This window comes from Meleagris gallopavo, chromosome 16 (genome assembly GCF_000146605.3).
Source record: "Meleagris gallopavo isolate NT-WF06-2002-E0010 breed Aviagen turkey brand Nicholas breeding stock chromosome 16, Turkey_5.1, whole genome shotgun sequence".
Lineage (NCBI taxonomy): Eukaryota > Metazoa > Chordata > Aves > Galliformes > Phasianidae > Meleagris > Meleagris gallopavo.
This window is the reverse complement of record NC_015026.2, coordinates 4,800,010-4,861,449: the sequence shown is the minus strand read 5'-3', so window position 1 is coordinate 4,861,449 and position 61,440 is coordinate 4,800,010. Positions and strand designations below refer to the sequence as shown.

The 61,440-nt window shown below is 39.3% G+C and overlaps 3 protein-coding genes across 3 annotated transcripts; 1 reads left to right on the top strand and 2 right to left on the bottom strand.

Annotated features, from left to right (window-relative positions):
• Positions 1-4,659: 4,659 nt before the first annotated feature.
• Positions 4,660-39,893, bottom strand: OTOA (otoancorin). The gene is made up of 29 exons (XM_031555829.1): positions 39,420-39,893; positions 39,039-39,067; positions 38,922-38,952; positions 38,801-38,828; positions 37,872-37,959; positions 36,295-36,426; positions 34,749-34,984; positions 34,402-34,505; positions 32,709-32,815; positions 32,149-32,288; positions 29,985-30,108; positions 29,399-29,614; positions 28,702-28,869; positions 28,240-28,380; positions 27,594-27,649; positions 27,129-27,246; positions 26,594-26,667; positions 26,246-26,381; positions 24,210-24,400; positions 22,021-22,114; positions 20,833-20,962; positions 17,353-17,540; positions 14,143-14,298; positions 13,081-13,223; positions 12,474-12,610; positions 11,822-11,919; positions 9,853-10,045; positions 8,672-8,762; positions 4,660-8,101 (listed from the first exon to the last, which is right to left on the bottom strand). Exons 1-28 carry the CDS (start codon positions 39,496-39,498, stop codon positions 8,686-8,688), a joined length of 3,414 nt encoding a protein of 1,137 aa, XP_031411689.1. The 5' UTR covers positions 39,499-39,893; the 3' UTR covers positions 4,660-8,101; positions 8,672-8,685.
• A 4,027-nt stretch (positions 39,894-43,920) lies between these two features.
• On the bottom strand, positions 43,921-59,629 carry METTL9 (methyltransferase like 9). The gene is made up of 5 exons (XM_019620727.2): positions 59,606-59,629; positions 57,990-58,180; positions 55,537-55,746; positions 54,343-54,527; positions 43,921-44,661 (listed from the first exon to the last, which is right to left on the bottom strand). The coding sequence occupies exons 1-5, from the start codon at positions 59,612-59,614 to the stop codon at positions 44,456-44,458; spliced, it is 801 nt and encodes a 266-aa protein (XP_019476272.1). The 5' UTR covers positions 59,615-59,629; the 3' UTR covers positions 43,921-44,455.
• IGSF6 (immunoglobulin superfamily member 6) lies at positions 45,400-50,930 on the top strand. The gene is made up of 6 exons (XM_010719436.3): positions 45,400-45,534; positions 46,878-47,231; positions 48,081-48,178; positions 49,070-49,126; positions 49,414-49,497; positions 50,501-50,930. Exons 1-6 carry the CDS (start codon positions 45,468-45,470, stop codon positions 50,537-50,539), a joined length of 699 nt encoding a protein of 232 aa, XP_010717738.1. The 5' UTR covers positions 45,400-45,467; the 3' UTR covers positions 50,540-50,930.
• Positions 59,630-61,440: the final 1,811 nt, after the last annotated feature.

Genomic DNA, 61,440 nt, shown 5'->3' with positions numbered 1-61,440 from the left:
GCGCTACGGCCGCGCCGCGCGCACAGCTGGGTGGGCTGCGGGCCTCGCTTTCGCTCCGCGCTCCTCAGGAGCCCTTTAGACAAATAGATTCGAGATTCTTCCTTAGTGGGGGAATGGGCCTGCGCGCCCAGTAGCGCAATGAGTGGGAGAAGGAAGTGGCCTTGTAATGCAGCACTCAGACACTGCGGCTGACATTTGATAGCAATTGTTATGTTATGTGAAAACATTGATGGGCCTGGTTCGTGCTAAGCAGCCTAGGAGTGCTTACAAACCCTCCAAAAAGAAAAGATAAAAAGGAATTGTTCCTTGCACACTGAGATTTTACAAGTCAGCACTGCATCTTTACAGACCTGCGGTCTTTGACTCACAGCATAGTTCAGGTTGCAAAAGACCCCTAAGATCACCAACACCAACCCACCGTGCCACTGATCTCAGTGGCACATCTCCACGATTCTTGAATGCCTCCAGGGTCAGTGAACCACTCCCTGTACAGCCTGTGCCACTGCCTGACTTCAAGAAGCAATTTTTCCTAATATCCAACCTCAACCTCCCCTGGTGCAACTTAAGCCTGTTCTTCCTTGTCCTATTGCTGTTACCTGGGAGCAGAGGCTGACCCCCATCTCACCACAGCCTCTCTTCAGGGAGTTGCAAAAAGCCATAAGGTCTCCCCTGAGCCTCCTCCAGAATAAACCATCCCAATTCCCTCAGCCATTCCCTGTAAGTTTTGTTTTCCAGATCCTTCACAGCTTCACTGTCCTTCTCTGAACACCTTCTATCAGTGTCTTGTAGTGAGGAGCCCAAAACTGAGCACAGCACTTGAGGTGCATCCTCACCATTGCTGAGTACAGAGGGACAATCACATTCTGCTCCTGCTGGCCATATTATTTCTGATACAAGCCAGGATGCCTTTGGCCTTCTTGGCCACGTGGGCACACTGCTGGCTCACATTCACCCTGCTGAAGGAGGATATTGCCATCAAGCATCCAGCCCAAAGACAGATCTCCTCTGAAAATACTACAGTGATGTCTGTATTAAAATCAGAATAACAAAGAAAGCTAAGACCATTACTACAGACCCTGTACGAGGGAATGTTTTTACAGAACCACGCTGTGTAAGGGCTGCACAAAACTTCCAGGGCCGCAGCTTCCCACCAGAGCTGGCAGCACCTCTATGCTGCACAGGCCTGCGTACACAGCTCCCTGTGTTGGCAATGTGAGGCAGGCCACAGGCAGGACCAGCCTGGCCACAAGCTTTGCCCACAGGGCCGTCATGTTAGCTAATATGACAGCCCCTTTGTTGTACCAGAGACTGCAGTTAGCTGAAAAAAGGGCAGATATGAGAAAGACCCTTAAAGAATTAGGAAAAATACTTGCTTAGTTTTAATCCTTCTCTGAATGTTTTTGTTGGGGTTTCTTTTTCTACTTGAGCTTCTTAGATATGCATTTTTTTATTTTCTAGTTTGCTTTCATTCCCCTCTTCACAGGTTTGTTTTCTCTATTTCTTTGAAAGGTCTACAAACCTCTCCTTTCAACAGTATTACCAAATGGGTAAAGCCATGATAAACTTGAATCAATAATAAGCTAACTCTTTTACTTTCTTTCCTCTGACAAGTTCTTCAGTTGTTCAGGGCATTCAAGAGAGCATATTACTCCTTTTAGAGTAACTAAAAGCAAAGCTACAAGCATTTGAAATGAAAATGTAAAAGTTAACAGGTCTTTTCCACTCCCCATGAAGAGAAGGCCCTATACATTTCAGCCTCAGCTCTGATCAGAAAAGTACCCTCAAACAAGAGACATGTTGTCCCCTTGTCTGCAGACCTGGCATACCTCTTCACTTTCTGGTTCCAGTACCTCCTCAGCTGAGGAGCTGCAAAAGGAAGTCATGTTGTCCCTGGATATCTCCCTGCAGCTGACAGGAAGCAGAACTCCCTGGCAGCATGGTACAGGCTTGCCACCCCCACGGCAAGCTCAGCTTTCTCTGGTGCTTGAAACAATTCTCACCTTTCCTCAGCCCTCAACTGAAGCCCCAGGCTTCTGACATTTCACTTGCCTTATCAATGAAAAAAGTGGAAGGTGAGAAGCACATCTGATAGTATACTGGAGAACCTGTGCTTCTCAAAGGCACGCTGGTGTCAGAGCTCAGGGTACTCAGGTGATGCAAAGGGCACTGCAGAAGTGGATAAAGATTGTCATAGGATACAGCAGGGTACTGAAGTTCATACTGCCTGAAATCAGTGTCTCTTGAAAGAGGGAGGCTGTACAGCATCGCACCTTCACTCTGTTCTGGTTTGAAGAATTAAAAACACTTCAATCATAAACGTATCTTCTCTTAGAAAGACATAATAGAGCATGAAATATTACCTGCTATAAATATGCTGTCCTGGGCATTGGCAGTTAGTGGACTGACTGCACATTTCGTAGCCAGCTGAAAGGCTATGGTCTCATCATGGTTCTTGATGGTCTCAGGAACAGGATGCTGGTGAAGCTGTCCATGGATTTCAGTGGACACTGCCTCAGATACTGATAGACATCACATTATGCTGCATATTCTCTTGTAGCTTACATATATGCTACATTCTTCCTTGGATCTCTTCCTGAATATAACTCGGATTTCTAAAACAATGACCTTCTCATCTTGAAAAGGGCCCAGTACAGAAATAAATTGCATAATCTTAACGATCATTTTATAGAGACTGAAAAGAGGGTGTCTTTCTTGAAAAAGTGGAATGTACTTATTGCACAGAAAATTAATACAAGTTATGGAAACAATTATATAAATGATTTGCCTCTTTCAAAAGCAATGGCATCAACGATATCATGATGAGAATAAATAATAATTTTCTCAGTTCATACAGGATATATCCAGAGCTTGTTTGTGGTCTGAGCTGTTTTCTGACATCTGATTAAATATCAAAATATGTCAGGCTCTGGTTAGAGATGACCTAGGGCAGCTTTATCTTCTGCATTAAACCAACACATGATTTTGACTATAGCAATGCCTATTGTTTGTACAGTTCCTTTTTATACAATGGTTAACACTTCTTGGAGAAAAGATTACCAGAAGAAAACACCATTCTCTAATTGTCATATTTCTCCTCTAGGATTTCTGGTTGTCTCTTCTTTTCGTCCTCCAAAGAGAAGATTTCGGATCCTAAGTGAGATGCTATTAGAGTAATTAATACCAGCTAAAATTTTAGAAAATAAATGTTACTTAGTTGCCAGCAAAGCTAGAAATCCACTGTACATAATTTCTCCACTTAAAACTGCAATGTATAGTCACTTGAATTGCAAAATCTGAGCATGACATGTGTTCTTGTATCATGAGGGCAAGAAAATCCTTATTAATCCGGACCAGAGAAGCAGAATGATGCTGAACAGCAAAGGGCAGGAACAGACAGATGGGCATTGGCTAACTGGTACTCTGAGCAGAAAAAAATGTAATGCATTTCCAGACTGTATACTTGTGGGTAGAATAAACAAGATGTTAATTTTGACAAAAATATTGTCTGGTAAAGAACTGCTCCAGGTCCTAGTAGAGACAAGGACTGGCAGAGTATTTGAACTAGTCTCCTAATTTCTCTGTTTAGGAACTGATTAGATAAAGTCTCATAAGGGACCAAACACTTTATCAAAATATATGAAAAGAGGTACTTGGATGGTACATTAATTTGTTTGAAAAGTTTGGCCTTTTTAAAACATGCTGTATAACAATGCACAAAATATTCTTTCTGAGGAGTGATTTCAGATTTCTGGGGGTAAGAGAAATTTAATTTTCATTAAGAGTTTGTGTGTATTCTTTGCAGACTTTTCTTTTCTACCCAGTCTCCTTCCTGTTGTACTAGGGAGGGAAGACAGAGCCCTGACCTCAACAGTAGTGGATCAAGCAGTCCATGTGGATGTGTTACACCATATGACACAGGAGGAAGTATCTTACTAATCAAGGACTATAAGGGAGTAAAATAAGGTTCTTAGCTCTCTTGAGATACTAGGCCCATGTATCTACAGTCTTCCTAAAAAACAAATAAAACACATACTTATCAAAAACATTTTCACTGAGATAAAGAGATTTCATTGCTTACACTTGCATATCAGCCTAGAATATCAGGGTTTTTGGGGGAAAAGAAAAGGTTATTTGGGCCAATCATAAGGGAATTGAGGTACTTCATTGAATGAGTTATGATTCTTCAAATTATAATTTACAACTACCACAACATGGTAAGAGCCAAAATACCCTGTGGTCAGTGCTATGGAATTATCTATTCATGTGACTCACTTCAAGTAATGGTTAATTCCTTGCTTATTCCTGAGTTGTGAAACAAGAGTTCTTTGAGTTAGTGGGATCTCTCCCATATCCCCACACATTTCAGCTGGCACACCCGGAAGGCATGGCCACATCTGCTTCAAGATGGGGAGATAGAATGGGATTGCTAACAAGACCCCAGTCAAACAGGATGGGACTGAAAGCTATGTTACAAACTGGGTGGTGATGATCCCAGGACAGGCACAGCAGTCAAATGATAAACTAAATCTGCCATGATGCAGTGCATAACTGCCTCTGGAGTATTTGAGCAGATTATACAAAGACATAAAGGGCTTCTTAAATTTAAAATTAAGGAAGTATATATATATATATATATTTAAAAGAGTGTGTTGGTTAGCACAGATGTGACAGATTGAGATCACGAGGAGTCATACATTCCACATACTGTACAAAAACTAATGACAGCCATAGTGCCAGCTTTACAGGGACATTTTTCAGATGCTGTGAATGGGTAGTTGTTACCTTTAAATCCCTGAGTATAAGAAACCAGAAACATGGGATTTCTTCAGTACCAGGTAGCATGGATATTTTCTTCCCTCAGTGATCCAGAACTAGTAGCCCCTTTTTCTTTTCTAATGATTCTGAATATAAAGGTGTTAGGCCCTTATATAATGAGCTGACAGAGTATTTTTGTGTTGTCTAATGACCCCTTAACCATCTTACATCCCATCAGATGAATTAAACAAATACTGCACTGACATACTGCTGGACAGGGCCACTTGTCACATAGTTTACAACACTGAGAAGAACCTGGCCTATGCAAGAGTTAGGTCAAACTGTCAACAATTGGATGTATATCCTGCAGTACGTACAGCAGTGCCTAGCAAACATCAGAGTAGGATGAAGTGGAGAGGAGAGCTGCAGTTCTCACAATGTGCAGAAAACTAGAGTGTCATGACATGTACTCAAGAGCAGATTTCTGCACTAGAGTCTGTATTTTGTGCTGTTCTCAGATATACATGTTAGAACTTAATATTACAACTTAACATTAGAACTTAAGGGTTTAAACAAATGTTGCCCACATCTAAAACAATCAGCAACATTCCTTTTAGAATGAAAGAAAACTTTATAAAAACATCTTCCTGAAGCATATTCTTCCCAAAACCTTGGTGGTGTGAAAAGAGGGGAAGTGTGAGACATCTTTCCCATGAACAAATGCCAGTGAAGTAGGCCTTTTGTGTATAATACACATAGGCAAAGGTGACAGGTGATTATGCCTAGCAGTATCACATCATAGTAGGTCTGCATTAAAGGAGTCTGAGGTTTAGAGGAGTAAAAAGGAGAGTATGTGTTTCAGTTTCTCATTAGCAATGGAAGCATGCCAGATTGTGAATGGACAACGGATTACATACACAGAGAGCAGACTACATGCTGAGCTTTCCAAATCTCTCTCTTCCCCATGTGCTCTCCTCACAGAAGTTAATTTTCAAGAATTTAGAGATAGGCATATCATGCACAGTTTCAGCAGAATGAAATTTTTCATCTTTGACCTTCATAAGAGGTACACTGGCAGAATTAAAATTATATTTCTACAATACTCATCATCTGAGATGCTCTCACATGGTCACACAAACCAAAGAGGACTTCTCCTCTCATCATGAAGCAAATTGAAAATCCAGTGGGAACTCTGCATTTACATTTTCTACACTACTCTTATGAGAAGTAGATAAGCCTTTGACCAAATGTAAATCAACGAAGATATTAACACAATTATTAATAAAATTAATAAATAATCAAGGAGTTCAGCTATTCAAAAGCTCTTGTGCTTGAAAGAAATTACAGCACAGATGGCACAAAACAAAGAGCTCATTCCCGCTCCAATTAAAAGCTGAACTCTTGACTCACATAACTGCAGACAGAATCACTCCCAGGTACATTGCCAGAAGATTATTTTCAGCTCATATGGATTTTTGAAGCACTTGGTATAGCACAGTCATGTATCTGACTTTCACAGTGAACTGGAAATGCTGTCTCTTCTTGACTTTGACAATATTTCTCCTGCATCTTCACAGAAGTGTACACAAAATTCAAGTCAAGTAATTTATGGAAACCAAACAACCTCTTAGTGCCTTCACATTTCAGTGAGGCAGGACTTTTTAAGATGAGAATACAGATAAGTATAATGCGCTTGATCCATCAAAGCATTTTTTGTTTTAGTGGGTGCTCACATGTATTTGCTGGGATTTATTTCTATTTAAAGAAAGACCACAATCTACTGTTTACATGCAGAAAAGAAAATGCAGTGGGGAAAAAGCTGATATTTTACCATTACTGCTACAGAAAAAGTTGCAAGGCAACTTGCAGCAATAGTAGTTCTTTGCTCATAAAATGCAATGCATGTAGTATTGTTTCAACATCATGTCACATTTTCTAGGGTTAGAGACAGGCAAAGGCAGTTCCTAAAGCAGCAGATTGCTAAAGGGCAGGATGGAACAAGAAGGGGTGAAAATGGCAATGCTCTCACTGCTTCCTTTGCCAATAACAGAGTCCTGAAAATCAGGTTGGCTCCTGCTGCTGCTGCTGTAGGAGTTACAAACCATCTGGGACTGTGGTGGGAGCTGTTACTCCCAGCAACAGCAAAAGCTCACCTTTCCCCAGCAAGAAGCTGCGGCTGCTTCTCTCCTGCCTTATTCCTATCCCTTCCCCAACTGTAGCAACTTTTCAAATCTGCTTTCAGTGCAAAGAAGCTAGATTTGATGTTTCCCGTAAAGAAATACAAATAAAAGTCTGAAAGACATTTACTACAGCACAGCCCTAAATGGAGAAGCTGAACTTTTAAGACTGATCAGTGCCTTTTTTAAATTCCAGAATAAGGACTTCTGCGATGGCAAAATGGAAAATGGGACCATGAATTCTTGGCATAAGACCATGCTGATGAACACAAAAATATATATTTACATGCAGGAAATTTTTAATTTATCTGTTTTTCCATAGTTTAAAATACTTAGATCTGACATGAAAGGCATCAGACATACAAACTGTATGTGATTTATAGTTATGATAAATTATTACAAACCTTGTGGAAAGTGCTGGATTGACAGTCCTAGTAGTACACAGTCCCAGTGAACAGTTATCTCTTTCAGTTTCTAGCAGTATCCTTCTACCCTGACCAAAGCGGAGGGTCATCTTGTGATGAAAATAATAAGCTTTCCATGGTGCATTTTGTCACATCAAATATAAACAGTATTGCACTGCCCTCTGTGGTAACAATTCCATGTTGTATAAATGCAGCTGTGGGGAATACATTTATTAAAAATGCTTAAATAAAATCACACGACTACTTCTTAGCTGAGCAGGATTTAAACTATTGTCCCAGAAATGAAATTATTTTATTGCAACAGCAGTAGCTTTTAGCGTGGCTTCTAATATGTCACACAGACAGAGCCTCTGTCCTGAGGCTACAAACTATATGAAGAAAATGCAACAGATGGATTAAAATAGTATGACCAAATAAACCAGAATAAAAAGGACTGGGATAAAATACATCAGTTGTCCATCCTCTGTGTCATTCAGGCTCCTCTCTAACATATAAGCTTATCTTTCATTAACTTTCTCATATAAGGCATTTGCAATTTTGAAATGTGTTCTGAAGTATTTGGAAGGATTCCATCTTACTTGTTAATGGTAAAGGAAAGGAGATACTTCACATCATGATGCCAGATGAAGGTGTTGCTTTTAAGAAATTAACCAGGTTACACTCAGGCATCTGAGCACCTCTTCATTCTGCTATTTGTGCTAAGCTGCAGATCTTCAGCACCTCTTTTTCATAACCTCCAGAACACTAAAAATCAAAAAACAAAGAAGAATATTTCTTGACATACCTTGATTTGCCTTAAACACTGAATGGAATACTAGAGCATTTAGTTTGCTTAACTGGCATTTTTAACCTAAGCCCATCAGTGCTCTTGTTAAATCTTATTATGTTAAAATTATAAAATTCAATAAAATTTAATGGCAAAATTCATTCAGCTGGAGGTTATCACAGCACTTGTGGAATAAAATCTTATCAGTGGACTGGAACAAGCAAAATACAGATTAATACCAACAACATGCTCTAAAAAAACACACAAATTGATTGGTGTTACATGGAATTTTAAACATACTTTTGCTAAGGCTGGCCTTATAGTAAAGATAAGATAAGGTGCTTTACTCTTGATTACAGTCTGAGATAGGCTAACAGAGTTACAAGACATCTCTGCAATACAAATAAGTTAATCAGAAATTGCTACCTCCATTTTCAAAGCAGAAAGGGGGTCTCAGTCCTTCACCCTCCCATGTTACTGCTAAGCCATTATTACTGTTACATGTGATACAAGTCTCTTATAAAGATCCCTCCAAAAACATAACTTACCATAAGCTTAACATTCATGGATTCAGAAAGGCACGTGCAAGTATGAACAAAGCACACAACCAGATGCTGAAGCTGCTCAGACAGGGAGCACCTGAAAAGCAGAATGCTTTATGCTTTACTGTCACAACATACTTCAGACTAGTGCCATCCTACCCAAGCCAGCCCAAAGAGGTGTAGCAAATTACAGCATTTCAGTTCTCCTATTTACATTTAGCAGCTCAAAAGATGACAACATGGAATGGTCAACTTCCATGCATGGCTCCAAAGAGAAACATTTCATAGGGGTAGTATGGAATAATGGGTATAGCAGGAATAATGAATGAGAAACTCAAGAACTCAGGTGATCTTTGCCCAGGAAGCTCCTCCCTGTGGCATATCTACAGGAAAATTGTACCAGGCGCATGAGAGATGTGGGCTGACAGCACAGGTCAGCTGCTTCCAGTAAGGTCTGCATTAATTTCAGCAAGAGCATGGTAGCTATTTAGTCCCCCTTACTCCTCTTTTAGCACCTCAGCATTCCTCTCTTTTCTTCAACATCTCATCTCTTGCTTGTAGCAGTGGAAGGAATAATATTTGCTGTCTGATAGTGATAATTTCTCAACGCTGGCTTGACTGTATGTGAACTATCACTAACTGTAAAACATCCATATACTCACCAGCATAACTTGCCCAGTATAATTTGCAATACGAAGAAGTAATAAGTTAAACCACTGGAGCCTAGGCTTTCTTTCCAAACAGGATGGGAACAGCAGGGGAAAGCAGGGCCTTAGATCCAGTTTGGATAAGGGTGCTGATCTGCCCCAGTGCTTCCTCCTTCCCAATTACAGCTCAGCCAACCAGGGCCCCGCTCTAAACTTTTAAGGCAAAGAGTATGAGAAAGAAGGACTGGGGAAAGCTCACTGTTTCAGCCTACGTTTTACACAAGCTAGGCTTAGCACAGTGTCATCCACTAGCCAGCTGACAGTATTCCTTCATTATTCTGTGGGTAAATCCAGAAACGTCCTTGTAATTCCTCTTGGTCAGGCACATGATTGGTGGTAGGAGTTAAAAAAGTGATTACAAAATTCACTCTGGCCCTTCTTCGCAATACGGGTGTGATCCTGGTGGGTGCTCAGATGCACGTTGCACTGGTGCACCAGCACCTTCCCCTCTAAGCAGAATTGGGAAGTGGCTGTACTCACCACCTGGAGCTGGAGGTCGTCTCGACAGCGGTACGCAAGCTGTGGTGGGTGCCTCCCGGCTGTTGGTCCTGGCTCCATCCAGTGCCAGCTGAAGGCTCTGGAGCTGTGATGCACTCAGATGCTCACGCTGCAATTCTGTAACCATAGCAGCATTTTCAGGGCCCAGGTTTGCTATTTGTTCTGGTGACAATGCCTGGGAGTGAAAAAGCCAGAAAAAATCATTTAGACTGCCAATTACAGACAGGTAAGAAATGAGGAGAAATAGCCTTCAACATTGTATTTCTTTAGCAAAACTCAATAAAGCTTTGTTAATTTATTTCACTGGCCATTTGCTGCTTGGCTGTAACAGCTTGAGAAGCTTTCTTTGATAACACTATATTGGACACTGCTTCAATATGTAAAAGGAGTTTCATTTTCCAGTCATTTTTCTGACTTGTGCAAAGACAAATGACACTGTGTGCCATTTGTGCCTCTTCTTGTGTTTTCATGTATTTCCTTTTCTGCTCCCAAGCAGCCTCTCTTCATCTATACTTAAATCTTGATTGGAGATATCAGCATGGAAAGCGTGAGTTGAAAAATAAAATATTTTATTCTCATCCTTGTTTCCTCTTTTAGACTGCAAATCCTCCAAGTTTGGACATACTGAAGTTTGTGTTTAAAAATGAATATGGAAATCATAATCTTATAGTAATTATGTTACACAGAAATTACATCCATGCTGGATGGCTTCGATTCCAGCTAACAATCTACAGTCCCAGGAATTGCAGCATTCCTGCACAACATGCCATCTCTGCAGCAACAGTTCTGCATCCAGGTTCCACTTTACAAGGGATTATATTTTTCCCTTCCAGGTAGGTCAGACCACAGAACAAACCCTTCCTAATTTCTCATTGTCTAGCAAACGATATGCTCCTTTAAACCTCAAAAACCTCATAAATGCCTGTCATCCAGAAATGCTGAGATGAGCCACTTTTGAACTAAATTGAGGTCCATTATACAATGTAGTTTTTCAAAAATCAAAATCTGAATAACGTATGTAGCTCTAAAATAGCATAAAAGCTATGTAAACAAATTATGCTTTGAGTCTTTCAAATACAGCAAAATGTTCTGGGAAGATCCCCTGTTGTTTTTTAAGCACTTTTTGTATTATCATTACTCTTACTAGCAAGAAAGTATGCTCTTCACAAGAAATTCTGTAGGATGTCATAGACCTTCACCTTCGCCTGCTTTCCAGACAGTTTGGCTAAGAACATCTCAAGCTTATCTAAACTGTCAGTGGTACTGTGCAAAACAGTAATTGTTCAAGGAGTTATTCTCATTTATGGATCCTGACACAGTTAACTATCTGTTTAGCTCATCTGGCCATAAATACATCATTTGACTGAGCATCTGAAAGAGACCAGACTAGGCAGAATATTAATCTTGTCACTGAGTCAAATAAAATCTGGGCCAATGACCTCAAGATCCACGTTCTAATTTTTGGTCCACATTCAGAATGGTTGTAATTAGATGTAATTCCTTTCTGATCTGTATCTGCTTGTACAATCTGTTCCTCAGAGCTAACACAGGGAAATGTTGCCAGATTTCAGGATAATAAAAAGGCTCTTACCTAAGTCAGCACAGAAATCTGTAGTTGTGATAGCATCTCTGCAAATGTTAATAAACAGAGAAGAAAACTCAGATCTGAATACAGTGTGAAAAGAAAGAGAGTCCCTTCTGTGCATTCTGACCTCAGGTCTTTGCTTTTTCTCTGATATGCATTCTGAGGAAAAAACAAAGCTTGCTTAACATATTTAATGCTCATCACAAGTACAGATAACACAGTTCAAAGTTAATGTTTTAGATCCCTGACTGTCTCTCAAGCCGTAGAAAAAATTCTTACTGAAACCCCAAACCAGTGCTGCAGTTTATTTATACCAGAGTTAAAACAATAAAAATTCAATTACTTCTTCACTAATAAAGCTCTTACTTGGAAAATTTCAGCAGGTATACTCCTTATTGCTATTGGCTGGAAATATGGCATCAGGTTTTTATCAAAGGCCTTTAATTCATCCTCATTCAAACCACCTGAAAAGGTAATACAGTTTTTTTTTATTAGATTGACTTTTAGGGTAACACTTGTGCAAAATATCTAATAAATATATTTCTTCCATATGTTTCATTGAGGAACACTCGTTCTTAATTTTGTTGTTTCTTACATTGCGTTCAAACATTACAAGTCCTTAGCCATTGGTATGGAGCAATGAAGGACCACTGAACAACTCTTGTGTTTGTAGAAGAGACAGTTGAGGGGAGATATGATAAAAATCTATGTAGTCATAAGCAGTGTCATTAGAGAATGCTTCTTCATAGCCTCTTCTAAAACAGAAAGATTTAGGGAGCATTAAGTGAAATGATTGGAAGGCTTTAAAAAAAGTGCAGCAGGAGGTACCTTATGGAGACTACCACAAACTTTTCCTTAGTGCTAAGAAATTGCTGACTGCCCATCCCAGCAGGTGACTCCTCTCTGGAAAAAATTCGTTTTGCCAGTCTAGAAAAACACACTGCCACACAAACCTTTCACTCAACACTTAATAACATTGCCTCACAACTATCACCATCTGCAGTCTGAAATTTGTTACCTGCTATAGCACCAATTTCCTGTAACACAGAGCCATTCCAGCTGGTTGCAGTTCCAAACACAGACTCTGTTATCTTCTTAAACTGCCTCAGAACAGGGGTGCTACACAGCAAGAGGCCAATTCTTGCAACAGCAGCACTGCAAAAGACAAGGTTAACGTGAAATGCTGCAATTGCATGCAGTACTAAAAGAGCCTGGAATATAGTCTGCAGTAGCAAGAATGTAAACCCATTTCTGAGTTAAAATACACGTACAGGCGTTGCAAGTTTAATGTTTAATGTTTGGAGCAAAAACCCAGGTTTCACGAGTTTGGAAGGGACCTCTGGATATCATCTAATCCAGCCCCCTGCTAAAGCAGGTTCCCTACAGTAGGTTGCAAGGTCTCTGAATGCATTACTTGAGTGGTGGGATATAAATGGCAGAGGAAATTTAAAATGACTGTATTTTAAACAGCCACTGTATGCTTTCTGTAACAGCTACTGCCTTTCTTAAAGCATTTAGAATGCAAACAAAAAGTGCCCTTTAGGCTCTGTAAATCTTCCAGGAAAACAAGTTTGCATTTTATCAATAGAGATACTAACAATTCTGTTATGATTCAAATCCAATACCTGAATTCAGCAGTCCTTATGGACATGATTTCTGTGGAGTTCAGAGCACAGAGAATAGCTCCCAATCCAACTAAATCAAAGCTTTTTAGTGTACTCATTGTTTGCCCAGAATCTTCTAGAAAACTTTGCAAAATAGATCTTACCTGCAGAAATAAGAAGATAAAAGGTGTGAATGGAGTAAATATAATTGAAGATTTTGTTACCAGCAGCCCAAATTCTTACTGGAAGCTATATAATCCTGAGCCTTCCAATGTAATTAATAGGATTCTGTCATGGCCTTCAGAAGGAGCACTGGCACCACCTATTTGAGGCACTTAAGCAGAGCATTTATACAGCCATTTCCCAAATGCAAGCAAGTTAAAAGAATTCGGTATGTCTTCTCTTGTTCACAAGTGACTACTTCCCTACAAGAAATGGGCACTGAAGTGCCTGACAGAACTGCCAAATTCAGTTAAATTGCTAGAAAGAAATGCAAATTAATTAATGGGATTAATCTGAATTATTTAGGTTTTCTAATATCAGATTGTCTTGCCTTATTTAACTGTCACTTTGTCTCAATTTAGTATGAAAATCTCTTGATGTAATCAGCAGCTATTCAAAGAAAGGAAGATGAAAGGAACATAGCATCCAAATGGCATACTTGCTATCAACTTAGGTTTCCAGGGCAGTGAATGCTAGGGCTGGGGTGTACACTACCTCTTCAGTGATTACTCTCAGTGAGGAAAGGCCTGCATCTTCCACCAGCAGCATCTCTTCAGGGACCAGTGTGAGAGGAGCTGCTGACCTCTTTTATTACTTGATGGGCAAGAGCTAAGGAATACTTCACCATCAGAAATTATACTGTTTGACCACAGTTATTACAATTAATAGTGATTGACATCCTCTTGGCCATCTCACTGGCCAGGGTGATATCAGTGCTGACCTACCAGCTCTTATTTGTGGTGGCCTCAGCTGAAGGCAACCAGCAGGCAGTGGTAGGGGTTGCTGTATTGGTTTCCTAGGCAATCCCAGGACTTTAATCCCAAAGGATATATTCAGTGGTAAATTCAGTAACATGCTTACCTGGGCAAGAGTCCATTCTGCTTGTTGACTGAGGACAGAAATGGTGTCAATTGAATGTAAATCTAGCTCTTCAATTTCATTTTCAGTAAGTGCTAGTGCTATACGCCCCAGAGAAACAATATGGTAGCTCTTCCAGCCTAGCAGCGACCCCCAAACCTATTGAACAGATTCATTGATTTAAAACATCTGTTAGATCATTGTGAATCTTCAGGTACACCATTCCTGAAACACTTCCTTTTAAAAGTCCCAATTCCTGATATATGTTTCTTCACATACAAAAGGCAGAGATTGGATATTGTGAAGGTAGGTACTGAAGTAATAATGGTTAGTTTATCTAAAATATCAAAATCAATGTACTTATATTGATGAGTTCCTCTTCGAGCTTTACTTGTTACAGTACAGATTCAAAAGCTGTCACAGACCAGCCCCAAGAAAGTTGTAATTTCAGGAAAAGATCTTCCTGAATAAGGAATAATGAATGGCCATCAAGAGCTAAACCTGCAGACCTCAGAACTACTGACTGCATTTAGTTGGGAATTACAGAAGATGGGAGTCAGTGGTCAGTATCTCTTAGGATGTGGCCAATTGCCTTTGTGGAGAAAAGACAGTGGGTTTTGGCTGACAGAAGTAATGTAAACAAGACAGCTATATGTTGGGGAAAAAAAAAAAAAAGAATTCCCTTGAAAGGTCTCAGATACCTGAGCATCTTTGCATGATGTCAGTCAGCACAGGAGAGTTTTCTCATATGAGACTGTGCGAACAACTCCATATAGAGAAATGAATGTAAAAGCACATGCCTGGGCTAAGCTGACCACTCCATACAAATATTTTTTCCATTTTCAGAGAGCTGGTGTTTGCTGTACAACTCACAGAACACAAAGGGCCAGATCTCTGGAATAAGATACTCTCCCTCAGAGTTGGGGGCTGTGTGCTCATTGTGTCACCACACACACTGTGGAGATGCCCCAGGACTGTCGAGGTGTTCTGTCTCAACTTCGGCTCTCAGGGTAAGGATTTTTTTAAGACAGCCTTTGCCAGACCCTGAGTATCCACTAGATCTTCTATGTCAGTTTTACAGTGTCATAAAGAAACAGAAATTAGCCCAAGTCTGGGAAATTTCAGTCTTCTCCAAAGAAAAGACACAGCAAAAAGCATTACCTCAGTGTTAATGCTCATAAGTTCTCTAACTTAAGAGATACATGAAACACATACAGTTAAAAATGTTGCGTGCCTGCTTCCTGATCTAGGTCATAAAATACAGAATCTGAGCAGCTTCATAAATAGCATTATCCGTGCTAAAGCAATCTCAGACATAATGGTATAAATAACACGGTATATGAAAACTGAACCTCTCCTTTGTCCTCATTCACCTAGAGACTACAAAACCATACATCTGTTACTATCACAGAGCCGGGAGACCTTCCACTTCCAAGTGAGTTAAGCTGCTTATTTCCATTAAGACCCAATCTGATAACTAGAATTTTTGAATTCGTTTGTGGCCATGAGTGGAATGCAGTTTATTTTAGAGGAAATAAATCAATTTAGGAGAAATTAAATCTGGCTTAATCAAACCTTTAATCATAGATGCTCTTTAGTTAATAATATAACAGCATCTTCTACAAATAATTTCAAAGAGCTGTAGTTCCTTTGCCTGTACTGATTTCTCATGCTTGGTGTTGAGTGTAATAGCATGTTGCATCTGACAGATTAATAGATAGAGTCTGTCCTTGTTTAGGAGCAGTCTGTCTCACCAGTACTCACAAAGACCAAATATACAAAATTCAGAGCACTACAGATCTGTGCATCTTTGAGTTGAATACAGGAGCATATCAACCTTGTTGACAATTTCTCTAGAGCAGATAACACTCTGTAATCACACTGTTATGCTGCACTCTGTAAAATAGTTCAGTTTCTACCATCTCAGATGAGCATTAATTTTATTTTCCTCTAAAATTATTTTTATTTTTCCTTTCCCCACCCACATGCCTCCGTGTTGACAGAGGGAGGCAGACGGACAAATGTATTTGATGCAGTGAGCTGTTGTCCTGTCACAGCAGAGACACAGCTGCAGAGTTAGTCAGACACCTGGCTAGTGCCCCTACTCTTCACACACCTGTAATTTGGGAGTTTTAAAGATGTGCTGCCTTGCTAGAAACTACACTTTTGGATTATCTACCCAAAACTCCACTGCTTTGGCTGCAACTGCCACTGTACAAAGATGCTGTCCAGGCTCACTTTGGCACAGTCTTCAGACCTCCAAGCATCTGCACTTGTCCTACTTGCAGCTAACTGCACTTGTAGACTCTTCCTAACCTTGTTCTGTCATAACAACCCAGTGGAACCTAAAAATGACTTCTAAAACATTGTATCACTTTGACAGAATGGGATTCAAGAAAAGCTAGCCAGGGAGAGATGGAGGCAGAGAGGAGACAACTTCCATCAGATACTGGTGACATGAAGCTGAAGACAGCCTAGGCATGCTAACCTCTTCATCTCTCCTTCTTCTGAAGCCAAAACAATAGGTATGACTGCATCCTAAGGCTTTTCCTGGCTGAAACATAAGTCTATTTTGGAACAATACCAGCAAGCAGAAAAAGCAGGTGACCTCCAGGAGGAATGCATCACCAGTCTCAGCGGTGGGTGAGGTCTGGCTTCTAGGAGCCCACAGCTAACCAAGTCAGCACTGCACAGAGCCCACACACTGCTGGCTGACACAGGGTACAGTGCTGGCAGCACCCAGCCCTGTCCTGTGCTCTGGCACACTCCACTGGCACCACACATGTCCAAGGCCCAGAGCAGAGACCTGTTGCTTACCACCAAAGTATCCTCTCTTTCAGTCAGTTTGGTTTTATTACACTGTAAACTGTATTTAACATGGACATAGACGTTTGAACGCTCTCAGCTGAATTCTCACCAGGCTAACCAACAACCTACAGTACAGACTGCAGTTTTTTTCATTTATAAAAGAAAAGTGAGAAGCAAGCAACTGAAAAGACATTGAAAAGCAAAACTGCAGCCAGTAGCTCAAAACAACTGGCCTCTTGACTCTAAAACAAAGCAATAATCCTCTCATGTTATTCTTCTAATGAGCAACAGATATTCCTGAAGCAGTAGGGACATCATCATAGCACAGTTACTTTAGAACTGCATAGTTCAATAGCAGAAAGATAAATTATGGATTAAATTTTCTTTTACATACAAAATAGTTACCTGCTTGGCTTTTTCCTTCAAGGCCATAAGTTGGGAGTTGTTAAAACCAGAGACAGTCCCAAGAAGTTCCACATTTTTGTCAAAAGTTGCTGCATCCATGCATTTCAGTTCCTGAGCTGACCAATAGACATTTGCTTCTGCTAACTTAATAATTTCATCTGAAGAAGGGGCTCTGATTCCCAGGCAATCTGAGGAAAAAAAAAAAGAAGTCAAATAGTAGGAGTATTTTTCAAAGAGACCAAAATAAAGAAATTGACTAGGAAGATTTAAGAATTAAGAGGCTTATGGACTACAAATTAACTGCAACCAATGTAATATTAATTATCTCACAATTAAATAATTTCCTTAAATATTTGCATCATTGATATCTTGGATATAAAACTATAATTTGCCTAATTTGTGAGATTCAACTACATTCTTTGTCTTTCAAAGGCAGTGCAGGCTGGAAAAGAAAAGTAGTGTGTATTTCAGAACTGTTAAAATACAGGATGCTACAATAAAATGAAAATCTGAAGGCACACAATGCTGAGAGCAGCCGAGATCTTCTAAGTTTTTTTAAGACCAGCTGCCTAAAGGAATCAAACTCAGATCACGGAGATGGCCTCAGTGGAAGTCTCCATCCAGCTCCATTGCTGCTTAGAAAAATTAAAATGTATTTATAGATCACAGCTGAATGAACTCCTCTACATTCAACCAGTTTGTTTCTGAATCCAGTTCAGCAGGAAACTGTCGGACACAAGAGATCCCTTCATGCTGAAGTACCCTGACAGAGATATACAGCTTGTAAAACTTGCCTGACATTTAAACAAGGTGGAGACAGCAACTGGATGTGTCACAGAAGCATGGTGCTTCTTCTCCATATCAAGCGAGTTGTTAAAATGTCAGGAACGAGAGAGAGTGTCTCACTTACAGCAGAACTGTTTGGACAGATGACCTGCATTTAAAGATCTGATTTATGGGCAACTTCCGGCCCCATGCACGATCAAATGAGAGATTTTCCACTGTGTGTTTTAAAAATCCTGGTCTTTCTTGGTGTAATCTACCTCTCATTTTGATGGAAAACAGAAATTAGAGTCCTAAGTGCTTGCTTACTGCTCTCTCGCTCCTGGCACTAATTTAGGAAAACCTTATTAAACGATTATCTAAACCAAACCTGAAGACATGTAGAGATTATATGGCCATTACCAGTAAAATGCAGGAATTCCACAGATGCTGCATTAGAGCTAAGCTCCCCCAAATAAATAAATTGAAGTGAGGATGTATAAAGTAGATTTGTACTCTGAAAGCAGGCAGAGGAGGGATTTATTTGCATCAAAGGAAGCTGCAGTAGTGGGTAGAACATTGAAAAGACTGAATCTGTTGAGCAAACGAAAACGTTGTTCAGTATGCACTGTACCAGCTGACATTCTGCTCTCCCTGTCCGTGCCCTCCTGTGAAGCTCCATTGTTTCACTTTCCCCTTCTGCAAAAGGTCAGCTTTTCTCATGTAAATACTGTCCAGTACAATTCCTTTCCCCAAGTATGAAAACCTTGATTTTTTGTTCTTGGAAAAACAAAACATTGATTTTATTATTTGCAATGCACCAGATATATTGGCACAGTTACAGAGGGAAATACTAATTAGAGTCCTGGCTTTGCTTCCTGTATCTGATGCTTCTTCATTCTTTCTTCTGCTCTACATAATTATATTTAGTTTGATGAAGAACATATTACATAGATAACATATTATAACATCTCAGTGCTGTGAGTTAAGCAACCTGAATTCTTTTTCCACTACTGCTGCTGCTTTCTGGTAGCATCTCAGATATACAATTACTGAATTTTGCCTCATATCCTCCAATTTGCCTTAAGCGTCACCTTTGTTTTTCCCTTGGTATAGGCACAGATGTATGAACTGTCACTAGCAATTATTACTGTTATTACTATTTGCTCACAACCAGTAGGAGATGTTAAATAGCAGGATGGCATCACACAGAGCATCCATGTTATCCTTGAGCCATTCTTCTAACACTGCATTTTTTAGTAATTTAGAAACCATCCCTAAAACTTCATTCCTTACTGAAACTATAATGTGAGCTGTGTGGAGATTATGCTTGGCAACAGAACTTCAACACCATGCTTGAAGAGCAGAAATATTTCTTGCTGGACCAGCACAAACAATTCCTTCATTTTCCATCTTCCAGGCCCATTCCCAGTTGCACCAGCACACTCTTGAGCGCAGAGTGAGCAGCCTTGGAACCCTGTTATCTTTTGACAAAGGCCATAAGCTTCACTGGCAGGTTTAAATTGGCCTTACAATGCAGATGAGACAGCTCTGCAACTGTACTGGACATGAGCTTGATTAGAGTATTTGGGATTGGTGGTGTCGTGATCAAGTTCTAGAGAAACATCTGTAAGGACATAAGTGTCTTAATAATTAATGATTTGATAGTTAACTACTTCAGAGAAGACTGAATTTGATCCACATAGCTGGACTCTGATACTCTATCAGCTTGATCCTGCTTTTTTAGAGCATGATAATTTGTAATGATTCCTCTGCTCAATAGAGGTCACGTTTTTCTTCAGCCCATGCAAAAATACAGCTCTGTAGAATACTATCTCCTGTCTATGAATACAGAATTGTAAGGAATGTCACAGCCATCATCCAGAGTTGCTGCTATATAACTGGGAGGATTTCCATGGAGGCACAGGGGCCTGGTGAGAGCTTGGACTCACACCGTTGGGCAGAACTGATGGGTAGGTTCTCAAAGGCAGTCAGTACCAGCCTCCCTGAAACTGCTGGATGCGAAGTGCTAATCAGTGCTTAGCTTCCCCAACAGCAAGGTCGTTCTCCAGAGCACAAGATGACATGGGCTAAAAATTCTGCCTGGGTGAATTATGGGAAGGAATTGTTGTAACAGAATATAGTCAAAGTATGAACCTCCTACAAGGAAAATGATCCATTTGTCACCAGAGATTCTAGCAGATCGATTGTTAATAAATTTTAGATTATAACAAAACAGAGTGCCACAACCAATGTTAGATTTCAGAACAGCTGAGTCAACATATGCTCATGTCTGGCAAAGGATTAACTGTGTGTAATCTTTTGGCACAACAGTAACTTGTCACCTCCACAGCTATTAATTCAAGGAGCTTCATTTAGATTACAAAGAAGCCAAAAAAAAAGAAAAAAAAAAGGTAAAAAACAACAAAAAAAACAATTCAAATAATCTTTTCTTTAGTGTAAGTACAAACATTCCAAGAGATACTGAACCTTGCAATGCAGTACTAAAATCAAGTGTTTCAGCAATTGGTCAGTGCATCAAGTGACTATGGGCAACAGAGCAAAGACTCACCATTTATGCAAATAAACTGTTAAACTACTGAGTGCTTTCATTTTCATTGTCCTTGGAATGCATATGATGATCAAGGCAAAACAAAAAGTCAGTTTGAACTGCAAATCTGGCACTTTGACACTGCACAGACACCAGGTAAAACTCACCTGGTGTGGTAAGATGTGGTTCCATGTTGGCAGTGGCATTGAAGACAGATTCAAATACAGTTGATAGAAGCTCTTCAGCTGAAGAAAGTGGTCCAATTGTCTTTGCTATTTGCAAAATGATATCTGGAAACTTCAAAAGGAAAAAAAAAGACATCTTTCCCTTTTTTAAAAGAAATAATTTTGGAGAGAAATTTGTGCAGACCTCAGCAAAATGGAGGTTAGCAACAGCTCAGCCTCCTTCCTCTTTATGCAGATGTTTAGCAAGGTTAACTGAAAGGTTAACAGCAGGTGTTTAAGGAAAAAAATACTAAAACCAAAGTAAATTCTGAGAGATTCCCCCTCTACCATGCCCTCTCAGATTCTGGCGACATCTGTGCAGCCTGACTGCTGACTGTGTAGCAACAAACTCCTCTGTCTGTAATGTGCAGCATGGAAAATACCTTATTTTCTTTGTTTCAAATTTGTCAAATAAATATAAAAATTCAGCATCTTCTTTAGGGTTTTGTGATGCTTTGGTATCTCTTCTCTACCCTGCTGGACACTTCCCTTTCAGTTATGAGTCCTGTTCTATTTGTCAGTTATAAGCATTAATTCCTGAGAAAACGTTGATGCCCGTGCTCACGTATTTCTGCAGAATAACAAATTCCTCATTCCAGTATAGTTTACCCTTATACATAGAAAGTTCTAAGATTATATGAACTAAGGATGGCAAAGAAACTACAACACACAATGCTGAGGCTATTAGTTGTTGTTATGTGTGCTAAACTGGCCCTTGGGCAAAGGGCCATTGGAGTAAATGCTGATCTGATCAACATGAGCCCGTTATTACAGGATAAGAAACATAACTTTTCTAGTTGAAAGGCAGAGGAATGGGGGAAATAATGCTACACAAAAAACAGTTCTAAAAATATTTGTGTCTGCATAATTTTAAACACAGCTTATTTTTTTCTACATGACAATGTGCAATTATCACTGTATATGTGCGAATAATTGCCTACAATAGAGAAGAAGCCTGAGAAATTCTGATGAAGTCAAAAACATGTAAGTGGATAAAAGCATGGTTACTTACCAAAATAATCTTTTACCTAGTTTAACATTCAGGTTACGTCATCTAGGCTGTTCTAGCATTCATAAACTCAAATTCAAACATAATCTTTAATACATTTAAACGTTAAAATAAGAACATACCTTTTCAGCAAGGACATTTAATTCTCCTTTTGACAGCTGAGCTATGAATGGTCCAACATCTAATGTTGTTTCAGCTGTCCAGTTCTTTGGAGAGCTGAAAAAATATTTTTGAAAATTTTATTAATGAAGAATGCTTGCAATCAAAATTACACTGAAATTTCAGAGTTTTTCTTATACTGCATCATCTAGCGAAGACAGATGATCCTACACCAGTGTGATGATTCATGCATATTGAGCAACCTGGTCTGGGGGAGGTATCCCTGCCTATAGCAGGGAGGTTGGAACTGGATGATCATAAAGGTCCCTTCCAACTTAAACCATTCTATGATTCTATAACATCAGACTGCATTTTCTCATCTCTCAGATATGTGGAGCATTAGTGGAACTCTCAGGACATACAGAGAAAGCCTTCAAACACTGCTTTCCCCTCTTTCTTCCTCAGTGTTCGTAACATTCTTAGCATTACAGCATCCAAGCAAGGAGAAACAGTTCTTCTCAGAGCAATTAAAATTTTCCATTTTCTATCAGATTCATACTGCAATAATATTCTGCTAAATGGAACCCAAATAAGAATCATCATAACCAAAACTGAAACCATCCTTTTTCCAAATACCTCATCCTAAGGATCACCTTGGCTAATAGTCAGGCAGGCAACACTTGCAAGTGCTTGCTTCTCTAAGTTAAAACAAAATGAAATCAAAACAACAAACAAAAAATATATTGCAATACTGAACCATTTGCATGTTTACATGCACTTTTTTCATTGCTGTTGGGCAACTGTAGCTTTCCCTGATGAAAATGGGAGCTGGGGTGTTCAACATTTCCGAAAAACAGGCCCATGAACACCTAGGAAAAGTGGACAGTTTCCCTCTCATTCTATAGAGATCAAATTCACTAAGCAAATCAGGAAAGTAACTCAATCTTTTCAAAATGAAGGGACAGAAATAAGAAACAGGTGATGACACTGAAAAATTAAATAAGTACCTTATTAGCTCCCTGTTCAGCTGTCAGAGCTATCTCCTTCATCTGTAAGATCCAAGAGTAGATGAAGGCAGCTCTAACACTTTGGAGAGCCAGGTCTAATGACACCTAAGCCATTTCTGTTTTAGAAATCCTTTCCATGATAGGTACTATACCTCCTGAAATAACATGCTAAATTATTCAGACGAATATATAAGAAGTTCAGTTCTGAGTGACGCAGGGTGTTTCAAAATATATGTTGCTTAGCACAGTGCTTATTTGGGCTGTTTGACACAAAACTGACAAATGTTAGCCAACCTGTTTGGGGGTTAACTTAAGACAGCACTTGGATAAATAATTTTCAGCGTGGAAAATTCTGCAGAATGCAGCAGTGTAACCAGCTTGTTAGAAGTCTGTGTTCTCTTAGAAAACTTTGTTGCATTTATTGCCCTGCTACGAGAACATTTGACTAGACGTTTATTATATTAATAATAAAATGAAGTATTATTGAGCACATTCTTCATTCATTCAAATGAATCTGTATCAAGATGGATGCAGGGACGGCATCTGTTGGAAAATACAGCGACAACATCACCAGAAAAATCCTGACAACTAGGAGGAAGCTGAATGAGCAACTAAAACTACTGGAAGCACCCAGTGACAGTCTTTGGGACTAAAGGGATGCTTAGAAACTAAGTGGTTAGTCTTAGCCTTCAGAAGCAAGATATCTCTAAGAGAGCATGCAAAAGAGAAACTTTACATTCTTGCCAGAGGACAGCTTTGCATTTTACATGACTGATATAGCAATGTAGTTCAAACCAGCCTCCTAATCTGAGTCATTAACGATATCTAACACACTCTCTCCTCTGTTGCTTCAAGATATCCCCCTGCTTCTTCCTCTGGCTCTCTTCAGTTGCCACAGGTGCCTGCAGTCATCTTTTTCTTCTAAAACCAGTGCACAAGTGTGAGAATTCTTCAGCTCCCTGTGCCATACTTCACCAGTAACCCCTAGCTCTTACCACACCAGAGATTCTTACTGCCTGCCCTTCCTCAACCATTATGCTTTCTCTCTTTTTTCCTCCAGGATTTAACTTATCCAGGGTGTCCCTTGGGCTGTAGTTTGTTCTGCAGTTATCACATTACACAAGTAAACAGAAATGTCATTCTCGTGAACAGAGAGCACTGCCTTAACTGTCAGCAGAAGCAAGGTACTATACCTAGTACCTTACCCATATAACTTGAGGAGCTTGTATTTAATTTCAGTCTTCTGCTCGTGGCTGAGCTGTCGGCAGAGTTTGAATTGATGAAGGGCTGTTGCCATTGCCTTCAGGGACATTCTGCCATGTAGAAAAGCTGGAGGTAAGTGGCAGATTAGATTTCCAAGTAGGTCAACATCATATTCATCAGCAATGGAGCCATTCTGAAACAAGAATTTACTTTGTTGACTGAGCTAATCTTGGTTCTTATCCTGTATCACTCAGCTGCATCACAACACATTTAAGTTTGGTGACCCTTTAAGGAACAAAGACTCTATAGTTTGTATCAGCAACTTAATCTACAGTTTCTGATGAAGCCACATTATACTTCTTCCTCTTACCACAACTGGTGATATTTAGTACGCATTTGTTAAGCTCTAGTGCATTCTTTATTTCATATTGAACTACACATAAAAAATAACGTAAAATGCCTGCCACAGGCTCCAGGTGACCATTCAGCAACTGCAGAATCAGTGCACTTCTGCCTGCCAGGAGAGTCCTCTCATGGCCCTGTGGGGCCACAAGCTCTTGTTACCAAAAAACTTCACTCTGCAGAGTTTCTCTAGCCAAAAGACAAGGGATTGCAGGGCTAGTTCATGTGCACAAGGACATGAATACTCAAAGCTGCATCAAAAACTAGCATTCCTTAAAAAAAATGAGCAGAAATCACAAAATTTTCCTGGTACAACTGCCTCTGTCACATGCAGCTCGGAAGGAATGACAATTGTTGGAGCAAAAGGGAATAATTTCAGCTACAAATGCGTTGGCAGGGTCAGGCAGTTCCATCCACTTCACTGTGGTCAAAGACATTTCCTGAGAATATTTTGTAATGCACACACAGGCAAAGAAAAACGTTTCCTTAGGCAGATAACAACAAAATCAAAACAGTGCATGAAGAAAATATAAGAATACAAACAGGAAAGTCAAAAAACTTATGCAAACGGTGACTGACATCTCTGTATGAAATGCAGTGCAGCAATGAGTGCAAGCAGAACCACAGGATGGTTGAGGTTGATTCCGGATGAGCTCTAGAGATTGCCTGGTCCAAACCCTGAGCTCAGTGCAGATCAGTTACAGCCAGTTGCCTGGGGCATCACTGGGTTTTGCACATCTCCAAGCATGGAGACTCCCTGTGAGCAACCTGTCCCAGCGTTCAAACACCCTCACAGTAACAAAAGCCTTTTCTTTATATTTACTTGGGATTTCCCATATTTCAGTTTGTGCTCCTGCAATTTTATATTGGTAAGATCCCACCTGAGCCTTCTCTTCTCCAGGAGAACAAATTACAGACAGAGGCATTATTTTGATCTACATGAAAAATACATGAACTCTCTATGTCGATCTATAACAAATCCTCACTGCTGAGCTGTTTTGAAAGCAACTCTGGGTAGCTGTGGCATAACAGGGATCTTTGAACTCTTACAGACACCAGGCTTCTGTTAGGAATAAATAAGGAGTTTGGTAAAACTGCGTATCACTGCCTATAGATAAGTACAATCCAGAAAACCACACGTTGTTTGCTGTACTTTAAACAAAGACAATAACTGAGTCTTAGGATTCAGCTCTACTGGTATTTCCAATGAATTATTTTAAAATAGTTCTTTAAAATATTTAAGTTAAATGTGCATTTTTTCCCAGTATTTCTAGGCAGCAAACCTGATTTGGAACCCTGTACAAAGGAATAAGCACAGTTTGTCCTAAGCAAGAAAAGCATCTTTGTTGAAACATGAAGATTTTCAGAGTTTCTTTAAGTGATGCTACAGTCTTAAATTGCTGCTGCTTGTGATGGTGAAGAAATTGCCATGCTGTGTTACTGCCTATTGGTCTGCCAGGGCCATCAGCCACAGTTTCACTACACCAATACAGAGCAGGAGAGCCACTGTGTGAGTCACAAAGTCATATGACAATAACAAAAGAGAAAACTAATCAGCCACTCTCACTGAGTTTGGAATTTTCAGCAGGTTCTGTGCAGCTCCCCCTCCACCACTGACCCACCTAACCGTGCCTACCAGGCATTCCTGCACTTTCTGCAGCACAGTTTCTTTTTTGTGAAAGCTTGGACTCAAGAGGTCCATCTCAGTCTTCCCAAGGCTTTCAATGAAAGGGACACACAGAGGGCCTGAAATGTACTCCAGGTATTCAATCCTGCAAAAGAATTAGAATGGTCTTAGAATGCAAACCTGACCGTCAGATGCCAATATCCACACCCATAACATCTGTGGAGACAGAAAATCTCAGAGATGAGTCTGAACTTCAAAAATTATAAATTGTAGTTTATAAAAAAAGTGCTCAGAAGAACAGCTCAAAACGTACTGCTACAGATGTGGTAACTTAAGATACAGTAAGATGCAACTTACGGAAGCACCAAGAAGAAGAAGGGAGGAATAGATGCATTGGAGACTTTCCAAAACTTCCAAGCCAAACAATTAACCTAAAAGCAACAAAAATTAGGATCTTAAGCATTTGTTATTTTTGAGGAAAAATGGAAATATAGCTTGTAAATTAGCATATAGAAAACTGTATGTGTTATCTTCAGAAGTTTAGAGTTTACTTTCTGCACAAATCAGAGATGAAACATTTGATCTTTGGGCATATGAGAGTGCTAGTATTTTTCAAAAAGCTATTTATATTTTTCCAAAAAGATTACTTCTACATTAGCAAGTTGGAATGACTGTAAAAACTTCTTGCAATTCTTAAGTGGCAAATGAAATTGCCAAAATGAAGTATGATAAAGAACAAATTAACGCATACAGGATCTAAATGAAATATGTTAACAGACAATTTCACATGTACAAGATTTGGAAAAAAATCTGACAAAAGATCAAGTTCCAGTTTACTTGCAGTTTGGATATTGAGTACACTTATGCACACAAAGTCTTTTTCTGGTTTTACCTGATATGGGGAAAGGAGATGAAGATTATTTTCGAAGACTTTGAAATGGTTTAAAAAAGAGTCCATGCCCATACTTTCAATCAGCTGACAAGTCACTCCTTTCACAAGCTGTCCTGTACTGATAGGGAAAGCAAAGTTCAATCTTTTCAGTATTTTTAGCAGAATATAGTCCTTACTCCCCACAACCAAAGCTTTAGTTTCATGATGAGCTCCAGAGATTGCCTGGTCCAAACCCTGAGCTCAGTGCAGGTCAGCTACAGCCAGTTGCCTGTGGCCTCACTGGGTTTTGCACATCTCCAAGCATGGAGACTCCCCGTGAGCAAGAGTTTACCTCTCTTTTCTTGTAATCTAAAGGCTATCAAAACTTAAAAATAAATAAATAAACAAACATAAAATAGTACAAAATAGCCACATGAAGTTTACCTTAAAGTTGCTCTGGTAACAGAATTAGAGTATTATCAATACCTTAGGAGGTCAACAGAAGAACTTTTCTTAGACAGTAACTCATACAGATACAAGGCCTGAAATAAAAGCCACCACATTTAAAGTAAAACTTCAGCAATACAGCTTAAAGATATAACCACAACTGCAAGGTTTCTGTATGTTTAATGCTATCAGGTACTCTAAAGACCTTTCCGGTGTCCAGAATGGTCAACCACAAGGCCTGGTACCCCCTGATGAACCTACTCTTCGCATCAGTGACCGGCACTGTGGGATGATGTTAAACACATTCCTGGCACGTGGCCATGGAATAATGAAGGTTTGAAGAGAGCTCTGGAGTTCATGTGGTCTAACCTTCTATATCTGGGCAGAGCCAAAGACTGGCTGTGTATGCAAGCATCTAGTACACAGTACTGGAAAGAAACTTAATGCGTCAGAATCTTGAAGATGTTTAAACTGTGCACATTAACACTTTCCTTTTCACAACATTGTCTCAGAAACCTGCCTTGGCTCTAAGTGACTGCTGGCTGCTTACATGAAAACATGTTTGGGTCCTTTCTTCTGCCTCTGTCTTTTCAACACATATGTATTAGAACACTTTTCCTGTTCTCCCATCATACTAAATTGCAGTGGAATGGAAAATTTATTGTTATTGTTTTTTTCTTTTTACCTGGCTGCTTCTTAGCTCTTTTTCTTTCATCATTGAAGAATTATATCCATTCTCCTTCCATAAATCAGAAAGAGATATTTCTCTAAAGAAAGCTCCTTGTATATCTGTGACCAGTGAAGAAAAATCTGTAGATGAAGCTATCTAAAAAGTGTGAGAGACAAATACGTGACATTTCAGAACTGATGCTTAGATTTACAGGATTTGTCTTTCTATTCCGTGTAATAAGAGAGTATAAAAGAAAAACATGTCAGGATTAAAAAAGCCTTGGAAGTAATCTAGGGAGAGCCTTCAAAACACACTTAGTACTAAAAAAAAAACAAACCAACAAAACACTAGAAATATTAACCATTGAGCTTATTCCAAGTAACATATTCTCAGTAACATTTTAAATCACACTCCACATATCTGGTTATTGTGCTTTTGTGCAGAGCAAATCTGCTACACACTGCAGTTTGTAATTACCTTCCTGAGGATCCCCTGCTGTTGTGCAGGAGATAAGTCTGATGAGTACTGGGATGTTGTGCCTCGAATGACCTGAGAAAGCTCTTTTGGGTTCATTCTGTAGAATGACTCAGTGCTAATACCAGTCACCAGTGCACCCATTTGGCTAACATTATAAAATGATAAAACCTGCAGAGATAACAGAGCAAACAAAGTCTTCTGGATTGTGCATAAAATACTTATTTAACATCAAACATTACTAAACCAAAACGATTTTTTTTTTGAGTACTTATTACTTTTTCTTGCCTAGAGATGCACTTGCTGCAGACATCTTTCAATTCAGACAAGATAGTTCTGGGGAAACTGTCCCATTTGTTCCCTGGGGTTCCTTTTTTTGGAAACCTTAGAGAGGACCCTGGCTCATTACAGTATATTAGAATATCTAGATTGGGATCGTGCAAATTCTACTGTGTGGAGCAGTGATACAAACGAAATAACATATACAATTGCCAATTGCAAGTATGCATTCTTCCAATTACCAGAGTATTATATTACTTCAGGAATGTTTTTCTTTGATTTATTTAAACAAATTTTTCATACCACTAACAGTTCTAGAAGTCTCATACCAGCCCTAAACTTTTCAAGATCTACAGTTACTGGGAGGAAAAAGCCACTCCGCTTTCAAAAACAGAAGATAAGAAGGCTGTATCAGAGGTACCTTTCCATAAGAGAGGTATTTACTGGATAAAATCATAACTTGGCTTTTTGCCCACCCAGAGACTTGGTTTAGTGTCGCAATAGCATTATGCACTGCTTCAGGTGACAAAGATTCCAGCTGGCCTGAAGTCAGCCCAACCACAGCATCTGACAGCGATCCAAGGGTATCATTCAATGTCTGGTTCTGCACGGCAATATTCAGGAGCTGAGATTTAAGCTAAAGCAAACAAACAAAAAATAAACAGATGGGAAACAAATCTGCCAAGAACCAATTTCCAATTACCACCCAAAACTTCAACTGGAGTTTTTGGAATAGACACTGGCAAGCAATTAGTGACCATACACTTCATTAAAATCCCAAAGTAGAATGACAACTGTCAAAGAAATATGGAAGAAACAGAACAAGAAAAGAATGAATACGGTGAGGAAAAATAAAAAGTTTTTATATTTTGCATTGTACACTCAAGAACTATTTCATTATTTCTTAGATCCCAGTAATCTTTCACTCTTATCTTTCTGAATTCAAGAAGAAAGTCCTTTTCCAATCCTGACAACATAGTAAGAGGAAGTATGAGCACAGTACCCACCTTCTGAACCTTGGCCTGGAAACCTTTTAATTGATTGCATTTAATCATTTGATGAAGTAAAGCCTGGGCCACAGCGGCATCCATCTGTTCCATGTCATCATAAAAGCAAACCAACAAACCTAGCCTATATGGAAGAAATACATTAGCTGGCTTCTGAGATAACAGCTGTCACTCTCAGGAAAGCGAAGTACAGTATGGTATACCCTATGTGCTCAAAACTTGAGTGATTTGTTTGTCACTAATGCTTTAAATCAGCAATTCTAAAACTCCACCTGGCCTTAAATTTGGGTATAAGGGACATACAATATTCATCTGAACTCCACTCAGATTGATTGTGCTGTAAAAAAAATTTAAGTTTCACAGTTCCGTTTGACCATGCCTGGATTTTCTCAGCTACCAGATTCTACTGCCTTTGGCAGAACTGGCAGTTATCTCTGCCTGGAAAAGGATAGAGGGCTATTAGGAAGTCTTGAAGTGGCTTCCTGAGTTCTTATCCAGGTTTAGCAAATATTTTGTACTCTATTTCAAATCCTGCTTGGATTTTACTTGTAACATTAATATGGTGGAGCAGCAGCAAGAGCATTACATTATAGTCTCAGGCTTAAACAAAGCCTGCTGCATTTCCCATCAAACACAGTTCTTTATCCCTACAACAGGGCCTTGGCTGAATTCAGTGCTGGTTAGGAGGAACAGTACTGTGGTTCACCGTCTCAGTTGTGCCAGCACAGCAAGGGTGTGGCATGCAGCACCGTCACAAAGATGGTAAAAATCTGCTGTGTACATAACCTCTGTTTTTAGTTCCTTTAGTCCCTCAGCAACAACCAGCTTATGATAATGATATAACAACCTACCACTTTAGCAGCCCATCTAAATTCTTGGGACGTCATCAAACTAACACACAAATCAAAGAAACATCTATAACTGCACTTTTATACCAAATAATTACCTCCTGATGCATTATTCCATAACCACCAAGAGCTCTTCATCTCCTCTGGGATTAGCAGCAATGAATAATGCTACTTCTTAAAAGTAAAAATGCATTTAAAGAGTCAGAGTGGTTAAAATGAATAATATAAAATAAGTGTGTTGTGAAAATGGAATATATTAAGGACTATGGAGCATGGCATTTCTCTCACTGATTAGAATCTGGCACCTCTCATGAGTGATAAAATCATTTTTAAGATTTTTAACGTTGAAATCTAGAGTGCGGGCATAATTCTGTCACTTACATCCCCAACAATCAACAGTACTTCACAGAAGTCAATGAGTTACATTGCAATAATGATAGAAGCTCCACAGCCACATTCTTCATTAGTTTAAAACTCTGAAGCATTCTCTGAGGAAAGTACAAATAACTCCAGACCGTGGTGCCTTAGGACTAAATACATCCACTTACATGACAGTGTAAATGTAAATGTAGGACACAGTACTTTCCTGCAGGTAGCTCTTGCTCACTACATATTTATGAATAAAAGCAAGCTGCATATATATATATACATATATATATATATATATATATATTTGTTAAAGTCAGTTCAGTGCTGATTTGATAGCTCTAGAAGTGCAGTTTTTTGCTTGCACACATAAAGTCACAAACTTCTAACCTTAACTCATCTCTGCTGTGCAAGACTACCTGTAAAGAAGACAGCAGGATGGGCTTTTGATCTCTCCACTTCGTGACCGCTCTGCTGAAGTTATCAGTTGGACACCTCCTGCAGCCCTGATTGACACGAGCTAAAATTTTTTCTTTAAGTCCTAACCATACTGTTATTTCCACAAAACACTTCTCTTTTCTGTAATTCAAACAGCTAACAGGGCTTGCGTCCTGCTCCCCCAATTTGTTTAGCTGCTGTACTATACAGCTTGACGGAGCTTCGATTGGGTCCCACACACACTGCTGTAGTCCTCTTACTGCTGACAACTCCGCACTGCAGAGCCAGAGATGAAGCATCAGCTAATTAGGCACACCTCCAAAATTCATAAAGCAGCAGTTCTCCACTGTTGCTAACCAGGGCTGGATTTCAGCCTGTATTTTCCTGCTGGAAGAAAAAAGCTATGCCAGATCAACAATCTCATCAGCTACTCATTGCTTAGGCTCTCCTCAGTTCTCATCTTATCTATTCATTCTCCCCATACACAGCAAGAAAAAAACCATCAGTCTTGCCTGTAGACAGTTGAAGTGTTTCTCACATCAAATCCCGATGAGTTTATTCTGTCCAGGAAGGCTTGTGCAAGCTCTGGTGTGATATCATAAACTGTGTCCAACTGCTTTGTTGCATTGTCGTAGCTAATGAATAGTTTTATCTGATCAGTGCAAACAAAGTCGTTCATCAGGATTAGGGAATGACTGCATCCAATAAAACAAGCTTGACACTATAAATTAATTGACTCAATGTATGCTTTACAGAAAGAAGATTTGGATAATACAGTATTTTTGAAAGTAACACTGTTGGACTGTCAAATAATTTGAGGGTCTTCTATTATTGGTCCTTTCAATACAAATCACAGAAGCCTGATACGGATAAATAACTACGTATCACTGATAAGTCCTTCTCAATTACATAAGAGAGGAATAATTGGTTGACAATGAATTTAAATTCACGTCATATTTAAGAAATTAAAAAAATATAAATTCCTCTTTCACGTTTAAGATTGCATTTTGTTCACACCTTTTGTAGATGACATCATTTGACAATGATACGTCCAATGAGCTCTTCTACTTACTTCACTGAGACTAATTTTCAGAATTTCTTCCAAAGGCAGATGGACCATGTATCTTCCTAAAATCCATAAGTTTTCTGCACTGACCCATGAAGCTGATTCATTGAAATCTACTTTCAACAAATAGATAGTTACTACAGTGTTTGGAAACTCATTGTTTTTCAAAAATATCATGCCCACTATGTTATTATTGGTAAACGATTAAAAAATAGCTGCAAATCAGAAAAATCCTTTGCAGACAGAGTCAAGTTCCCTCCATTAGCTAGCTCTTAGCACCACATTTTTAAGAACTCATTCACTTTTTAATGAAACTAAAATAGTATTGCAAATGTCTCAAATTTTCTCATATGAAGACAATCTTTTATAGTTGTAGAAGCAAAATGGGTAAAGGACAGAACTGGCAAAATTATAGTATTAAGTATGAAGCATTTTAAACTTAGGTTTTCCTAATCAAATATATTATTTGTATTCAAATCAGGCAGGCATAATATTTTCTAACTCTTGATGTATCTTACATATTATTATTGATAATACCATTTATTATCTTACATATTATTATTGATAATACCATTTATTTCTGTAATATGCAATACCAATAATGCAGAAATGAATAATTATTCATATACTCATATGGAAAAAGGTTAGCAAAAATACAAAATACTGCCTAACATTTAATAAATGTCATTTATCTGGTAACATTCTCAAAAAGTATTTTAAATGAAATCAGGATCCCTGAGAATAATGTATTTACAGACCATAATATGATAATAATAATATAGTAATATGGTAATAATATAATAATATGGTAATATGAGCTAGAAAGACAGTGTTTTCCCAAAGTGTCCTAACTTGACTACTCAGCATGATATCATATCTTCCCCATACCTGCACTGCTTTGCATGTGAAAGAGCAACAGGACAGAAGAGAGGCATGGCAGTTCCCAGTCCCACCTGAGCTGGGTGATCTTTTACTAACTGAGGGCTCACTACTGTTCCAGGCATGATGCCTGATGTGGGATCTTCCCAGGATTGCTGAGCACCATGAGGTGAATCCTGCCCATGATAGAACGCATCACAGCAGAGTGGTGATTTTCCCCTCTATGACTTTACACATTATGCAGATATTTTGGAGTAGTTGTGGTTCCAGGAGCCAGATTTTGCTACACTGAAACGAGGGGGCATTTTGCCTTTCACTTACAGAGGAACAGGAAGAATATACAGTGGATGTTCTGTGAGACGCAGACGTGGCTTTGATATGTTGGCATTACAGCCCTCTCGTGGAGCATCCCATGCACTGTCCCAGTGTGGCATATATTAGTCAGGCAAATAGACTAGGAAAATGCATACAATTGGACTGACTCTTTTTTCTTTAAATAATAGGCTCTCAGACAGGTCTATTCTAGTCTCAGCAGGAGTTCAGAAGTAAACAGTACATATCCTATTTAAATCTTAGAGAAGGAATCTGAGAACAGAGGCTTTGAGTACACTGAGCAGAAGAGGTGAACAACAAGCATCTTTGGGGAGCTATTTGCTGTGATTAACAAATCTTCTATGCTTATTGCAGTCCACAGCAAAGGCACTGCAGAGAGCTACTCATAACAGTCCTGTGTTAAACATGAGAAACAACACAATACAAAAGACAAGTCTTTTGTTGACTGTTTTTCTCTTATAATAAGCAAGAACAGTGCATAACATACCACTTCTGTTATAAGGTTTTTGTAGAATCTCCTTCATCCAGCCATACAGAGCTTTCTGTGTATTTGCTGAGGTTTTGTCGTAGAGGTCCTTAAATACAGTTGATCTAAGTGATACAGTGGCATATTAATTCATTAATGAGTAAGCAAAGAAAAAAACACCCAAAAGACACATGGACAAATGTTTTTAGAAACAGCAAGATAAAAGAGGAAAGCTACAGCTGATAAAATAGTGAGACTAGTAATCTACTAGTGAGAATAGTAATCTTTTTCTAAGTCTACATATCCAGAAGAAATGCTACATAGTACTAATTGTGATGATTGTGATGGTTGGAAAATAAATGGCTCACAAGTTTCTGAAAGCATCTTCCTGCAGATCATTTGGGAGACTCCCAATGACATCAGATTGGAGATAATTCACCGATGACATTCGCAAAATCTGGCTTAGGATATCTACACAGTCCATAGCCCTCAGAGCCAGAAAGCATTTCTCCAGTGTTATAAGAAACAAGGTTCTGTTCACTCCTGGAATTTGGAAAATTCTCTCCCGAGTCTTTTCCCAATCAAGAATAACATTTCCAATTTCCTGCAAACAACACAGGGTTAAAATAATGTCTTTTGATTAATTCCATAAACTGTTCATTTTGAAGCCTCATAGAAAGCACTCTACAAACAATATGGTGCTATTCTCATGAAAAATAGCTGCAAAACACTGCCTGGTTGTGTTTTTTCAGATAATTCCTGTTTGGTGTTGGCTACAGACCAGCTTGAATCTTTATAAAAATCAAAATGAAAAACAGAAAAAGCCAAATGGCTCAAGTTACAGCACGTACTCTCACGAAGGAGTTAGTTACTTGGAAAAATGAACAGGTACTGGAATAGAATGAGTATTATTTCTTATGTAATTTAGTATGTAGGCAACTCTAGAACGGATCTTTTCCCATGCAGTATTTCGTCAGCCGTTATTACAAACACCCCCTTCAAGACACCAGGCAACATCAAAGAAACAAGTGTAGGTAAAAGCCAGTCTGGCAGGGGACAGAGCATTGGGTTGTTCCTTCTCAGATGTCAACGTCCCTAGGACAGCAAGGTCAGAGCTGATAGTCTCAGGCCTGGTTATTTGTTACTGTAATTATTACCCATTTCAGAAGAACTACATCCATCACTTGAGAAGAATAAATTCACAGCTTATTGACAGGACTTATGGTCAATGCTCCTCCTCCCAGTACAGGCTATACACCCATGTGGTGTGCTTCAGCAACAGAAGCTGCACTGCTGTTCCTTGAGAAGTGCTCCCTGCATTGTCCAGAGTTTGTCCTGGGCAGTTACCTCACATGGCTGGGGAAATGCTCTGCCTTTGTTCCAGGTTAATCTGCACCCCTGCAGTGATGCACATCTGGAAGCCCGCAGGGAGGATGCAAAGTGCTGTCATGCACCAGGATACCATCCCAAACAGGGGAGGCCATCCCCACTGAGTGGCACTCGCTGGATTTGAGTGAAACATATAAGGTGGGTCACCCATATAACACAGCACAAAGGCAAGAAAAAACATCATGCTGCTTCCCCTCCAAATTGCCTAATTATTTGCTTGTATGGGGCTTTAACAGGATAATTAATTTCACCTTCTTCAGTCATCTTGCCTCTTTCTAGCCAATGTGAAGAAACAGAAACTCAAAGAGAACAAGTGGTCCTACCCACCCCACAGAACTATTCTCTGAACATGCATCTTTCTCCAGTGAGTAGGCAGAAAATCCAGACTTGGGGCTGACACCCGATCTTTAGACACCGACCTACAGAAAGGGGCTCCTGCAATCATGCATGGTGAGAGACCAAGTCTGGTCCTTTTCCTTTTATCTAAGTTTTGAGAGCAGCTCTATTTCTCGTGCAGAGACTTACAAGATAGTCCTTTCCGCTGTTGAAGAGATACTTCATTGCAGTCTGGAACTGCTGTTGATCAAGCTGTTGAAATGCAGACAGCAGCTGCCTGGGCTGGTATAAAAGGTTCTTCAAGTAACTCTGTATGGATGTCTGAAGTATTAAAAAAATATGCATTATATACATAAAATTCATGGTATCCCACTAGATGCATCTTTTACTCCCTGAAAATCTCCACATAAGGAGAAATAAGTGTTTAGCTTTCTGTACTGCCCATGTTGTCAGTGACTAGAATAACTACAATCAAAACAAAATGGAAACAAAAATAATCTAAACACAATGCTGGAAGACAATAGCTTTTAAATCCTATGACTGGTATCACGAGCAAGTTCTCTTCAGTGAGACATGTAACAAAAATACCTCTGTTTTTCCCTTCATAAAAACAAATACACTAATGTTTTTCTGCTTCATGGCAGAGCTGCACAAATAAACTCTTCAAAGAGCTCCAAACATCAGGTACTGTGGGCATACAATTATTACTTAAAAAAAGAAGGAAATGTGCAATTAGGCAGGAGGCGAAGTCTGCACCAGGTCATAAAGCAAAACTACCCTTTCTCACATCAAACTGCATTAGCAGCTAACAACCTCATGCCTGTTTTAAAACTCCGAGGGGAATTCTAGCATAGCAACAGAAAACACGATCAGGTTCATTAGCACTAGACTGGAGAAAATCCCTTCTAATTCCCACCAGAATTATTTCAGAATTGGTTAGGAATTTGAGTTGACACTGCTTTGTTGTCTTTGCATTGCCACCACCATCTATTAACACAGTTAGGTCTTTGTTGTCCAGGAGTTCAGGGCTGATTACAGCCTTAAAATGTTAATAAAACTCATCTGTGCAAATGAATTCTAAAGACACCGAGAGCAAACAGAAAGAAGCGGGGTCACTCTCATGCAGGTTTGGAAGAGTGTGGCAGCAAAATGGGGTTTGAGGAACTGCAGGGCTGTGAGCTTTGGCTCACGTGTTTGCTGCTCTCAGAGTGCATGCAGGGAGGACTCTAGATTTGGGTTAGTGGTACAGCTCCACTTCAGTTGGTGAGGTTGTTGGATTTGGCTCCTAACCAATCATCAAAGGGTAAAGGAAACCAGCTTTTTTCTATGTTACTTCCCCAGTGACAATTTTAAAAAGATATCTCAGAGGAGCCTTATAAGATGAAAGCATTTTTTTAGGATGCTCTGGAGCCTCTCATTCCATCTGAAGTAATGCAAACTACAGCCACAGTCAAAATCTTGAAGAAATCTGCCTTTTATGGTGAAAAAGCACGTGCATATACTCAATTCAGAAGCAAACAGAAAACTCCAAGTTTTTGCTTACCATCAGAAGAGATACAAAAACACCTTATTGTTTAATCCTTGCATAATGTTGCAATCTTTAGGGGCAAAAAAAAAAAAAGGTATTCATATTTCCTACATCTCTGCCACACTGCAGAGCTATTAATTACTTCTATTATTGACAATCTAACTTTGGCTACAGACTGAGTAGCTTATTTTAATTCCTTTTTAAATAAAAATTTTGATGCATTTTAAATGACACACACCTGTAGGCTGTGAAGAGTAAACTTAACCTCTTGCGCATGGAAATATGCCATGACTTTTGTAACCATATCTGCTGTCCATACATTAGAACTGCAAGAGAAAACAGGACTGAAAGTGCCAGCAAAATAATATAGCATATAAAATAGCTGATTTAGTCAAGACAGTAAGAGAAGCGAACAGTATCAGTAACAACTAAATGACACAAGTATTTTTTGGCTTAACCAGAATAACAGCCAACATATTGAATGCAATGAATAGTTAGAAGAGAAATCTATTAGTAGTGTTTTTTGTTTTTGTTTTTTGTCTAAATCCATTTCCCCTCCCTAATAATATAAATTTACTGACATGATACCAGACATGAGATGAGCTGTGTGGTGGCTCCTCGCAATGCCTCTTCCTATCCGCTTATCCAAAGTAAGTATGGGGACTAATTTTTACTGCCTTTTCCCCAGCAGAGTTATTAATGTCAGTGTTTCTTCTTTACCCAGCCAGATTTTATCAAAATATATCAGGGTGGAATTGAGGCTTTTACTCTCTTCCATATTTAGACAAAATTGGCAATAATTACAAAGTCACCAAGAGCTGGAGGAAGAGGGAGGGATGGAGGGTGAAGCAGGACTGGAAACTGACTGCACACTGGAACTGCACCAATAAGAAGCCATTCTGAAATACATGAACTAAGTTAATTAACAAGGTTTTTGAAAACTGTAGCATGCATTCAGATTCTCAGCCTCATCCTATGCTTGCTTTTTGCTTTATCATGAAAAAACAGCTTTTTCCTCATTAGGACAAAATATTCCTCATGGTAGATCTAGACCAAAGTAATCATGTAGCAATTTCATAATGTTTCAGCTTTTGTGGAAATGAAACAGATCAGATGTGAAGTGCACAATGATACCGAAAAATCAAGATGGTGAGAGTAATACATTACCTCTGAAAATGAAGTATATCGAGGAGAGCTACACGTAAAAAATGGAACAGAAAGAGTTACAGCGAGATACTGAGTTTTAATTCCTTTTAGCAACATAAATAGGAACAATTTTGCACATTACCATTTAGGTATTTCCCAGTCATTACTTCCTCCTTAAGACAAAAAATAAAAATGTGTGATCAGTTATTTTTAGATTATATTATAAATGTTATTAGAGAGACCAAGTAAACATACTAACCGCAGCTTTGTGTAGTAACGGAGGCAAATCTGTAAAAGATGATCACGTTACTAAAAGTTGATTTGACATTTTACCATTCAGTTGCTGTACAAAAATGCTTCTCATGCAGCTACCACAGCTATATACACACTTAAAATTTACAGTCACACATATTCTGCAGCTTTGATTAAATGAACTTACAGAAGAAAACTGAAAATAAAAAGCTATTAAATAATAAGTAATTTTGTCTAAATTCTTTGCTGATACAGTCCCTGAGGTCAAGAGAGCAGAGAATAGTCTCCTACTTACTAAACAGCACTGAATCTACTTTGTATCTACTTATTAAACACAGCTTTTTCCATCACACAGAATACATTGCTGACATAGGATTTCTAGTCTTACCTTCAGAATTCTGACTGTGAGTAATCTCAGCAGGATTCATTAGTATCAATAAGAAACACATCTTCAGAAGTCTGAGCATTTCTTCTAGTGTTTATTAGATTCAGAAGATATTTGGATTGAAAAAGAAAATAAAAAGAGCAGTCAAAAGGCAGCATTCGCCCCAAAGTTCCATTCCTGTAAGTCAGAACCAGTCTAAGCTACCAAGTGCAGACTGAGATCAGAATGATCTGCAAGTGCTTGCTCCCAAGCTTTCAATTTAGATCTTTTTCCAGGCTAGAGACACGCTTTATGCAAATACAAGTCCAACAGGTGTGTGTGTGCAGCCAGGGATTGTTTTCCCCCTTTTCAGTAAATACTTTTTCCTTCCTAGCTGCACTTTAATAAGCCACATTCCAAATAAATATGACTTAAATGCCATTTAACAACAAACAAAAAACGGAACTTTTAAACTCGGATAAAATAGAAAAGAAATAAAGAGATTGAAAAAAGAAACTCCAACCAGTCCTTCAGCCTTCCTTAGCTCATGGAATTGCCTGCACGACCTCTGCAGCTCTGCCCTGCCCCGCACTGGGCCTGGCCTTCAGCATCAGTGCTGGGTGCCCCAGGCAGGGGGGAGGAGCTCTCCCTTTCCTACAGTTCAAGGGCTTAACTGCACCATGCTTACTTTCTCCATTTCTTTTTGTTGCTGAATTTGGATCTGTGCTTCCCCCTTCCCCTGTTGTTTTATTTTGCCATGGATTGAATTACAGATTTGAACATTTGATAATTAGAAACACCTTTTTCAGACTGTTTAATCTCACCTATCTGCTAGGTACCATTTTACAAGAACACCTGTCAATAGCCTCTAGCAATATCTCAGCCTAATGCAAATACATAACTCCAGCCTTGTAACTGGAGTGACTCAAACTGATGGATGACAACACACTGAAACACTGTGCTTTAGGAAGCCAGGCCCCATCCTTGCACACACTGAAGACCTTTTCAACTACTCCTCTGGGAGTGCTGCACTACACCTATCTCATTCAGATGTATCTGGTTTCTCAGACAATGAACTTTCTTGTGTTTGTTTCTGCTATTGCCCTATTAATTTTGCAGTAAGGTTTGATTACTCTGCACAGTTTAAATCATGCTATCAATGTCGATCCTGACTTTTTTATTCCAACTCATTCACTTTGATCACAGGGAGTATTTTAATTAAGGCATACAAAATTAATATATAAGGAGATTGAACGCTAAGAGAAGTTCTCTTCTATCCTGACTAACTGCCATGGACAACTAGCAGGTGCATAAAGGATTTGCAGTGAAATAGCCCTGCTTGATAAGAATCTGAGAGATTAAGTATTTCTTTTGTCGCTGAAACCAGTCCATTTGCAGAAGTTCCCTGGAGCTTTTTGGCAACCCTGAATCAGCCTGTAGCTCTGCAGCTTCCACCCAGCATCTCTCTGCAGAGTTTTCCTTGCAGTGTGGCAGCACATGCTATGAGCGGATCTCCGAGACATCTCTTGCTGGACTCTCAGGTTATGAGGAGCTTGCAGACTGCCCCTGCTCTCACTCCCAAAACACACGCTCTTACATGTCAAGAAATCCTAGACACTTTATCACTGATGCAGCCAGTACCTTATCTGAAGCCTGATAACCAGAAAACTAAACTCATAATCAGAAGTCTTGCTGATAACCCCATGCACGAGTGCCTTTTCTCCCCCTCGCAGCCAGGCTCTCACCACCTCCACAAAAAAGCCCTAACGTGCAGCAGCATGGGAACACTCAGGGGGGTTCAGGCTGCAGAGGGAGGGAGGGAAGAAGGGGGAGGGTAGAGAAGAGAGCTGCTGCGTTCTTATGGCGTCAGTGGGGACAGCCAAGCACTTTACCTTCTTCTGCCACATGTCTCCTTCCCCTCACTCCACAGTGCAAGGAGCTGGCGGTGGCAGCCAGGACCCCTGAGGGGAGGGCAGGGATCGCCCTACAGCTTCAGGTGCCTACCCAGCCTTCAGTCAGAGCGGAGGGGAAAGGTCCTGCTGTGGAAACTCAAGAGGGCGAGAGACTCCTACAGTAGGCAGCAGAGGACTCGTCTTCTCATCCTGAGATGAAGAGATTTCAATAGAATGTATGAGGGCAACAAACTGGGCCAGGCTGTATGGCCCAGTACCTCCCACCTCCCCGGGCTGAGCTCCTGGCAGCAGAGCTGGAACTGACTGTACCTAGGGCCACACAGCCAAGGGGGCTGTGGCTTCTGTGAGATGAATCTCTGCCAGATTTCTGCTGAAAGCTCCTGGCTAAACCATGCTTTTGCACTCTGTCTTTTCTCCTGCGATGCAACACATCCAGTGCTACCCTAACAGAACAGATAGTTCAGTTATTCTCCAAGGCAAAGTACTGCTCATTGTACCACTAAGAATTGACTTACACATCACCATCCCCACAGCAGGACAGGGATAGCAGAGGAACAGTAAATCCAGGGATAAAGTATCAGGACATCAAACTGGCCACACTTGTCCCCTTGGATGAAATATCAAATAATTTCAGGGAATTTAAACAACGACTGGACTCAAAATGGTTTCTTTGCATGGGATGTGGAAGCAGTTTGCTGCACACAGATGGGCTCATGAGGTCATAGAACACGAAGTCCCTGAGAAGTAGGGGTATAGGTACCATCCCTCAGGGCTACTCTGCACAACAGGTCTAAGGGGGTTTCTGAGGATAAGTACCAAATGCATAAAATACTTTGGGTTTACCTTAAAGCAAGGGTAACTATGCATATTTTCTGCCTAGGCTATTATCTCTACAGGACAAAGTTACTAAGCATTCTTATTCTGCTGTGTGAGTGTGTACTTGACAGCTACATTACAGAAAGGAAAACAAGGCAAAACTATCAGAGAATATTAAGAACAGGATTGCAGTGTTTTGATTAATATCTACACTCAATATATTTGTGGTGCTTTAACTTACTTTAACTATATTGTGTGTCGTTTTAACAACAAAGATAACACGACCATACAAGTGTGTGTGTGACAAGTGTCTTAAGATACCATGACAGTTAGTAAACAAGGAAGCTGTCACAGAGCTTCCAACGCTCCCAAAAACTGGGAGTACTTATGGCCCTCTGAAGACCAAACACTGACTCCCGCAAGGCTCAGTCCTTCAGACCTTAATCTTACTCTGGTTACAGATTTTCCCTGTCACCACTCGCATTTCAGTGCTTTAATTTTGCATCTCAAATGGCACAATACTTGTTTAAATTGAGCAAACAAAATAGGAAATAAAAATACTTTTACATTGTATCTTCTGACTCAAAATATCCCAAAGCTATTACAAACGATTGTCTTAAAGATATGAAAGACATGCATAGTCTCCCATGTGATTATAACCTGTGAGAGCAAAACTTTCAAGTGTCATTTAACCGTTTAAGAATTTGCTAAATGAAGCTAAATTCATTGCATGAGAATTGCATGTATTTTACCATTACTGAATAGGTCCGAACAAAGTAAAAGAAAAGGAAAGAAAAGGATTCATTCTAAAGTATATATAATTCATTTTTCCAACAGAGAAGTTTCATTGCATGCTGTGCTGAAATCAGAATAAGGCTGAGCCTGAATTACTACTGGAAAAAAAAAACTCCATCAGTGAAACCTCTCACTCCGTACTACAGAACACTTAATCTTTCACAAAGAGTAAGAATAAAAGGCTATTAACTTTGCAAGAGAAATCACTAAACATCAGGAAAAGGAAGTCAAAGATAAATTTAAAAAGACAAGCTGAAACATCATACCTGGCATGAGATCACCAACTGTTAAATAAATATCTTGTTTATACTTGAAAAGCAAAAGATAAGTCAGTTCTTGCTTCACTTACCAGCTGATCTACATGCTGAAGTTTCCCTGCTGTCTTACAACACTTACATCCCAAGCAAGACAAGACATAGGCCTGCCAGTTCTGTACTGCTTCCTGGTGTCACCGCTTGTAGTTTTAAAGGAAGGTTTTATCCCAACTGTCAGAAACTAGCCGTTTTACCAGGGGTTTTTAAAAGGAGACATGTTAAAACAAATACTTTGTGTTCCTGGAGGAAAAAAAAAAAGTTCCAAGCTATTTAAACGTTTGAAATCGGGTCCCCTGAGGTCAAGGGCTCAGAGGCAGTTTGCTTAGAAAACATCTGCAAGAAACTGCCTGCAAATTCTTTAAACTTATGGGAACAATTCACTTTGAAAGTTTATTATCAAATCCATCAGTTTAAAGTGTAGTTTTGGCAAGCTCTACCATAACCTCTTTAGCTGGAAAATGGCATATGCAAAAGCAATGAGTATTTATGAGGCACTGAGAAGAACATGAAAGAAACCCAACCAAAAGTGATACAGTTTTTTGTGGACTGTTATCCCTTTAAGCAATACTTAAATACTGTTTTAATGAACTCAAGGTTGTGTTGCCACTGAGAGCTCAATTCTCAACGCAAAAAGCTGCTGCTGTGAACAAGCATGACTATGGTTACAAAAATGAACACAAAAGTTAATGCAAAAAGTCATCTCAAAAAAGTTTATTAGCATGAATAAAAACGTGAAGAATGACAGTAAGTGAGAAAGTTACTTAGCATGGAAGAATATCCATTTAAACAGTTTATAATCAGCAAGGTTTGAAATAAATGGATAACTTTATTGCCAGATTTCAAGTGATTTCTTGAACAACAATTTGTGTTGTACCAGATTCCTCACAAGAATTATTGCTTCTGTTTGGATCTGATCCCTGTTGCAGGTAAGAATTTAAAAAATATCCCCTGTTACTGCTGGACTGCAGAATGCATTGTTGGTTTAAGAGCTGATAAAAAAAAAGAAATTCTCATCCAAAGTCTCCGTTTAAAAATTAAAAACAATTTTTTCCTAATCACACTACAAAGAAATACATTAGTATTTTGGCCATTAAAATTCTTACATAGTACTTAGTTATCATGGCAATCCCACAAATTCCCTCCCTTCACGTAACCGTAGATCAAATCTCTCTTTCAGAGGCTGCTTCTTGGCTTTGATTCTGGAGATTTACTTCATGTACGCTTACACCGGCTTCAGGACAAAGACAGCATCATCTAGTACATAGTAGTCATTATACATATCACCTTCACATAGGTATGGCAGTCTGGTGAAAGCCTCTATGGCAAAACCAGCTTTACCGAAAACTTCTGGCAGGCTATTAACCTGTTCTTCCCAAGTATGCCCTTTGATTTCCAAAACTTCTGAGGGCTTTTCCCACTTGCCACCTACTGAGAAAAGAAAACAAGTTTTGTTTCAATTATAAAGTAAACTTAATTGTGTGTTGTATTTTCTTTCAGACGTTACACTACATAGACTGCAATCCATTCATTCAAATACAAGGTTGACAAGCCATTTGTAGAGCTGCTGATAGATCAATTCAAGGTTTTTTCAGAAGAAGCTCCTTTTTAAGGTGATCTTACATTACACTTTTAACAAGCAGCTAAACTAAAACTGAAAAGGACCCTCCATCACTGAGACTGGTGTTCAGCAGCCATGGACAGACAGACAATTTAACAAAGATCTTTTCCAGCATTGTATTTTTTTCTTTATGCCTACAGTTTGGCCAAAAAATTACCATCAAGTAATTACATACATAGAGATAGCATGACTTGCTGAGAAGTTTCCAGTGGTAAACTATCTTGCTGGTTAGATAAGAGATGGCGACAGAATCTGCTGTGGCAATGGACACTTGCAAGCTGACGTAACGAATATAGTTTAGGGCCACATAAAATTAAGAAACTGAATACGTGTATTATGCTGAAAAATATGTTACTTGCTATATACAATGAATAAATCTGAAGTATTGCAGGCACAACTCTCAGTTCGAGGTTAAGAAGTGTTCACTCACTTTCAAAATAACGTGGAAACATTTTCTGCTGTCTGCTGTACATTTAGCATGTTTGCTAAACGCAACAGTAAAACCCCTTCTAAACAGGAAGTTCTAAATCTTGTGACTCAAGAGTGTTCTGCAACTCCAGATATTTCCTAAGTTCCTCTTCCTTTGAGCAGAATACTTTCCAGAAAGATACAAGAAATGGCATCTGTCAACAAATTCCAAAAAGTGCTAGTGCTGGCACTTGACTGGATTCTGTACAGTGTTGGTAAGACTTTTTTTTTCCTAAGTCTTCTTTCTACCTTCTCATGTAACAGAATATACAGGATTAAAAATGTGGTGGCTATGATCTGCAACATAGCTGGAAGTATAGTAAAATGCTCTGCTAAGAGTTGATTTCTTCTGTATTTATGCAACTTCCAAACCAAACGACTCTTTACCAATGTCTTTTCTTCCAAAAGTCTGAAATGCTTCTGTAATCTATGATTTTCGGGTCAAATCCTACTGTACTCCCCTGCAAGGAATGCTCCAGCAGCAGCAGCATGGTTTCAGTGCCACTGTGCTTGTTTGGGCGGAGGGTTTAGGCAGCCTGGCTACTGAAACTATGGAGTTCTGCCCTGTAAGGCCAGAACACAAAAGCAAGCTGTAAAAGGAGATGATCAACTGCTGGAGCACAGCGTTCTCCTTCACCTCACAGAATGTAACCGACGACTTACACCACTACAGTCTTCAGATTGCTGCAGCTGCTATGGAATGGCTCTGATGTTGATTTGACAGAGAATTTCATTTCATTCCTGTAGAAGTAACAGACACTGAATATGCTTGAATCTGGTCCATAAAACATTCAGTGAGAGAAATGGTAAAGGGACTGTGTTGGTGTCCACAGTAGAGTCTTACAGACGGCGTATCAGCACGCTCATTAAGACAGAGATCAGTTTATTTTTATTCTAATTTGTTACTTTCTAGAGCACAGGAGAGGATGCTGCTAAGCTATTTTCATTTTCACTGCCTAAGCTCAATTCCATTTTTTAAATAATTAAGCAATGTGAATAAAATGAGATATACCAAAAGTATTTAAATAACGTTTCAAGTTTTTATTGAACTTTAAAACAAAAGTAAATCTGCCAGACCAGTCATATTAAGCCTAACATTTCAGTTCCTTAATTAGAATTCTCCCTGATTAATCTTCCTGTTTTCTCTACACATATTCTTAAATGTCAGAACTAACAAGCAATATTGTTATCCCTAGAAACCCAGAGTCAATATGTGCAATGAAGTGGAATAATGCCTAGGAATTATTAAGAATTCTTCCCAATGTTACAAAAGTGCTAAGTTTTAAATGTCTTAGTTTCTGACATTTCTGCTGCCTCCATCAGGCAGTCTCACTGGACTCCCAGATCTGGGAGAAGAAAGAGAACCCCCTGGTGAAATACATCACTGAGTATCTATGTGTAAGTCACCCACCCCATCTACCCATCTTAAACATTCAAAGTCTGAAACGTGTTTTTCTCCATTTCCACCCACCTCTCTGCATGAACCATAAGTAGCTCTTCTGTTTAAGTGATGCTTTGCTATCTCACTGTCCCTCACGTGGCTGTTTATTCTCAACAGGTGCTACAGGTAGCTGCCATGTCACCGTAACACAGCCCAGGTTTCAGGAAGCTGAACACTCTGCGCACACCGCGCTCCTAACGTGTGCTTTCTCTGCCCATGGATGCTCCCCATCTCAGCCTCAAGTTCTATGGTTTCGCTTTTTTACTAACAGACACGAGGATCTGTGCACTCCTGAATGCACGAATCGCCAGAAGTTCCAAGTGCACACATCATCAGAAAATAGCTACTGGCTTCAAATCAACGACCTGACTGTAAACGACAGTGCTCTTTATTTCTGTGGGATAGCATTTGCAGATTCAGGCTCACCTCATTCTAAGCAAACAGGAGATGGAACAATACTGACAAAAAGAGGTCAGTTCATTATTCATTCTTTACGAAGCACGGTCAAAAGAAGTACATTTTCTTTCCTAAGTACTCTATTTAGATGCTTAAAATAGCATTTAAGATAGAAATACCAACCAAAACGTTGGGGGAGTATGACTTAATTAAAATACTAATTGTGAGGCTACAGAGGGATTCTACAAATAAGCATCTCAGTGTCATTTGCTTACTAGACTGTTCTGGCACATGATGCAAATGACTCTAAAATTCCACTACAGAAAGAAATTTGCTACCTAGCCATTCTCTGCACCTCTTAAATCAGGCTACTAGAAAGGATTAGCAAGCGAGAAGTAGAGAAACTGACATTTACTGAAAATACATCTAACAGAGAACAGGGTTTCAGGACTGGGGATTCACAGTGCTAGCTCGAGCCAAAAGTTTTAGTCCTATACCTCTGCAATGTTTGCCATCTAGTTAAAAGATGATGTGACTTCATTACACTTCAATTTTACATGGTTAAATAAAAGTAGCAGGATTATTATTTTCCTCTTTATCCTTCCTTCCCCAGCCTAGTTTTATTTCTAAACAAAGGCCTAAATGGTTTTATTAAGATGTTCTTTAATTACAGCAGAATACTGGGTTTTATTCTCAATCTATTCCCTAAGGAAGTGCTTATAATCAGAAATAACAAGTCTCCATTGCCCTTGCAGGTGATCTTACTAAGAAATTTAGACTGGAAACTAATTTTTAAAAATTACATTGATGTGTATTAAGTTTTTTAATTCCGCAGAGGAAGGGGGCTGATATGTAGAGTTATACGGAAATGACATGACTCATAAAAACTGTTTGTTACTCTAATATTCACTTCTAACTAAGCAGAGGGGCACAGCACTGCAGAATTCAACTCCATGATCACCATCTCAACGTTACTGCTTCTATACAGCATTACTGTATTCACAATCCTTGCAGTCCACAAGGTAGGCTCAAACTGATTTTGTTATTTAGCTTTAAGCAGTCCTAGCATCTCCACAAGGAGACTGAATTCCCAGCTTCCATAACATCTGTCATTAAGTTCTAGCAATGTGGTTGGTTGAATCAAGTTAATATGTTGCACACGTCTGTCTGCAATAGCAATCACATTTTCTTTTTTAAATGAAATGCCTTGAATTTAAAAAAAAAAGGCTAAAATTATACTGAGTGTTTTAATCAGCAGGTTGAAGACAGTATTTATTAATGCACACTCAAAAAGTAGAGCTAGAAATTACCACAAGTCATTAACTCTCTGGATTTGCTTCCATTAGGAGTAAAATAATTTAAATTCAATGCCAAAATATTTGTGAGCTAAAAAGTTAGTAAACTGACTTTACTTGCATAAAGAAATTGTCTTCATCCATTGTGCAAACACAGACATTAGTAAAACTGATGCATATAGGAGCACGACATGTGAATATGGACTTTACAGCTGTATGTGGTACAGCACGGCTCCTGGCTGTAGTGACAGCTGTCTAACCAAAGACAGGAAGCTTGCTGTTGTGGTTTTATTACCTGAATACCAAAGGGGGGAAAAAAAAAATCAATCGCCTTTTTAACCAGGAGAAAACCTGCTATCTTACTTTTGACAACTAGGCCGTGCTTCGGGCAGGTTCTGTTGTACACAAAATAAAAATATTTACATCATCTACTACAGAAACCAAAAAAGGCTGTGTATGTTTGAAAACTCTTGATTTTTTCAACGTTACATAAGCAAATCTATTAAGTTGACTTTTATATATTCTCGCCATAATAAGGCAACGCTTCATTATTCTGCTACTTTACTTGTTGTAAATCAGCTCCTTGTTTTAATCATTTTTTATTCCCTCTCCTTCCAGTTAAAACGAAAGCTGCTAAATAGAAGTGGGAATGAAGGGCAGAGAACAGAGAACTGTGTACGTCATCACCGTCTGCTTTACCTATACTTTAGAGAGTAATAAAAAGCCATACTTGCTATTTAAATATCCATTAAAGAAGATACATATGTTAAGAGATGTAGTATTAATCGAATTTAAACCCTCTGAGCTGCCAAATTGTAAATTCCTAGAGTGTTATTTAGTAACTTTCCCAAATACACACACAGGGAAAATAATCAGAACTATAAAAATGTAGCAAAAGATGCTTCTCCCAGCTGTAGCACTCAACTGTAGCACTAACCTAACATCTTTTAAATCATTTACAGAACATCAGTAGTGGCCGAAAAATTTTTCGAGCAATAGCCCAAGAACTTCAAAAGCAGCATTATGCTGAGCGCTGCCACCAGCCTGTAAGTTTTATCTATATTGGGAAAAATAGCTATACATAAGCTTTTGTATTTTATATATATATATATATATATAATAGATACATACATATATATTTCTATGCATGCACATATATGTACATTTAACAATGAAGTTCTGTAAGTATTTTGCCAAGAAGTTCCTCCAGCAAGTTGTTCTGGACTTTGATAAAACAAATTCATTAGGGCTCATTCTTGGGCTCATTTCATTTGTAGTTCCTCTTGTGCCCTCAGGCCAGGGTGGTTCAATGACAGAATCATAAGAAAATTGTTTCAAAACACCTCTGTAACATTCTTACACATATTTCCCCCAGTTCAACATGTAGCCTAAATTAAGCAGTCAGTATCACTGGATGAAGCCACACAACTTACTTCATCATTCCAAATTTCCAGCACTAAGTCTTGAATGGCAATATAACAAAAAAATTTTGCATGTCGTCAAAGTTACAGAAGGCAATTTCAGAAGTCACATGTACTTGCAAACAAAAAAAAAGGCTTCAAAGTGATCCTTCAAAAAAATTCAGCTTGAGAAACATTATAAATTCTTCCCTCAGCTTACACTGAACTATTTCAGAGGTGTGATGCAAAAGAAAAAGGAATAGAACAGCAAGTCAAGCACTTCTCCTCTAAACGTTTTCACTTTACCTCTGTACCACCCTAATTGATTTCCTCTGTGATTATCCCTTTAAAGACTTCAAGTCCCTGCTGACTTAATCCTTGGTTTGAGTGTCAGATATGAACACAGTGAAAATACAGGATATGTTTTAATGCCTCTGTGCTCTCTGAAGACTAAGAGAAGACAAGAGGAAAAGGAAGCATTTAGAAACCTGTAGGTACCATACAGCCAGATAGGTTACTTGATAAACAGAGAGGGAAGGAGTTTGCTGGAACAGTAAAGGGTGGAATTTACCTCAAAAAGGAAGTTTGCATTTTAAAAAAGCCAAAAATATTTGCATCAGTAAGTAAACGCTTATACATTTTTCCCTAGGATCATGTGGAAGATGACACTGTTTATCAGAACAGATGAATATGTGCTGCGTTTCCAATTTGTTTGATATGTTTGATGCAACTGAAGGGGCTGATGAAGAAGTGAAGCTTTTTCACAGACTTACTTTCCTTTAAAACGCAAGGAGAAAATTGGACAGGGCAATGTTCTGTTTGCTGAACAGATCATCAAAACCAACATTATGTCTGCTACACATTACTTCCCATTCCACAAGAACAAAAGAGTGGGAGAAGGCTTCAACTTTTAGAATAGAACTACTAATGCTTCATAAAAACTTCCCCTTTCAATTTAGATTAAATTCTACACATTTTTACATGAATTTCAATGCATTTCTTATATGTGAATTGTGCATTTGTGTAAGATGTACATTAATCAACAGCAACAAAATAAACTCATTACGCAGTGACGTTCAGTTTGCAGTCATATTAGTGTGGTAGTTATAATGGATAACAGATGAAAAAGTACTGAGTCTTACAGCAGTTTAACAGCAAAGCAGATGTATTCTGTAGATAGGCAAGCAGGAAAAAACCCACAACAGATAACAGAAATGCACGTACTGTCACGCTAAAGCTCATTTGGGATGGGAACTTCTCCCTAGCCTACCTAGGGAAGAAGATGGCAGTCACTGTGAAAAGGCTGCTCGAGCAACTTTAATGTTCAATCACCAGCAAGACAGCTCCTTTCCTCCACACTACCGTCTGAAGTCAGGATTATCCGGAGCGCCAACCTTTGCTCACAACAGATGCTGGCACGAATGCAGAAGTGCACAGAAGTTATTAACCAGCTAAGGTACCAAATCAGCACTTTGAGAAGTGACCTGCTGATGCCAGGCATACTTCCTGCTCAGGAACAACTGCATCTATCATCATTTAAATGAAGCAAGGACTGAAGTGCTACTTCTCATTTCAGTGACATGAGAATTGACAGATCAGACAAAGCAAGGCCCCACCTAGCACAGTACTGTGTTTCCAGATCTACTTAATACCAAATGCTTCAGGAAAATGAAAAATGCACCTTCCTCTTCTTATCCCTATCAAGCAATCAAATAAAAACTAATGTGTTCAACAAGAACATTTCACAATCCCAGGCTGATAGTGTTGATTTTTTTTCCTGAACTTTGGTGGTGAGTTCAACATTTTTATTTTGGAGAAACTTAAACCATTCTAGTCTACTGTTTAGGACTGACTTTATACAAATGCAATGTCTGTATTAGGAAATACAAAGCATTTTATAATCAGCCAATGGGATACCTACCAAAATTACCAAGTTAGACTAGTCACACAAGAGCATGGTTTGTTATGATACCATATGATTCATATAGCTTACTTGACAAATTTATACATGAGCAGGAAATGCATTACTTGTTCTACATATTGAAAATAAAACTTCTGCGAAGAGCTTAATTTATGATTTAGCAACTTCAGACTCTAGGTGTCACTGTAATTCCAGAAACAGCACAGAAAAAGATGTTACCTCCCACTCTACCTTGCTTTGTTCTCTTTGAGCAGGCTTCACATTGACAGTTTCTGCAACTGCTGTCAAACTATTCCAAGTGTAGTAACCCAGATATGTTTCATATCTCCAACTCTAAAAACTGATCCTTACCTGACTTATCCCTGCTCTATTTGTTCTCCACTTTAAAATTCAGAAATCTCCCCAAGCAGGTCCAAACTTTTAAATTAGCTGATACAAGGAGCAATCCAAGATCCATACATGTTTTTTCTTATCATAAAGACCACGTACATATGTGACATTTAAGGCATCATCCTGTAGGACAACTGAATGAAAATACTGAAATCTAAAATCTTTTGTATGTGGTGAACACAGAACGGCTCTTCACTGTTTCTTTAGACTATAGCTGAATAGATCTTAAGTTGGAAAGCTTCAGTGGAATGCCAATAACTTGTGCATTTAGTAACTTGCATTGTCCAGAAATGTTTATATAGACCCATATCCACAACAGAGGTAAACAAAGTGAACACATTTTGAAGTTTCAGTAGATATTTACCAACTGGAACGCCAGAAATGATAATGGCATACTAAAGTTAATCTGTTACGTGTTGCAGGTCACAGACAGCCACAAAACATCATCACTGCACTGGCTGAGACTTATGACTAATCATTTACAAGTTGCCAGAATAAACCAAGGTTTGACTTCAGTTTACAGGCTATCTTAGCTGTTCTTGTTCGAAGTTGAAATCCATTCTAAGATCACCAACCAGAGAACAGGTTTCTAGTCTTTCAGGATTTCCAAATTTAATATCCTATTCTATTCCCAGTATGCTGCAGGCAAATAATGATAGATTATAAATGGACTTGGAGTATTTTTTTCTTCCTTAATTTACCTACCTCCTGGTGTGTGAGGAAGTTACATGTGGTCTACCGTGGTTACCCAATAACATGCAGAAGAGTAGATACTGGGTGCAACAGTGATTGCAAAACACAATGACTTATAGTTTTGAAGGCACACAAACACACACATCACTCCTCAATTTCTGCTTCTAATACATTCATGGAAGTCTAGTGAGACAATGCTGTTATTTGGAATTTAAAATAATTTTAAGTTGCTCAGGGACATGATTTAGTGGAGGGTTGTTAGTTAGGGTAATCTGGTTAGGTTGTGGTTGGACTTGATGTTCTTTAAGGTCTTTTCCAACCTGAACAATTCTATGATCCTATGATTCTAAAGAGAGGAAGTGAAACTGTCTTACATTATAGGAACACAGCTGCAACCAAATCTGCTTGAAAATATCATACAGATGCATAAGTCAAATTCCTATCTCATTTAAGGCATACTACTTTTTAGAACACCTACCAAACTACATCCTCAAATACTATGCTTTAAGCAGCTTTTCAAATTATGTTATTTTTAGACTTTTTTTTTTCCTTTGCCTGTCTCAATCCCCCTTCTTCCCCAGTGTTAATGGCATAAAGAAAAATAGATTTGTTTTGATTTAGGATTTCCAAAATGCTAACATTATTAGCTCTGTACTTTCTGGGAGCACACATACTTCTGCTGACAATTCTTACTAGTCAAGGACAGCCAATGTCCAAAGAATGACTGATGAACACCAGCCTTTAGAACTCAAACCTCCTTCAGCGTGCCTCAAGTTGAATCCCCACAATCACAGGCACCTGAAAGAAGCTTCTAGCCTCTTCTGATGTGCAGTCACAGAGAAAGATTCATTTGAAATGACTCTCATGCATTTCTTTAAAATGCAACTACAGGAAATAATGGAATGTCAGCAACAAATTTTACTTCTTATTCCAGTTATTAGTACACTACTAATAATGGTAGGTATTTCACATTAGTACATGGTCTATATTTTACTCCAAGAGCTCATACTGGCCAGCAAACATTATCTCCATAAGAATTTTTAGGTGTAGTTCATCTGGAACGCTTGAAACATTTTGAGCTAAGCTGCTCTACTCAATACTACAGACAGTTCTGATGGATTTGTTCAATGGTTGCTAGAGACAGCTGGGGTTACCTATGTGACAGCAGCAGAGGGCCCTAATCAGAGATCAGTTTTCCCATGTTGCTCCAACACAGCTCAAATGTGGCAACCTGCAGAACAGGATATGTGACTTCAATATCTGAGCTTTTTGTTGGTGCCAACAATGTATGCTGGGGAATTAAGAAAAAGGTTCTTACCTCATGTGTCCTATTTACCTATCATTTCATACTTCTCAACAAGCACACTACAAGTTATTTATAAGTAAGTCAAATAAAAACATGTCAATTATTTTAAAACATCTAATTCAGAATATTGCAACCTACAAAAGCTTTTAGTTGCCTAAATAGCTACTATCCATGTACTTACCATTTTCCACGTACGGGTGAAACGGCAGAACTAATGCTAGAATGACTCTGCCTCTAGTTGGCTCCAGGACACTTCTAATATCTTTTAATACAGTCAGTGGCTGATCACAGCGATCCAGCAAATTCAAACAGCTGATAACATCGTATTGAAATCCTGTGTTCTGCCATTCATTTATGCCAAGCACCCTACAGAGAGAGAAAGAGATAAAGAACCATGTTCAGAGGGAATCAACCGAGGACAAAAATTCCCAGTTATTGTGCTGGTAGCACAGAAAGGTCAGCCAACCAGGCAATGAGGAAAGGCAGTCACTTCATTCTAGTCTTACGGAATAGAAAACTACTCAACAATAGGCATGGCTATATATTCAGCCACACCTTCATACTGCCATATAAACATCGAGGTATTGTTAAAGTCTGATGTCCTAAATTAAAACTGAACATCCTTCTCAAGTAACAACAAAGCTGAAATGTGATTAATGGTTTGCAGCATTTTAACCACCCTGACTTAGTGTGCAAACCCAGTTGCTATTAATTTTCCACTTTTGGATAGGTAAAGAAAAGAAATCCACAGTTTCTTCATTCTTTGTGTTGAAGTCTAGGGATACTAACCATTATTCAACAAGACAAGATCTGCTGCCTACAAGAACTTCCAGCCATTGTGACCAGAGCACAGCTAAGTTCTGAAAGTGATGAGGTTTTTGTTACTAAGTACTGTTCAATCTTAATAGCGAGAGCTAAGTATAATAAAAGATTCTTTACAAAGCAGACCACAATCATAACTTTGAGTGATTAGATCCTGATACCTGAATAATCTGTGGCTATAACCAGGATCCAGTGTGCTCGCTTTGCTGTCCCATCACTTCCTCTCGCAATTTTGAACTGTTCATTCACCAGTATCCAAATTTTGTCTCATTGTCTTGTTTAAAGCAATTTACACAAACTATGAAAAGAGACTTCAAAACAGTGCTGCCAATTTTGTCTTAACTGGTAACAGGGGACATTTGCATAACAAAAGCCCTGGTAACAAGGAACATCAGATGTGTTTGCTTTCTTGTTTTTGTATAGTTCAATCCTTTCCATAAAGATCAAACAATAGAAAAATTGACTGAAAATACTGGATGTTTATAAAATATTACAAAGATTATTTTGCAGTAATGTTTGATATAAACAATGTAGGGAGCATCCTGAACAATACCTGTATTTTTTCTTCTGAAGCTGCCATATCATAGTTTCAGACAACTCAGTGGCATAGATTTCTTCAAAGTGAGGACTCATGACTTTAGTAACCTCTCCATCTCCAGCTCCTAAATCAAGAAGTCTGTGGGATTTCCATTCTGGATTTATTTTAAGCAGTCTTTGAAATTGTTCTGGGGAAAACACAAACATTGAGCCCCTTCCCAGCAGCCTGAAAGGTAAAGACGAGAAACATTCAATTTCATACAAGCTTGAGCAGGAAGGACAACGAAGTAATTTAAAATGTGCTTTGGCAGCAATCAGTCACACAAAATAGATAAGGTCATCTCTCAGATAAATTTACAAATCCAGTTCAACTTGCCTTCTACTTGTCAGAGATCACACAAACACAGCTACATGCAGTTTTAGCGGCTAAGACTTCAGGAGGGATTTGATCAGGAAAAGAAGAGCTTGCAGGCTGCAGAGCAAGAAAATGATCACAAACAAAAAAGCAGGGAGGGGGAAGATAAAGACTAAGCCTTATTTGTCATGTTTGCAGATCTGAATCTCTCCCACCTACCTAAAAAGGAGAAAGAAGGCAGAGCAAAGGAAACAGCAAAACGGCTGCAGACAGAAGCATGCACAGAGAATAAGGAATAGGATTTGGAATTAGGAGGAATGGCAGGGAAGAGATTTAAAGAAAGCATGGGGATAACACTGCTGGAGTGGCAAAAGAAAAGACTTCTTAATTGTGTGTTACAATGGCTTTTGTTGCTATCTGCAGACCCTGCATTTAACTCGAAGAGCTGTCAAACAGCAAATAGGTAACTCATTCAGGTATTGGGTAGAGGTGACATTTGGGTTCTTTATGGATCACGGCAATGGCACACACACCCAGAACTGACTGAAGGCTGCACAGTGACAGATTTCTGCTGCCATAGCAGAATTCAGAAGATGAAAGAGTTAGGAGAACAAACAGAAGAAAAAAGAACGGGTCAATGACAGACTAAAGGTAGTAAAAAATATATATTATTTAAACCCATGTTGGATAGCAGGTTAAATTTAAGAAAGAAAATGAACAGAAATCTTATTCTCAAGAGGAAAAAAGGTAAACAGATAAAAAGGATGAAAAAATAAAAAATCTGAAAAATAAGAGGTCTAGATAGACAATTAAAAACAAACACCACCAACATAAGGATAGGCTGTACAGGTGTGTAAAAGAAACTAAAGTAGGATATTAAATATATTAAAAAAAACAAACAGAATACATGTACAATAGAACATGTAGAATCCCTTTGCAGCACATTCATATCAGTCTACACTGTCTATCTGGCTCATGGCTATTATGTAGAACAGCACTATGAGGAGTTACTCAAAGCACTGAAGAGCCCTTGGGGAAAAAAAAAAAAAAAAAAGCAAGAGAAAGGACTATGAGAAGATCAAAGGAACCTTCATATAAGCCTACAAGTACTAAAAACACCACAGGAAGCTCAGAGACATCTGGTTAGAAAACAAAGATTATTTTCCTAGCCTTAGTAGCCAGCTACTGTCCTCAAATCAGAGGACTGTACTGAAATATGTAAAGATGTGGGGATGGTGGAGAAATGGGGCAAATGCAACAAAATGTATTCTTGATAGAGTCAAAAGTGCTACGTTGTTACACACATCAGAGCAAAAGAGAAGTGAGTGAGTAGAAACTTTGACTTTTTGGGGGTATAACATGAAAGCAGCCACGACCAGCTAACCTCTCCCACTGCCAATCACAGGAGAGATCGATGCAATGCGACCAGGAGGGTAATGGTTTATAAAATTTCTGTTCCCACTTCACTGACATTTCATCAGCCAAATGCACCACACCAGAAGCTACCTGTTCATGTATGGCTTCTACACAAACCATGATGAAATTAAGTTCTAACGGATAAGACGAAGGATAGAATCCCATTCCACGTAAGCATTACAAGACTTCACTCAGCAATTTCTGCATCGTTTAGAAACCTGCCTAATTTTGCATCAGGTATGTCCATAAGCCTTAGATGCAATGCAGAACTAAGTGGACACAGCCACCTTCAATGAGGACAATCACAATGGGAAATGCTACAGATATGGCAGCAGATAAAGGGCAAGGAGGAAGGAGAAGAAAAGCAGAGAGGAGGACATCATCTAGCACAAGGAAAATACTCTCTAAGAGAATAATCAGAAGGAAATTAAGTAATGATTACAAAATACAATTAGAATACTCTGCCTCTCTCCTGACTAATTGCTATCGCTCCCTCTGCCTTGCTCATACTGGCAATGGTGTTGTTCAATTAAGAGGGTTTAGGGGAAGAGCACAGTAGGGCTTTGCAGATGTTAGTCTGCCAAAGGGGAAAGCACAGAACCTTAAGAAAAGCTGACAGGTCAAGAAGTAGGGCTGAACACCTGAAAAACCTACATCCAAAACGTATGTAGCTTACCTAAGATTGACTTTTCACTTACCCATTGATAGATGTTCTAGACATAAAAAGGCTAAAAATTGAGGACACAAAAGAGTGATAGAGCTGGATAAAAAGCCAGCCTGATTTTTCAATGCTGTTGTTTAAGAAGATCTGCGTTCCTTGGTCAAGGTAACTCTGGACAAAAATAGGCTGAAGGGATTCAGACAACTGTTCTGTGTTGCAGACATACCACTAGAGAAAGAGACAAAGGATCATTAAAAAGTTCAGCAACATAAAAACCGAATCGTTAAAAAGAAATTGAACACAAAGAGAACTATTATCAGTTTCTATAAATATAAAACTTTAGCTTTCCCTCAAGACTTTTAAACAGGCTTCAGGATTGATTAACTCAGATACGAACTGCAATCAAGTGCAGACAGACGACTCTATAAATAACACTTAAAATTTTATCTTAATCACTACATGGTAGTTTAAAGAATTTTATAAAACAACTTCACTGTGGAACAGCACCACACTGGTAAAACAGTATGAAGTGGGACAGGGTTGTTTTCCGTCTCTGCTCTTAATTTGTCACTATGTATCCCTGGAAAGATATCAGGAAGTGCATCTGAAATATTTTTCGCAGGAAGAGAGAGAATCCCATCAATACTTTGAAGAACTGCTCACCTGTCATTTTGCACTATTGGCCTACACTTCACTTACTAGTGCCAACAAGAATGTCCACAAGCCTTTCACAACCATTTGGTCAATAAAGCTTATCCCTGTTATCTCTACTAATAAAATAATCAGGTTCGCACATCTAAGAAATCATCAGTATCAGCTGAAAGTTCTATACCTTCTTATTTGCAGAACACAAAGCCAGAGTAAAAACAGGCTCATGATTACTTTCAACCTGTGTTACCTGGTAACAACCAGTCCTATACAAACTTATCACCCCCTTAAACCTCACAGCAATGTTCCCTAATCTGTCTGCCTATGTTTATGGTGCAGATAAAAAGTCACAAGTAAAAAGGTGTGTAGATTTTCATCAGAAACTTCTAAAAACTTCTAAAAGTTTCAGCACATGGCCTCTTGGGGTAACTGCACAATGATTCTCACCTAAAGCAGTGTCTGCAGCCATACTATGAAGAATACATCCTGGTCCCTTCACGTTTGCATATGACAGAACAGTCAGTTACTGCATGTCTACAGTGTTGAGCAGCACAGCGGAACTTCCAGTCACTACTGTAACACAATGATAACAGTACAGGACTCTCATTTCAGTCCTGCTGTTCCACAGTAACAGTGCTGGCAAGCAGAGGGAAGCAGACAGCTGTAACAGGTCCGTGGTGCTGGATTCATTCAGAGGCTCCACCAAACAGCATCAGTGCAGCAAGGTGTTCCAAGAGCCCCCAGCAGAGGAGCAAATATACTCCAGCTTAAGTCTATTCTGAACACTATTGGCACTCTGGCTAAGCTTCTGACAGTACTCAGCAGTACTTCCAAGCACACATCGTCTTTTCCTCTCAAACCCAGATTTTATGAAACCCCTGGCACAAGGATCCTCAGCACTGCTATCTACCAGTTTGGGTCTTTTTTCACTGCAGCACAGACTAGTGATTCCCAAAGGAATCCATAGCAAATAGTGAAAAAGCACTCAAGCAGCAGCCAGCATACTTTGCCCATCCATCTGCAGATGGCAGGAGAGGACAGTTTCAGGGAGCTGAGGAGCAGGCTGGGATGTGTGTCGGCTCCAGCAGTTATTGTGAGGCTGCTGCAGGTGCAGAGCAGTTCCTCGCATTGCCGTTTTCAATGAAGAAGGAAATGCATCCCAGTACCAAAGCTGTGGGAAACACAGACTTTGATTCTTAAGAGATATGAACACCCACATGCAGTACCTGAGCTCACACATCTTGGTTCTGCACTGACCTCTATTACTGATAGTTTCAGGATCAAACACAGAAACCAACTGCCCTACAATTCCTGTCCCTGAGACTCCTGAACACTGATGTATATTAATATAACCATTGGCATAACGGTGGTGACATCTGTGAGAAGAGTTATTTCCAGAATTTAGAGGAGGGCTGTCAACAATGCCCGATTCCTTCATGGTTAAACTTGCAAGTAACAGCACTGGCTAAAACACCTATAACTATATAATGCTAGTGAGTATTAGAAGAGATACCAAATTACAGAGAAACAAACTGACAAAATCCATCCAAAATTCGAATAAAGTAAGTGGTGAAAAACAGCTTAATTCTGGAACTAATTCCTCAAAACAGAACTTGCTTTTGTATTCCTCCATGTCCAATTCCTCAACAGCTCTTTTCATGCCACAAGTTTCATAACATAAAGCACATCAATCTGGTGCGGCACAATGGTAGAAAAACGACAGCATATCAAAGAAATCTGAAAAGAAGTTTTAAGTCACATAATAAAAATTACTACTGCCTAATACTGAAAGAAAACAAGAATATACGTTTTTAAACTAACTTACATAAAGCTAACAAAATCAGTGAAACTGCTGAGTGCCAGTACCAAGGCCCTCAGCACGAAACCCCAGCTCATGAATAATGCCAGGTCTGTAACCCTAAGTCTTACTAAGCTTACCAAATGATCAGTACATTACAGCTGAAATCCAAATCCAGTGAAATGGAAGCGGAGGTTGCTGACAATCTACCTGTGAATGACACCACTGCCTTCACAGCATGTTTTCTTGATCTACTTATCTTTCTAGTACAGTTTTTAAACAGGAAGCACTTGCAAGTTTTCTTTGTTAAGCAGAAGGAAGGTTCTTTCTGTAAGCCCAGCCTCAGCTTCTGTCATTCTACCCACCCACTGAATGACCCAAACGCAGCTGAGCTCCCTCACCCCAATACTGGGCTCACTGGCAGCAGGGCTCCGGCTGTCACTGCCCACTCAGAGCACAAAAACCCTCCGTAACAGATCAGCCCGAAGAACTATCATGTACAAGTGCACGTTTTTCCTCTGTACAGCAATCCTCAAGTACATCAATCCTCAAATACATCACATCTTCTTCATTAGCTCAGCTATACATATTTGACTTAGATAAAACATCTTCCTTCAGCTCTGCACGAGTTACTTCCCTCCTGAACTCCTGCCGGATTTTCAATAGCATTTCAGCAAACCTTAGCACAGACCTGAACATATCTGAAAAGCAATCCCACCTCAGAGCCACCGAACGGCCTCGGCGTGGCTCCGACTCCCCTGCAGGCTCCCATCGCCGTGCCTGCGCCGCCCAAACACGGCGCTGACCTTTCAATGCAGTTCTGTCACCCTGCAAACTCCACTTTGTCACCTAGCGCCACTCGAGGCCTCCGCGCGCTTTGTCGCTTTTCGCACCCACAGGAACGTCCTTCCTTCAGGACACACCGGCACTGACACGATGCCCGTGCGACCGCAACCCCATGGCAACCACCGCACCGCACAGACTTCGCTCGGGCTGCGTTCGCTCAGGGACGAACAGCGCGGCCACTCAGGCAACCCGGCAC

Excerpts from the sequence above, each read along its gene's own strand:
- METTL9 (XM_019620727.2), bottom strand. Across the intron at positions 55,747-57,989 it reads TCTAGAACATCTATCAATGG|GCTGCTGGGAAGGGGCTCAA; the intron begins GTAAGTGAAAAG and ends TTTACCTTTCAG. Across the intron at positions 54,528-55,536 it reads CTTCAGAAGAAAAAATACAG|GGTGCTTGGCATAAATGAAT; the intron begins GTATTGTTCAGG and ends CTCTCTCTGTAG.
- IGSF6 (XM_010719436.3), top strand. The coding sequence starts at position 45,468 with ATGGCATCTGTCAACAAATTCCAAAAAGTGCTAGTGCTGGCACTTGAC. Across the intron at positions 45,535-46,877 it reads CTGGATTCTGTACAGTGTTG|GTGCTACAGGTAGCTGCCAT; the intron begins GTAAGACTTTTT and ends TATTCTCAACAG. Across the intron at positions 49,498-50,500 it reads CTGAGCGCTGCCACCAGCCT|GATCATGTGGAAGATGACAC; the intron begins GTAAGTTTTATC and ends ATTTTTCCCTAG.
- OTOA (XM_031555829.1), bottom strand. The coding sequence starts at position 39,498 with ATGCTCAGACTTCTGAAGATGTGTTTCTTATTGATACTAATGAATCCT. Across the intron at positions 38,953-39,038 it reads CGTTACTACACAAAGCTGCG|GAGGAAGTAATGACTGGGAA; the intron begins GTTAGTATGTTT and ends TTTTGTCTTAAG. Across the intron at positions 29,615-29,984 it reads TCCAGGCCAAGGTTCAGAAG|CTTAAATCTCAGCTCCTGAA; the intron begins GTGGGTACTGTG and ends TGTTTGCTTTAG.